The sequence below is a fragment of the Bombina bombina genome, chromosome 3 (genome assembly GCF_027579735.1).
Source record: "Bombina bombina isolate aBomBom1 chromosome 3, aBomBom1.pri, whole genome shotgun sequence".
NCBI lineage: Eukaryota > Metazoa > Chordata > Amphibia > Anura > Bombinatoridae > Bombina > Bombina bombina.
In genome coordinates this window covers 670,559,105-670,631,193 of record NC_069501.1, presented here as the reverse complement: position 1 = coordinate 670,631,193, position 72,089 = coordinate 670,559,105, and the positions used below count along the sequence as shown (strand labels likewise).

General features: G+C 38.9%; 1 protein-coding gene across 1 annotated transcript in view; it reads right to left on the bottom strand.

Annotated features, from left to right (window-relative positions):
* MMP28 (matrix metallopeptidase 28) overlaps positions 1-2,128 on the bottom strand; it is a 248,459-nt gene extending 246,331 nt beyond the window's left edge. Inside the window, exon 1 of the mRNA XM_053707424.1 lies at positions 1,482-2,128. Within this exon, the coding sequence (XP_053563399.1) occupies positions 1,482-1,607 (126 nt within the window). The 5' untranslated portion in view covers positions 1,608-2,128. The remainder of the gene's footprint in view (positions 1-1,481) is intronic.
* Between the last annotated feature and the right edge of the window lie 69,961 nt (positions 2,129-72,089).

Here is a 72,089-nt window from a genome sequence, read left to right as displayed (position 1 = left end):
AAATATGTGCAGCCACCAATCAGCAACTTATGAGTCTACAAAGGATAAAAAAAAGAACTAACATTTGATAATAAAAATAAATTGGAAAGTTATTTAAAGGGACAGTAAACGTAAAAAATAATGTTACATAATTCTGCACTATGTAATTCACTCAATCTCTTGCTTTTTAAGATGTTGCAAGGATAATGTTACATAATTCTGCACATAGAATTGGAAATTATTTTTGTATGCGAAATAGCAGTTTTTTGTAGGTGCCTGTTTTGCTCATTGAAGTCACAGTCCATTTAATTGGGCTGAGCTTGTAGAAATAGCTAGTGTCTTGATCTTATTTCTCTCCGTACACAAAGGCTTCCTTATCTCAGTGAGAGCAATCGAAAATTAACATTTTAGTATTTATCTCTCCTATCCCCATCGGGCTGTTTCTTGTTTACATAAATTTTCTTTAAAGAATACAGCTATTTTCATACCTTCAGTATAGGTGGCAGTTTCAATAAACAAAAACAGCTGTTTCAAATGACAAAATAAAGGTAAATGTGTTATTTGTAAACTATTTAGTACACTTTAGCATTAATTATTGGGGGGAAAACGTTTACAGTAATATAATATAGATTTGTCACATATTCTAGCACTAATTAAACTTAAAAGATTATATATATATATATATACATACATACATTACATACACACACACATACATATACATAGTCACACACACACACTTATTAGCTCAGATGAAATATGAGTTGATAAAGTTTGCTACAGTTCTGGGAACTAGAAATTATCTGTATACCGTAAAACACCTCAAATATAAAGGCAATAGTAACCCAAGGGTTTTGTAAACTCCAGCAGTGAATTTGGGGAAATACTGTCAGTTTATTATACCACAGCAGAATTGGAGGCAAACTGTCCGCAAAATGTGAGGTGGAAAAGAACTTTAATTTTCTAATATTCCTGCACGGCAATGAGATAAGGCTTGTAGACTGTGCCCTCCTACTATATAATAAGGTTTAGGCTTGAAGGATTTTTTTAACAGTGATTCGTGAACCTTCATTTTAATCTCTCAAGCAGCTTCATTCAAATGCACCAAGTTCCAAAAGAATATTTAGGACAGTGTGAAGGTGTTAGTTTAATATTGTTTATCTAGCATGAGTCTTGCAGAATGTATTGGAAACTACAGGAGTTTTGTTTGCTTGTATTTCTCCATCAAAATGAATCAAACGGAAGATATGGTATAAATGAATACTGTGCAGTAACCTGTATACATCAGATAACAAGTGACAATTGAAACCAGGCTGTGCATGTGACTAAAAGCTATAGAGAGAATGCACTTCTACAGTGTCGTGTGGCTTTATACATAAACTAATAGTGTGATGATGATAGTCAAACTCTTGTTTAGTATTACGGAAGGAGCTTATGGCGCTCTGATCTTTATAATGCAATAAACATTATCCCCCTCGGAGTCCCTTTATCTCAGGTCTTACCTGCGCAGTGTCCATTGCCTCCTCCTTGCCAATATCAGTGCAGACACACAGACCACATATGAAAAGCAGAAGCTCAGTTGACCCAGTAAGAACTGTCATCCTCTGTTTGCACCAATGCATTTTCATATATAAATTTCAGTGAATTATTCTCAACTAGTTTTGAGTGTCTTTGTTAGAACAGATTTCCCAACACTTGCTTGAGACTTCGCCATAGGACCATACCATTCCAAGTGCTAATAGTTCTTGACCTCCTGACAATTCTGACATCCCTGATGCAAAGATTTGCTATGAGATCCAAACAGTATCTGCCCGTGTGCCATCACTATTTAGACGTTTTCTCTGTATTCATTCCTTTAGTTTCCTTATTTTAACATTTTTTTCACACTGAAAGGTCCATGATCAAAGCACCATACATGTAGCTCAATATCATGTTATTTCTTTTAGAAGTTTATGTCGTCCAGTGAGATAATAATCCCTGCCTATTCATAGTGTAAAGAGCAATCCCTTAGTGATCAGTGTTAGAGTGTAAACCAGCAATTCTCTCTTCCCTTTGGGCTTGGTTTACCTTTAAAGCTATAATTTGAGACCTCTCTAGCTACAAGGCTGCTTCAGTGTTATCTGCATTATTCTCAGCTCTGGGACTGCAGACACTTTACAAATCAGGCACCACCCCAGGCAGGAGGAGTCTATGATTAATCACCACAAGGAATGAACTACTCACAGGAAAGTCATTGTTGCGCCTAGTGAGGCACTTCTCAATAGTTTTATGTTGTTATCCAGAGGCAAAATCCACTACCAAATATTTCGCGAGGAATTTTTTCTTAGTGTAGGCAGGACTTCCTGGTTTGTGAGTCCAGGTCTCATATGCAGTAACATTTTTTATCTGTTATTATTGGATCTCTTTCTGAAATAGTTTATATAGTATTTATTATTTTTGTATAAAGATTTTTTTTCTATGCACCTTCCCAATATTGTTTTCTCCTAATTGGTTAGTAGCAGCCAATAATATAATTCACCTTTTTAACTAGGCACATCAGATAATATTTTTTTTTTTCAGTACCAGGAAGTTTTAATTAACCTCCTAACTTCAATCAGTGCTGGAACACCACACCTAATTCATTCCTTAAAGGGATACTGAACCCAGATTTTTTTCTTTCATGATTCAGATAGAGCATGCAGATTTAAGCAACTTTCTAATTTACTTCTATTATCAATTTTTCTTTGTTCTCTTGCTATCTTTATTTGAAAAAGGAGCCAGCACATTTGTGGTTCAGAACCATGGACAGCGGTTGTTTATTGGTGCTGTCCAATCAGCAAGGACAGCCCAGGTTGTTCACCAACAATGGCCCGGCATCTAAACTTACATTCTTGCTTTTCAAATAAACATACCAACAGAATGAAGAAAATTTGATAATAGGAGTTAATAAGAAAGTTGCTTAAAATTGCATGCTCTATCTTAATCACAATAGAAAAAAAATGGGTTCAGTGTCCCTTTAATTGACTGTCAATGCTGGGACCTTTCAATTGCCTTAAAGGGACAGTCAAGTCCAAAAAAAAACTTTCATGATTTAAATAGGGAATGTAATTTTAAACAACTTTCCAATTTACTTTTATCACCAATTTTGCTTTGTTCTCTTGGTATTCTTAGTTGAATGCTAAACCTAGGAGGTTCATATGCTAATTTCTTAGACCTTGAAGACTGCCTCTAATCTGAATGCATTTTGACCACTAGAGGGCATTAGTTCATGTGTTTCATATAGATAACATTGAGCTCATGCACGTGAAGTTACCTAGGAGTGAGCACTGATTGGCTAAAATGCAAGTCTGTCAAAATAACTGAAATAAGGGGGCAGTTTGCAGAGGCGTAGATACAAGGTAATCACAGAGGTAAAAAGTGTATTAATATAACAGTTGATTATGCAAAACTGGGGCATGGGTAATAAAGGGGTAATCTTTCTTTGTAAACAACAAAAATGCTGGTGTTGACTGTCCCTTTAAATCACTGGTTGCAAATACCTCCCACCATAATGAAACCATTGCCTGGCTCCTACCTTGTGCAAATTAAACTCACCATACAATAAAAAATTGAAGATACAGCGCTACAAAGCACAGATATATATGAATGTAAAATATATAATAAATATGATGTGATCAAGGATGGTTCGTGTATATATGTATTTATTTACTAAACAAAATGCATATAAAAAATACTAAAGGGACGTCTCCCTTAAAAACACATGAATAAAACTTAGTTGATGCGCATATAAAATCAATAAAAACAAAGCATAAGTATCTGCAAAGGAAAATAACAAAAGCGTGAATGGTCTTTAGAACGGATATCACTGCTATGTTAACAGTATTCGCGCAGCGGATTGTGAATACATTCCTTTAAGAAAGTGCTTGTATTAGCTCTGGTTTAAACCTGAAATTTGTTACCAACGTGTGTTTATTCGATCCTTCTACGGATGTTCAATCCGCGTCTTGGGGAGTTGGTGCAGATCCTGATCATAAGGCTGGTGTGCAACAAAATAAATGTACACTCTATGAGCGGTGGTGTGAATAATCTCGCTCCGTGAGCGGATGGTAAACAGACTTTGTTACTGCCGTAACTCAAACGTATCCACGTGATCTAGGCACACATTACTCTAGGTTAAGGGTCAGATTGATGTGAATCAAAAATGTCAGTAAGAGCGGATACAATGTATAAATCTCTTTATAACTTGTAATGGTTTAATACTTGCAACTTTGTTCCTTTGTGGATCTTCGATTACTCCTTTGTGGTGTCAGAGTCCGTAATGCACCTCCCTCCGTTCTGTATCCGAACTCCTCAGGGTGGGTGCAGGGTAAAAGGTTGTTCCTTTGTTGTGGCAGAAATTACCCCAAGTGGTCTTAGTCAACGTGTTTCGCCCTGTGCAGCTGGGCTTTATCAAGACTTCTAAATACTGGTCATACTGTCTGCCTTTAAAAAGGGTGCACTTTTTTATTTGATAGGTTCACATTGTTGTCCTATCCCATGTCTTTAAACATTTAAGGTGGTAATGTTCAGTGTATCCTTTCAAGTGGATATATAAGTGTATGAATATTTTGAACACTATTATTTTTCAAGTCATTTCTTTAATTTTCACATATACTATTATTCACAATTCATCTAGATACAGAATTTTTTTCTTCTAACAAAGTTTATTAAAAAATGAGAATAAACCAAAGAGATTAAAAATGGAAAAGATGGTCCTACATATATTTATTTAAAAAACATAATTTATGTAAGAACTTACCTGATAAATTAATTTCTTTCATATTGGCAAGAGTCCAAGAGCTAGTGACATATGGGATATACAATCCTACCAGGAGGGGCAAAGTTTCCAAAACTTCAAAATGCCTATAAATACACCCCTCACCACACCCACAATTCAGTTTAACGAATAGCCAAGCAGTGGGGTGATAAAGAAAGGAGTAGAAAGCATCAACAAAGGAAATTTGGAAATAATTGTGCTTTATACAAAAAATCATAGCCACCATAAAAAGGGTGGGCCACATGGACTCTTGCAAATATGAAAGAAATGAATTTATCAGGTAAGTTCTTACATATATTATGTTTTCTTTCATGTAATTGGCAAGAGTCCATGAGCTAGTGACATATGGGATATCAATACCCAAGATGTGGAGTCTTCCACTCAAGAGTCACTAGAGAGGGAGGGAATAAAAATAAAAACAGCCATATTCCGCTGAAAAAATTAATCCACAACCCAAAAAAATAAGTTTATTTCATTTTTAAAAGAAAAAAACTTAAAACAAAAGCAGAAGAATCAAACTGAAACAGCTGTCTGAAGAACTTTTCTACCAAAAACTGCTTCCGAAGAAGCAAATACATCAAAACGGTAGAATTTAGTAAATGTATGCAAAGAGGACCAAGTCGCCGCTTTGCAAATCTGATCAACTGAAGCTTCATTCTTAAAAGCCCACGAAGTGGAGACTGATCTAGTAGAATGAGCTGTAATTCTCTGAGGCGGGGCCTGACCCGACTCCAAATAAGCTTGATGAATCAAAAGTTTCAACCAAGAAGCCAAGGAAATAGCAGAAGCCTTCTGACCTTTCCTAGGACCAGAAAATAAAACAAATAGACTGGAAGTCTTCCTGAAATCTTTAGTAGCTTCCACATAATATTTCAAAGCTCTTACCACATCCATAGAATGTAAGGATCTCTCCAAAGAATTCTTAGTATTAGGACATAAGGAAGGGACAACAATTTCTCTACTAATGTTGTTAGAATTCACAACCTTAGGTAAAAATTGAAAAGAAGTCCGCAAAACTGCCTTATCCTGATGAAACATCAGAAAAGGAGACTCACAAGAAAGAGCAGATAGCTCAGACACTCTTCTAGCAGAAGAGATAGCCAAAAGGAACAACACTTTCCAAGAAAGTAGTTTAATGTCCAAAGAATGCATAGGCTCAAATGGAGGAGCCTGTAAAGCCTTCAGAACCAAACTAAGACTCCAAGTAGGAGAAATTGATTTAATGACAGGCTTAATACGAACTAAAGCCTGTACAAAACAGTAAATATCAGGAAGTATAGCAATCTTTCTGTGAAACAAAACAGAAAGAGCGGAGATTTGACCTTTCAAGGAACTTGCAGACAAACCCTTATCCAAACCATCCTGAAGGAACTGTAAAATTCTATGAATTCTAAAAGAATTCCAGGAGAATTTATGAGAACACCATGAAATGTAAGTCTTCCAAACTCTATAATAAATCTTTCTAGAGACAGATTTACGAGCTTGTAACATAGTATTAATCACTGAGTCAGAGAAACCTCTATGACTTAGAACTAAGCGTTCAATTTCCATACCTTCAAATTTAATGATTTGAGATCCTGATGGAAAAACGGACCTTGAGATAGTAGGTCCGGCCGTAACGGAAGTGGCCAAGGCAGGCAACTGGACATCCGAACCAGATCCATATACCAAAACCTGTGTGGCCATGCTGGAGCCACCAGCAGCACAAAAGACTGTTCCATGATGATTTTGGAGATCACTCTTGGAAGAAGAACTAGAGGCGGGAAGATGTAAGCAGGATGATAACAACAAGGAAGTGTCAATGCATCCACTGCTTCCGCCTGAACATCCCTGGACCTGGACAGGAATCTGGGAAGTTTCTTGTTTAGATGAGAGGCCATGAGATCTATCTCTGAAAGACCCCACATCTGAACAATCTGAGAAAACACATCTGGATGGAGAGACCACTCCCCTGGATGTAAAGTCTGGCGGCTGAGATAATCCACCTCCCAATTGTCTACACCTGGGATATGCACCGCAGAGATTAGACAGGAGCTGGATTCTGCCCAAGCAAGTATCCAAGATACTTCTTTCATAGCTTGGGGACTGTGAGTCCCACCCTGATGATTGACATAAGCCACAGTTGTGATATTGTCTGTCTGAAAACAAATTAACGGTTCTCTCTTTAGCAGAGGCCAAAACTGAAGAGCCCTGAGAATTGCACGGAGTTCTAAAATATTTATTGGTAATCTCGCCTCTTGAGATTTCCAAACCCCTTGTGCTGTCAGAGATCCCCAAACAGCTCCCCAACCTGAAAGACTCGCATCTGTTGAGATCACAGTCCAGGTTGGCCGAACAAAAGAAGCCCCTTGAACCAAGCGATGGTGATCTATCCACCATGTCAGAGAGTGTCGTACATTTGGATTCAAGGATATTAATTGTGATATCTTTGTATAATCCCTGCACCATTGATTCAGCATGCAAAGCTGTAGAGGTCTCATGTGAAAACGAGCAAAGGGGATCGCGTCCGATGCTGCAGTCATGAGACCTAAAACTTCCATGCACATAGCCACTGAAGGGAATGACTGAGACTGAAGGTGCCGGCATGCTGCGACCAATTTTAAACGTCTCTTGTCTGTTAGAGACAGAGTCATGGACACTGAATCTATCTGGAAGCCTAAAAAGGTGACCCTTGTCTGAGGAATCAAGAAACTTTTTGGTAAATTGATCCTCCAACCATGTTTCCGAAGAAACAACACTAGTTGATTCGTGTGAGATTCTGCAGTATGTAAAGACTGAGCTAGTACCAAGATATCGTCCAAATAAGGAAATACCGCAATACCCTGTTCTCTGATTACAGATAATAGGGCACCCAGAACCTTTGAAAAGATCCTTGGAGCTGTTGCTAGGCCAAATGGAAGAGCAACAAATTGGTAATGCTCGTCTAGAAAAGAGAATCTCAGAAACTGATAGTGTTCTGGATGAATCGGAATATGAAGGTATGCATCCTGCAAGTCTATTGTGGACATATAATGTCCTTGCTGAACAAAAGGCAGAATAGTCCTTATAGTCACCATCTTGAAAGTTGGTACTCTTACATAACGATTCAAAATTTTCCGATCCAGAACTGGTCTGAATAAATTTTCTTTCTTTTGTACAATGAATAGGTTTGAATAAAACCCCAAACCTTGTTCCTGAGGAGGAACTGGCATGATTAAGACGAAGATGAAGACTCCAGGTCTGAAACACACTTCAGAAAAGCCTGAGCTTTTACTGGATTTACAGGGATGCGTGAGAGAAAACATCTTCTCACAGGAGGTCTTACTTTGAATCCTATTCGATACCCTTGAGAGACAATGCTCTGAATCTAAGGTTTTTCAAGGATTTTTGGATAAAATCTGTCCAAAATCATTGATCTGCCCCCTACCAGCTGAGCTGCAATGAGGGCCGCACCTTCATGCGGTCTTAGGGGAAGACTTTGGTTTCCTAAATGGCTTGGATTTATTCCAATTTGAGGAAGGCTACCAATTGGAAGCAGATTCCTTGGGAGGAGGATTGAGTTTTTGTTCCTTATTCTGACGAAAGGAACGAAAACGGTTAGAAGCCTTAGATTTACCCTTAGGTTTTTTATCCTGAGGCAGAAAAACTGCTTTTCCTCCAGTGATAGTTGAAATAATAGAATCCAACTGAGAACCAAACAAATTATTACATTGGAAAGAAAGAGATAGTAATCTAGATTTAGATGTCATATCAGCATTCCAAGATTTAAGCCACAAAGCTCTTCTAGCTAATACAGCTAAAGACATGGATCTAACATCAATTGTGATAATATTAAAAATGGCATCACAAATAAAATGATTAGCATGTTGCAGTAAGCGAGTAATGCTAGATATGTCTGGATCCAATTCTCGTTGCGCTAAATTCTCCAACCAAAAAGTTGAGGCAGCTGCAACATCAGCCAAAGAAATAGCAGGTCTGAGAAGATGACCTGAATATAAATAGGCCTTCCTTAGATAAGATTCAAGCTTCCTAAAGGATCCTTAAAGGAAGTACTATTTTCCATAGGAATAGTGGTACGTTTAGCAAGACTAGAAATAGCCCCATCAACTTTGGGGATTTTTTCCCAAAACGCTATAGATTTTGCTGGTAAAGGATACAATTTTTTTAAACCTTGAAGAAGGAATAAAAGAAGTACCTGGCTTATTCCATTCCCTAGAAATCATATAAGAAATAGCCTCAGGAATAGGAAAAACCCCTGGGGAAACCACAGGAGGTTTAAAAACAGCATTTAAACGTTTATTAGACTGAACGTCAATAGGACTGGTTACCTCAATATCCAAAGTAATTAACACTTCTTTTAATAAAGAACGCATATACTCTATTTTAAATAAATAAGTAGATTTGTCAGTGTCAATATCTGAGGAAGGATCTTCTGAATCAGATAGATCCTCATCAGAGGAGGATAAATTATTATGTTGCTGGTCATTTGAAATTTTATCAGCTAAATGAGAAGTTTTAAAAGACCTTTTACATTTATTAGAAGGTGGAAATGCAGACAAAGCCTTCAGAATAGAATCAGAAACAAATTCTTTAAAATTTACAGGTATATCATGTACATTAGAAGTTGAAGGAACTGCAACTGGCAATGTACTATTACTGATTGAAACACTATCTGCATGTAAAAGTTTATCATGACAACTATTACAAATGACATTTGGTGGAATAATTTCTACACTTTTACAACAAATGCACTTAACTTTGGTAGACCCGATGTCAGGCAGCAATGTTCCAGCAGAAACTTCTGAGATAGGATCAGATTGGGACATCTTGCTCAATGTAAGAGAAAAAACAACATATAAAGCAAAATTATCTATTTCCTTATATGACAGTTTCAGGAATGGGAAAAAATGCAAAAGCATAGGCCTCTGATAGAGAAAAAAGCTAGAGGCAAACATTAATTGGGTATTGAAATAATGAAAAAATTTGACGCACAACGTAACCTAAACTTTTTTGCCGCCAAAAATAACCAGAAATGACACTCGCGTCACTAATAACGCCGCCGTCGTGTGAAAGGTCTCGGCATCACGTATGACGCTGGAAATGACGAAGTTGCGTCATAAACTTATTTTTTTGCGCCAAAAATATTTTCGCGCCAAAAATGACGCAATAAAGTTTAGCATTTGACGCACCCGCGGGCCTAATACCCGCAATAGCAAGAAGTAGTCAATTGAAAAAAAAGACTAAACCCCAGGTAAGAAATAAATTTCTTTAAATGTTTAAATTCCCCAATATGAAACTGACAGTCTGCTGAAGGAAATACATGAACCTGACTCATGGCAAATATAAGTACAATACATATATTTAGAACTTTATATAAATGCATAAAGTGCCAAACCATAGCTGGGGTGTCTTAAGTAATAAAAAGACACCCATCCACATATAGCAGATAGCCAAACCAGTACTAAAACAGTTATTAGTAGAGGTAATGGTAAATTGAGAGTATATCGTCGATCTGAAAAGGGAGGTAGGAGATGAATCTCTACGACCGATAACAGAGAACCTATGAAATAGACCCCCGTTAGGGAAATCATCGTATTCAAATAAGTGATACTCCCTTCACGTCCCTCTGACATTCGCTGTACTCTGAGAGGAATCGGGCTTCAACAATGCTGAGAAGCGCATATCAACGTAGAAATCTTAGCACAAACTTACATCACCACCTCCATAGGAGGCAAAGTTTGTAAAACTGAATTGTGGGTGTGGTGAGGGGTGTATTTATAGGCATTTTGAGGTTTGGGAAACTTTGCCCCTCCTGGTAGGATTGTATATCCCATATGTCACTAGCTCATGGACTCTTGCCAATTACATGAAAGAAATACTGTTTAAAATCTTAATGTGGAATTAGACAATTTGTTCAAAACCATACATAAAAGTATATATACTTGGTTGGAACGTTACAAATATACACAAAAGTAAGATCTTATAAAATTAATTTCAGAGAAGTAGAGGGTAGCTTATAGATAATATAACATAATTTATGTAAGAACTTACCTGATAAATTCATTTCTTTCATATTAGCAAGAGTCCATGAGCTAGTGACGTATGGAATATGCATTCCTACCAGGAGGGGCAAAGTTTCCCAAACCTCAAAATGCCTATAAATACACCCCTCACCACACCCATATATCAGTTTAACGAATAGCCAAGAAGTGGGGTTATAAGAAAAAAAGTGCGAAAGCATAAAAAATAAGGAATTGGAATAATTGTGCTTTATACAAAAAAATCATAACCACCACAAAAAGGGCGGGCCTCATGGACTCTTGCTAATATGAAAGAAATGAATTTATCAGGTAAGTTCTTACATAAATTATGTTTTCTTTCATGTAATTAGCAAGAATCCACGAGCTAGTGACGTATGGGATAATGAATACCCAAGATGTGGATCTTCCACGCAAGAGTCACTAGAGAGGGAGGGATAAAATAAAGACAGCCAATTCCGCTGAAAAATAATCCACACCCAAAACAAAGTTTAAATCTTATAATGAAAAAAACTGAAAATATAAGCAGAAGAATCAAACTGAAACAGCTGCCTGAAGTACTTTTCTACCAAAAACTGCTTCAGAAGAAGAAAACACATCAAAATGGTAGAATTTAGTAAAAGTATGCAAAGAAGACCAAGTTGCTGCTTTGCAAATCTGATTAACTGAAGCTTCATTCTTAAATGCCCAGGAAGTAGAGACTGACCTAGTCGAATGAGCTGTAATCCTTTGAGGCGGAGTTCTACCCAACTCAACATAAGTATGATGAATCAAAGACTTTAACCAAGATGCCAAGGAAATGGCAGAAGCCTTCTGACCTTTCCTAGAACCAGAAAAGATAACAAATAGACTAGAAGTCTTTCTGAAATCCTTAGTAGCTTCAACATAATATTTCAAAGCTCTAACTACATCCAAAGAATGCAACGATCTTTCCTTAGAATTCTTAGGAATAGGACACAATGAAGGAACCACAATTTCTCTACTAATGTTGTTAGAATTCACAACCTTAGGTAAAAATTTAAATGAAGTTCGCAACACCGCCTTATCCTGATGAAAAATCAGAAAAGGAGACTCACAAGAAAGAGCAGATAATTCAGAAACTCTTCTAGCAGAAGAGATGGCCAAAAGAAACAAAACTTTCCAAGAAAGTAATTTAATATCCAGCGAATGCATAGGTTCAAACGGAGGAGCTTGAAGAGCCCCCAGAACCAAATTCAAACTCCAAGGAGGAGAAATTGACTTAATAACAGGTTTTATACGAACCAAAGCCTGTACAAAACAATGAATATCAGGAAGACTAGCAATCTTTCTGTGAAAAAGAACAGAAAGAGCAGAGATTTGTCCCTTCAAGGAATTTGCAGACAAACCTTTATCCAAACCATCCTGAAGAAACTGTAAAATTCTAGGAATTCTAAAAGAATGCCAAGAAAAATGATGAGAACACCAAGAAATGTAAGTTTTCCAGACTCGATAATATATCTTCCTAGATACAGATTTACGAGCCTGTAACATAGTATTAATTACGGAGTCAGAGAAACCTCTATGACTGAGAATCAAGCGTTCAATCTCCATACCTTCAAATTTAAGGATTTGAGATCCTGATGGAAAAAAGGACCTTGCTATAGAAGGTCTGGTCTTAACGGAAGAGTCCAGATCCGCATACCAAAACCTGTGAGGCCATGCTGGAGCCACCAGCAGAACAAACGAACGCTCCTTTAGAATCTTGGAAATCACTCTTGGAAGAAGAACTAGAGGCGGAAAGATATAGGCAGGATGATACTTCCAAGGAAGTGACAATGCATCCACTGCTTCTGCCTGAGGATCCCTGGATCTGGACAGATACCTGGGAAGCTTCTTGTTTAGATGAGAAGCCATCAGATTTATTTCTGGAAGTCCCCACATTTGAACACTCTGAAGAAATACCTCTGGGTGAAGAGACCATTCGCCCGGATGTAACGTTTGGCGACTGAGATAATCCGCTTCCCAATTGTCTATACCTGGGATATGAACCGCAGAAATTAGACAGGAGCTGGATTCCGCCCATACCAGTATTCGAGATACTTCTTTCATTGCCAGAGGACTGTGAGTCCCTCCTTGATGATTGACATATGCCACGGTTGTGACATTGTCCATCTGAAAACAAATGAACGACTCTCTCTTTAGAAGAGGCCACGACTGAAGAGCTCTGAAAATTGCACGGAGTTCCAAAATGTTGATTGGTAATCTCGCCTCCTGAGATTCCCAAACCCCTTGTGCTGTCAGAGACCCCCAAACAGCTCCCCAACCTGTCAGATTTGCATCTGTTGAGATCACAGTCCAGGTCGGAAGAACAAAAGAAGCCCCTGAACTAAACGATGGTGGTCTGTCCACCACGTCAGAGAGTGTCGTACAATCAGTTTTAAAGATATTAATTGAGATATCTTTGTATAATCCCTGCACCACTGGTTCAGCATACAGAGCTGAAGAGGTCGCATGTGAAAACGAGCAAAGGGGATCGCGTCCGATGCAGCAGTCATAAGACCTAGAATTTCCATGCATAAGGCTACCGAAGGGAATGATTGAGACTGAAGGTTTCGACAAGCTGAAACCAATTTAAAACGTCTCTTGTCCGTCAGAGACAGAATCATGGACACTGAATCTATCTGGAAACCTAAAAAGGTTACCCTTGTCTGAGGAATCAACGAACTCTTTGGTAAATTGATCCTCCAACCATGTTCTTGAAGAAACAATACAAGTCGATTCGTATGAGACTCTGCTAAATGTGAAGACTGAGCAAGTACCAAGATATCGTCCAAATAAGGAAATACCACAATACTTTATTCTCTGATTACAGATAGAAGTGCACCGAGAACCTTTGTAAAAATCCTTGGAGCTGTTGCTAGGCCAAACGGCAAAGCCACAAACTGGTAATGCTTGTCTAGGAAAGAGAATCTCAGAAACTGATAGTGATCTGGATGAATCGGAATATGCAGATATGCATCCTGTAAATCTATTGTGGACATATAATGCTCTTGCTGAACAAAAGGCAGAATAGTCCTTATAGTTACCATTTTGAATGTTGGTATCCTTACATAACGATTCAATATTTTTAAATCCAGAACTGGCCTGAAGGAATTCTCCTTCTTTGGTGCAATGAAGAGATTTGAGTAAAACCCCAGCCCCTGTTCCAGAACTGGAACTGGCATAATTACTCCAGCCAACTCTAGATCTGAAACACATTTCAGAAATGCTTGAGCCTTCACTGGATTTATTGGGACACGGGAAAGAAAAAATCTTCTTGCAGGAGGCCTTATCTTGAAGCCTATTCTGTACCCTTGTGAAACAATGTTCTGGATCCAAAGATTGTGAATCGAATTGATCCAAATTTCTTTGAAAAAATCATAATCTGCCCCCTACCAGCTGGGCTGGAATGAGGGCCGCACCTTCATGTGGACTTGGGAGCTGGCTTTGGCTTTCTAAAAGGCTTGGATTTATTCCAGACTGGAGATGGTTTCCAAACTGATACCGCTCCTGTAGAGGAAGGAACAGGCTTTTGTTCCTTATTGTAACGAAAGGAATGAAAACAATTAGCAGACCTAAATTTACCTTTAGATTTTTTATCCTGTGGTAAAAAGGTTCCTTTCCCCCCAGTAACAGTTGAAATAATAGAATCCAACTGTGAACCAAACAATTTATTACCCTGGAAAGAAAGGGAAAGCAAAGTTGACTTAGAAGACATATCAGCATTCCAAGTTTTAAGCCATAAAGCTCTTCTAGCTAAAATAGCTAAAGACATATACCTGACATCAACCCTAATGATATCAAAGATGGCATCACAAATAAAGTTATTAGCATGTTGAAGAAGATTAACAATGCTATGAGTATTATGATCTGTTACTTGTTGTGCTAAAGCTTCCAACCAGAAAGTTGAGGCTGCAGCAACATATAGCAAAGATATAGCAGGTCTAAGAAGATTACCTGAACATAAGTAAGCTTTTCTTAGAAAGGATTCAATTTTCCTATCTAAAGGATCCTTAAAGGAAGTACTATCTGCCGTAGGAATAGTAGTACGTTTAGCAAGAGTAGAGATAGCCCCATCAACCTTAGGGATTTTGTCCCAAAACTCTAATCTGTCAGATGGCACAGGATATAAATGCTTAAACCGTTTAGAAGGAGTAAAAGAATTACCCAAATTATTCCATTCCCTGGAAATTACTTCAGAAATAGCATCAGGGACGGGAAAAACCTCTGGAATAACTACAGGAGGTTTAAAAAACGTATTCAAACGTTTAGATTTAGTATCAAGAGGACCAGATTCCTCTATTTCTAATGCAATTAAGACTTCTTTAAGCAAAGAACGAATACATTCCATTTTAAATAAATATGAAGATTTATCAGTATCAACCTCTGAAACAGAATCCTCTGAACCAGAGGAATCATTATCAGAATCAGAATGATGATGTTCATTTAAAAATTCATCTGAAAGGGGGGGGCGGAGCCGACCAAGGAAGAGCATGGTCGCAAAGTTTTAGAGCTCCGATAGTGATCAGCCAGATAGGGGCCCAACCTGGGGGAAAATCTTATGCAATTAAGCTAAAGGGCACCAAAACGAATCCTGACTAGAACAGGAGGCAAGCGACCACAGTGACAGTTGTGTCATTAGGCAGAAATGCCCTTTTATCTGTAGCGGCAGAGAACGGGGCCTAGCTGGGAACAGAAAAGCCTACCTAAAGTTGGAACAACAGAGCTGCAGGCGGACAACGCATGGCGACAAGCTGGACATAAGCGGTGCACGATCACTCTCGCTAAGCAGGGCGACACAAGACGCCATAAAGACCCACAGATCCTGAGTGCACAAAGCTTGGAACACAGGGTGCACCATAACGGTTCCTGCAAAGACGCCATAAGAGGTACGTCACCTACACACTACGCTGAAACAGAACAGAGTGCCTTACATAAACATCCCTGAAGTACAACCTAAGACTTTATCTGAACATAATACAGCTTGACAAGGCTACAGAACAAGCCAAAAGAGAACCCCAAACACGCTATACCACAAAATAATTGCAGCTACGCTATCATGGCGGCCAGGAATAAAAACAAAAACGACAAACAAAAACCGGCAACCCCAGGAGCAGGGAAACTTAACTCATTCTTCAAATTGAATGACACAGGGGGAGATTTAGAACCACCATATACTCACACTGAAGTCGATATGCAAGAGAAAACACAGTCTTCAGATGGAAGCAATTCACCCATAACAAAAGCGGACCTCTGCTCTCTTCCTACTAAACAAGATTTGACCACATTTATGTTACAGGTTAACAAAGCCATTAAAGATGGACTGGCAGACATCAAGAGAGACATAAATGCACTGGGAAATAGAGTACAACAATTAGAGGAACAGACAGAGGAAACTGTCATGACGACAGACACAATGGCCTTAGAATTGCAGCAACAAAATTCCACTATTCTTCAGCTACAGGCACAACTTGAAGATTTAGATAATAGAGGCCGGCGCCAAAATCTCCGTATCAGAGGGGTGCCAGAAAAAATTCTCCCTGCACAACTGCAATCTTATGCTCAGAATTTGTTCCGGTTTCTGCTGGAATCAGGCAATAACGACACAGTCACTATAGACAGAATACATAGAGCCCTCAGGGCGAAGCCTTCAGACACAGCACCACCACGGGACATTGTCCTTTGTTGCCACAAGTTTACAGATAAGGAGAGGATTCTACAAGCAGCAAGGAAAAGGCCATCCATTAAATTCGGCGAGGACAGGCTTCAAATATATGCAGATCTAAGCCCAATGACACTAGCAAAACGCAAAGAGGCACGATACCTCACTCTGCATCTGACTGAGCTAGGGATCCCATACAGATGGGGCTTCCCCTTTTCAATAAAAGTGGTCAAGGACGATAAAACGTATGTATATAAAGAACCTGAAGATATTGACCAATTCTGCAAACACCTGGAAATCCCTCAACCTTCCTTGCCAAAATTACGGGACAACAAAGATGAACAAAGAGCAACTCTCCCACCGCACCCTCAACGTCCAAAATGGGTGACAATACCCAAGAAAAGGAAAAATGGTCAGGTGGCGGGTGATAGTGAAGAGAACGCAGAAACATAGACCACCTGATAAGATCTGGACACTCTCTTTATTTTTGGGTGAAAACCAATGGACACTCTTATGTGGTATAGTATAGCATAGCATAGTCAGAGAAAGATACATGGGACATATTCTACTATACCCAAACAAAGCCCTTATTACCACCCCCTCCCCCGGGGGGCTGGCCGTCTGGTGGATTACTGGCAAATGTACTGCCTTTCAACCCCTTACCCCCTTTCTCCACTTTTCTCCTTCCGCCTTTTCTTGTTCCCACTTTCTCCCCCCTCTCACTTTCCCCCAGAACTTCCCTACAACAGGGAACTCTAACACCTAATAACGTTAGTGAAGGGTTGTGGGCCGGGCGGTTGGGAAGAGTTCGGGAACTAGTAATGATGATTGGTAAAATGTTAACATTATTTTTCTACTTGTTTATAAATGTTAATTTTCTTGTATTTTTTTTTTAAGTTCGTCTGCTGCGACTCTTCAGGGCAATACTCACCCTCTCCTCATAAGGAACATCTGGATACTGATCAGGTACTCTCTCTCATTTCAATACACTACACAGGTCTGGTACAGGACATGGTTTGTAAACATAGGAGAAGATATGATATCATTAAACAAATGCGCAAGTATAACCTAGTATATATAGATGGCTGACCCAGTTATATCAATTATCACGCAAAACACAAAGGGACTCAACTCACCTACCAAACGTTCTATAGCCCTTAGAACCTTCAGGAAACATAAAGATTCCATTATTTTCATACAGGAAACTCACTTTTTAGCTTCAGCAGCTCCAACATTCAAATCCAGAGATCACCCAGTAGGGTATTTTAACTCACACACTGCGGCAAAAAGAAATGGGGTAGGAATCCTTTTTCACCGAAACATACATTTCACTCTACTGAATAAGGCCTTAGACAAAGAAGGGCGTATAATGATTCTCGTAGGAACACTGTTCAACAGACCAGTGACTTTAGTAAATGTATATGCGCCAAACAGTGGCAGACACAAATTTTACCAACACTTATCAAAGTTAGTCACAACACACAGGAAAGGCATGTTAATACTAGGAGGTGATTTGAATGTAGCGCTAGATACAGCATTGGACACCTCTACAGGCAGGGCTACACCTGGATCTAGACCGCCTAACGCAGTATATAATTGCTTTGCACAGCTAAGTACACTTGATGTATGGCGCATACAACATCCAAGACAAAAAAACTACACCTTCTTCTCTCACCCATGGTCTATATATACACGAATAGACTACATAATGGTAGATAGAAACCACATGTCTCTAGTAAGAGATTCCGATATACTACCGACCCCTTGGTCGGACCATTCAGCCGTCCTAGTAACCCTACAGTGGCCGCACCACCCAGTCACCCCTTTTATATGGAGGATGGATGACTCATTATTGAGACACCCAGCCACATTGGAAGCCCTGACTAAATCACTAAAAGAATATTTTCGCCATAATGCGACACAAGACATTACACCTGCCACTTTGTGGGAAGAACACAAAGCGGTATTACGTGGAGAGTGCATTAAACACACAGCATACAGACGAAAAACTTACAATGACAGGACTAACATGCTGACGGAAAAGATGAGACAATTAGAAATAACCCATAAAAATAACCCAAAGGACTCAACATCCTTCAAACAACTAACAGAAACCAGAAAGGAACTAAATGCAGTCCTAACTAAAGAGGCACAGAGGAAAGCCCTGGGAATTAAAAAGATGTATTATTATGAAGGAAATAGGACAGGAGCGCTACTTGCTAAAATGTTAAGAAACCAAAAGGTATCGTCACAAATACACAAACTAGTAACACCAGAGGGAGTGGAGGTCGTAGATAGCAAACACATAGCTAACCATTTTGGCTCTTACTATGAAGCACTCTATAACTTAGACACTAACAACACTGCCGAACACCAAGAACACATGAAAGAATACATTAGACAGGCAAACTTACCACAGCTGCCGAATGTTAACAGGGAGGAACTGGAATCACCCATCACTATAACAGAGATCCTAACAGCAATCCAACATTTACCGTCAGGTAAAAGCCCTGGGCCGGATGGTTTTACTAATTCATACTATAAAGCATTCAAACATATACTAGCCCCACATTTACTAAAATTGTTCCAAGCACTGGATGATAATCATCACCTCCCACGCGAAATGCTATTAGCGCATATATCAGTTATACCTAAGCCCAACAAACCACTCACCGAACCAAGCAGCTACAGACCTATATCCCTCCTAAACTCCGATATCAAGATATTAGGCAAAATACTAGCCAACCAGATAAATAAAGTATTATTACAACTCATTCATTCAGATCAAGTGGGATTTGTCCCGGGGAGGGAAGCGAGGGACAATATTATTAGAGCCCTAACATTAACTACTTATGCCAAATCACACAACATCCCCACGATCTTGATAGCCACAGACGCGGAGAAAGCGTTTGATCGCATTAATTGGGCATTCCTTAAAGAGACGCTAGTAGCCCTAGGATTTGGATCGAAAATGATAACACGTATCCTCCAATTATATACACAACCCAGTGCCAAAGTGAAAGCGAATGGCATGCTGTCCACCCCCTTTAACATCCAAAACGGGACACGACAGGGATGTCCCCTGTCCCCAATCCTATTTATCCTGTCAATGGAAGTATTTGCTGCACACATCCGACAAAACCAAAAGATCCATGGCATTAACATCGGCCCACATAACTTTAAAATCGCATTATACGCAGATGATGTGCTGTTCACACTCACAAATCCCCAACTCTCTGTACCAGAGACCCTGAAGGAAATCAAACATTTCGGAAGTTTCTCGGGCTTCCTGGTTAATACACAAAAATCAGAGTTTATGAATGTATCCCTGACGCCACAAAGATTCCAACTAATAACAGATACTTGCCCCTTAAAAATACAAAAGAAATCCCTAAAATACCTCGGAGTACAACTCTCCTCTGACACATCACAGCTGTTTAATGATAACTATCTTGCACTGGCACGAAACATACAACGGGACTTAGGCACTTGGGCAGCGAAACCAATCACATGGTGGGGACGCATACAGAGTATAAAAATGACAACATTACCCAGAATATTATATATAATACAGGCCCTCCCCATCCCTATCCCTAGATGGTATATACCCCAGTTACAGAGACACATCAACTCATTTATCTGGAACAAAAGCAAACCTAGAATCAACAGAAAAAATATGTATAGGAGGCCAGAAAATGGAGGTCTGGGGGTCCCACACATAGCAGATTATCATGAGGCAGTCACATTACAAAGGATTTTAGACTGGCATAGATCCAGGGACACAAAGGCATGGGTGGCGATAGATTCCCATATCTTGAGGGTCCCAGAGGTAGGGGCGCTCTGCTGGGTACCAAAAGAATTGAGACCCCCTCAATGTACAGAATTAGCAATACATAAACATACTTTTGATACCTGGGATAGCATTATCGCACGAAAGAAGCATATTTCGGGGGTGCGCTCTCCTCTATTCCCTATCCCTATTAACGCAGAGTTAGTGGGGGGTTTAGATAAAGGAAAACAAAGGACCCAAGAATGGGGTTATTCCACACCTTTGACGAGATTCATAAGAAAAGGAAAACTAGACAATAGAGAAAACCTAATGACAGTTGCAGAAGGTAGATATTCTACCTGGTTAAAATATTCACAACTGGCACATTTTATTCATACCTCCCCACATAAACAGGAGTTCCTAAGAGAATTAACCCCTTACGAAACACTCTGTTCCAACACGGAAGAGATCAGACACACACTCTCTATCTCAAAAAGACTAATACAATCTGAACACACTCGGAACTTACCTACATATACATCTAAGTGGCAAGAAGAACTAGACCATAACATAACAGAGGAAGACTGGATTAGGATCTTTAAAAATACTAAGAAAATTTCAACATCACCACAATTATTAGAATTGAATTTTAAAGTCATCATGAGGTGGTACCTAACCCCTTCAAGGTCACATTCAATCTACCCAGGTGTTAGCGACAGATGTTGGAGAGGATGCGAAGAGAAGGGCACTTACCTCCATATGTGGTGGAATTGTGGGAGACTTAAAGACTTCTGGTTAGACATAGAGAGACACTTCAGGCAGATATTAACACCCGAGTTCACACTAACACCCAGCGTGGCACTACTGAATGACACAACAAAGATAACATGCACCCTCAGACGCACTCTTTTACATTTAGGAATGTCAGGAGCAAAAGCATTAATCGCCCTGAATTGGAAGAGCCAGACACCACCCTTGATAAGTACATGGAAAGAAAGGGTAACTGATATACTGGTATTGGAAGAATATGGCTATCAGAGAAGGAACAAGCTAAATCTTCTGGCGGAGGTTAGATTCTTATAGGATGAGGTGATAGAGGGATCTAGGGCGGATATAAGACAAGCACACTAGAATAATAATACATATTTGCTACATTTAACAACACAGCTGAGCTCTAGAAAGTAAGATGGGCATAAACTTTTATACCTTTGTGTTAACGTTTTATTACGATCCTACCAAGACCTAAACAGCAAAGAGAGAGAGTGACGAGAGACCAACAGAGCCCCAAACAAGGGGATAAACAGCCCCACCTATTTAATGCCCTGTGGAGCGCAGCAGACGAAGTCCCTTAATAACAGGGGACTGTATTTCTATTTTATTTCGCTTCCAAGTAAGTTTTCTTGTTTTGCTATTTTTGCCTTTTATGTTCTTCTGTTATATTTATTTCTCTCTCCGTTTAAAGAGAGGGAAAGACTGAGAAAAAGCTCAACATTTGGATAAAACTTCATATTCACATATATATCTATGTCACCTCACATAAGGACGTAACAGACTACAGATAGATCTATACTGAGGTGAACATAACAAAGACCTAGATGCAATTGGAATGAAATATGAATGTTTCTTTTTAAAGAGCAACATGTAACCACTCTGTTCTTTCTTTATTTGTCCTTTTCTCTTATATTCTGTGTTGACAAGATGTAAATGTTGAGCAATGACAATAAAGCATTTGAAACTTTAAAAAAAAAAAAAAATTCATCTGAAAAATGAGAAGTTTTAAAAGACCTTTTACGTTTACTAGAAGGAGGAATAACAGACATAGCTTTCTTAATAGATTTAGAAACAAAATCTCTTATGTTAACAGGAACACTCTGAATATTAGATGTTGATGGAACAGCAACAGGTAATGGAACATTACTAAAGGAAATATTATCTGCATTAACAAGTTTGTCATGACATTCATTACAAACAACAGCCGGAGGAACAGATACCACAAGTTTACAACAAATACACTTAACTTTGGTAGATCCAGCATCAGGCAGCAATTTTCCAAAAGTATCTTCTGATTCAGGGTCAATCTGAGACATCTTGCAATATGTAATAGAAAAAACAACATATAAAGCAAAATTGATCAAATTCCTTAAAAGACAGTTTCAGGAATGGGAAAAAATGCCAATGAACAAGCTTCTAGCAACCAGAAGCAAATAAACAATGAGACTTAAATAATGTGGAGACAAAAATGACGCCCATATTTTTTAGCGCCAAAAAAGACGCCCACATTAAATTGGCGCCTAAATGCTTTAAGCGCCAAAAATGACGCCACATCCGGTAACGCCGACATTTTTGGTGCAAAAACGTCAAAAAAATGACGCAACTTCCGGCGACCAGTATGACGCCGGAAATGACAAAGAAAATTTTTGCGCCAAAAAAGTCAGCGCCAAGAATGACGCAATAAAATGAAGCATTTTCAGCCCCCGCGAGCCTAACAGCCCACAGGAGAAAAAGTCAAATTTTAAGGTAAGAAAAATTGATTATTCAAATGCATTATCCCAAAGAATGAAACTGACTGTCTGAAATAAGGAATGTTGAACATCCTGAATCAAGGCAAATAAATGTTTAAACACATATATTTAGAACTTTATGTAAAAGTGCCCAACCATAGCTTAGAGTGTCACAAAAATAAGACTTACTTACCCCAGGACACTCATCTACATGTAGTAGAAAGCCAAACCAGTACTGAAACGAGAATCAGTAGAGGTAATGGTATATATAAGAGTATATCGTCGATCTGAAAAGGGAGGTAAGAGATGAATCTCTACGACCGATAACAGAGAACCTATGAAATAGACCCCGTAGAAGGAGATCATTGAATTCAAATAGGCAATACTCTCTTCACATCCCTCTGACATTCACTGCACACTGAGAGGAAAACCGGGCTCCAGCCTGCTGCGAAGCGCATATCAACGAAGAATCTAGCACAAACTTACTTCACCACCTCCATGGGAGGCAAAGTTTGTAAAACTGATTTGTGGGTGTGGTGAGGGGTGTATTTATAGGCATTTTGAGGTTTGGGAAACTTTGCCCCTCCTGGTAGGAATGTATATCCCATACGTCACTAGCTCATGGACTCTTGCTAATTACATGAAAGAAAAAGAAATTTAATATCCATAAAGTTAAATTTGTGGGTACTTAATAGGAAGCTATTTAGGTCCTATCACATAATGTAACTCCTAATATTCATTTATTTCAGAAGGGGAACTATTAACTAGGGAGATGGAGTCTATTATAGGGCACATAATTATAGTTATGGGGGGCTTTAATAGGGTACTATAGAAGTCTTCTCATATTTATTATCGTACTATGTGTTGAAACAGAGTGTGGGCAGATATAGTTGACTTTTAAAGGCTAGAGAATGGTTAAAATAAAGGCTAGGGAAAGGTTTCAATATATATGGTCTGTAAATCTAAGTGTGATATAAACACATATAATTTATGGATGTATAAATTTGTATGTATGATCTTCTTAATAATAAAGTATGAACTATTCAGTAGAATGTATTCACCACTGGGATTTAAGGTTAAAGGAAGGCAGTAATTTCAATTTCGGAAGTTAGTCCATGTGGACATAAAGTGTCCATATTATAAACAGTTTCCGCTTCTATCTGCAATAGTTTTTTTTCCATATTACCACCCCTCGAACTGGGTCTGATCTCAATTAAACCCCAGTATTTAAAATCCTTTAATTGTTCTTATGTGTTTCTCAAAAATGTTTATATAAATATGTATCTAAGTTGCCTCTATCGATACAAGAGAGGTGCTCCCTTATTCTCTCTCTCAGGGTTCTGGTAGTTTCGCCAATATATAATTTGTTACATGAACATTCTATGGCGTAAATGATGCCCTTATCCTGGCATCTGATAGTATCTTTTATTTTCAGCATGTAATTATTAGTTGGTGATTTTATAGATTTGATTTTGGTACTATATTTACAGGACCTACATCCAAAACATGGGGGAAAAAACTAAATTTATGCTTACCTGATAAATTACTTTCCTTTACGATATGACGAGTCAACGGATTTCATCCTTACTTGTGGAATATTAACCTCCTGCTAACAGGAAGTGGCAAAGAGCACCACAGCAGAGCTGTATATATAGCCCCTCCCCTTCCCCTCCACCCTCAGTCATTTGGCCGAAGGTATAGGAAGAGAAAAAGGAAAGGCTAAAAGGTGCAGAGGTGACTGAAGTTTACAAAAAATATAAAGAAAAACCTGTCTTAAAAAGAACAGGGTGGGCCGTGGACTCGTCATATCGTAAAAGAAAGTAATTTATCAGGTAAGCATACATTTCGTTTTCTTTTACAAAGATATGACGAGTCCACGGATTTCATCCTTACTTGTGGGAAACCAATACCAAAGCAATAGGACACGGATGAAAGGGAGGGACAAGACAGGAACCTAAATGGAAGGCACCACTGCTTGAAGAACCTTTCTCCCAAAAATAGCCTCAGAAGAAGCAAAAGTATCAAAATTTGTAAAATTTGTAAAAAGTGTGAAGGGACGACCAAGTCGCAGCCTTACAAATCTGTTCAACAGATGCATCGCTTTTAAAAGCCCATGTGGAAGCCACAGCCCTAGTAGAATGAGCCATAATTCTTTCAGGAGGCTGCTGTCCAGCAGTCTCATATGCCAGGCGGATGATACTTCTCAGCCAAAAAGAAAGAGAGGTAGCTGTAGCTTTCTGACCCCTACGCTTTCCAGAATAAACAATGAATAAAGAAGAAGATTGACGGAAATCCTTAGTTGCCTGTAAGTAAAACTTTAAGGCACGGACCACATCCAAATTATGCAACATACGCTCCTTCTTAGAAGAAGGGTTAGGACATAAGGAAGGAACAACAATTTCCTGATTAATATTCTTATTTGAAACAACCTAAAAACAGAACTTTCCAGGATAACAATTTGATATCCATGGAATGCATGGGTTCAAACGGAACCCCTTGAAGAACTAAATTCAAACTCCAGGGAGGAGTAATGGGTCTAAATACAGGCTTAATTCTAGATAAATCCTGACAAAAAGACTGAACATCTGGTACATTTGCCAAACGTTTGTGAAACAGAATTGACAAAGCTGAAATTTGTCCCCTTAAGGAACTTGCTGATAACCCTTTCTCCAATCCTTCTTGGAGAAAAGACAGAATCCTAGGAATCCCAACTTTACTCCATGAGTAACTCTTGGATTCACACCAATAAAGATATTTACACCATATCTTATGATAGATTTTTCTAGTGACAGGCTTTTTAGCCTATATCAAAGTATTGATGACCGAATCAGAGAATCCTCGCTTCGATAAAATCAAGTGTTCAATCTCCACGCAGTCAGCTGCAGAGAAATTAGATTTGGATGTTGGAAAGGACCTTGAATGAGAAGGTCCTGTTTCAATGGAAATTTCCACGGTGGCAGAGAGGACATGTCCACTAGATCCGCATACCAAATCCTGCGTGGCCACGCATGCGCTATCAGGATCACTGAAGCTCTCTCCTGTTAGATTCGAGCAATCACGCATGGAAGGAGAGGAAACGGCGGAAACACATAAGCTAGGCTGAACAACCAAGGCACTGCCACGGCATCTATCAGTTCTGCCTGAGGATCCCTTGACCGGGATCCGTATCTTGGAAGCTTGGCATTCTGTCGAGATGCCATCAAATCCAATTCCGGTCTGCCCCATCTGAGAATCAATGAGGCAAATACCTCCGGGTGAAGTTCCCACTCCCCCGGATAAAAAGTCTGCCGACTTAGAAAATCTGCTTCCCAGTTCTCTACCTCTGGGATGTAGATTGCTGACAGATGACAAGAATGGGCCTCTGCCCAACTGATTATCTTGGATACCTCTATCATCGCTAAGGAACACCTTGTTTCCCCCTGATGATTGATAAATGCCACAGTCGTGATGTTGTCCGACTGGAATCTGATGAATTTGGCCGAAGCCAACTGAGGTCACGCCTGAAGCGTATTGAATATTGCTCTCAGTTCCAGAATATTCAGGGAGTTCCTAACTGCACCCCAGCCCAGAAGGCTGGCATCTGTTGTCACTATCACCCACGAGGGTCTGCGGAAACAAGTCCCTTGGGACAGATGATCCGGCGACAACCATCAAAGAAGAGAGTTTCTGGTCTCTTGATCCAGATTTATCTGAGGAGATAAATCTGCATAATCCCCATTCCACTGTCTGAGCATGCACAGTTGCAGTGATCTGAGATGAAAGCGAGCAAACGGAACGATGTCCATTGCCGCTACCATAAATCCAATTATCTCCATACACTGAGCCACTGATGGCCGAGGAATGGACTGAAGTGCTCAGCAAGTATTTAGAATCTTTGATTTTCATGGCTACCGAGTCTATCAGAGTTCCCAAGAAAGGAACCCTTGTCTGTGGGACAAGTGAACTCTTCTCTATGTTCACCTTCCAGCCGTGGGTTCTCAGAAAAGACAACACTGTGTCTGTGTGAGAGTTTGTCAGATGATATGTTGACACCTGAATCAGAATATCATCCAGATAAGGCGCCACCGCTATTCCTCGCGGTCTGAGAACCGCAAAAAGAGACCCTAGAACCTTTGTGAAGATTCTGGGTGCTGTGGCCAACCCGAAAGGAAGAGCCACGAACTGATAATGTTTGTCCAAGAAGGCAAACCTTAGAAACCGATGATGATTCTTGTGGATTGGAATATGAAGGTAAGCATCCTTTAAATCCACGGTAGTCATATATTGACCCTCCTGGATCATTGGTAAGATTGTTCGTATAGCCTCCATCTTGAACAATGGGACTCTGAGAAACTTGTTTAGACACTTGAGATCTAAAATGGGTCTGAAAGTTCCCTCTTTTTTGGGAACCACAAATTGGTTCGAGTAAAACCCCTGTCCCTGTTCCAATTTTGGAACTGGACAAATTACTCCCATAGTAGAAAGGTCTTTTACACAGCGTAAGAATGCCTCTCTTTTTATCTGGTTTGCAGATAACTTTGAAAGATGAAAACTCCCTCTTGGGAGAAAGTACTTGAATTCCAATTGATAACCGTGGGTCACTATTTCTAGTGCCCAGGGATCCTGAACATCTCTTGCCCAAGCCTGAGCAAAGAAAGAGAGTCTGCCCCCTACTAGATCAAGTCCCGGATCGGGGGCCGCCCCTTCATGCTATCTTAGGAGCAGCAGCGGGCTTTTTGGATTGTTTACCCTTATTCCAGTTCTAATTAGGTCTCCAGACTGACTTAGATTGGGTAAAATTCCCTTCCTGCTTTGAGGAAGAATAATAAGCGGGGGGTCCTCCTTTAAAGTTCCAAAAGGAACAAAAATTATTCTGTTTACCCCTCATTTTAACCGATTTATCCTGAGGTAGGGCATGGCCTTTACCTCCTGTAATATCAGAAATGATTTCCTTCAATTCTGGCCCACAAAGGGTCTTACCTTTAAAGGGAATAGCTAAAAGCTTATGTTTTGATGACACATCAGCAGACCAAGATATTCTGTTTACCCCTCATTTTAACCAATTTATCCTGAGGTAGGGCATGGCCTTTACCTCCTGTAATATCAGAAATGATTTCCTTCAATTCTGGCCCAAAAAGGGTCTTACCTTTAAAGGGAATAGCTAAAAGCTTATGTTTTTATGACACATCAGCAGACCAAGATTTGAACCACAATGCCCTACGTGCTAAAATAGCAAATCCTGAATTTTTTGCCGTTAATTTAGCAATTTGAAAAGCGGCATCAGTAATAATAGAATTAGCTAGCTTGAGAGCCTTAATTCTATCTAAGATGTCATCTAATGGAATCTCAACCTTAAGAGACTCTTCTAGAGCCTCAAACCAAAAAGCTGCTGCAGTAGTTACTGGAACAATGCAAGCCGTAGGTTGTAAAAGAAACCCCCGATTAAAAAATCTCTTTAGAAGACCCTCTAATTTCTTATCCATAGGGTCCTTGAAAGCACAACTATCCTCAATGGGTATAAGTAGTATGCTTAGCTAGGGTAGATGTAGCTCCCTCTACCTTAGAGACCATTTGCGATGAGTCCCGAATGGTGTCTGATATGGGAAACATTTTCTTAAAATTAGGAGGGGGAGAAAACGGTATACCTGGTCTATCCCATTCCTTTCTAACAATTTCCGAAATTCTCTTAGGAACCGGAACATCAGTGTAAGTAGGTACTTCCAAATATTTATCCATTTTACACAATTTCTCTGGAGGAATCACAATAGGGTCACAATCATCCAGAATCGCTAAAACCTCCCTAACTAACAGGCGTTCAAGCTTAAATTTAAATGACATAGCATCCAAATCTGTCTGAGGCAAAACATTCCCTAAATCAGAAATTTCACCTTCAGACAGAAATTTCACCTTCAGACAGAAATTCCCTGATCCCCAACTCAGAGCACTGTGAGGGAACATCGGAAATAGCTAATAAAGCATCAGAGGATTCAGTATTTACATTAATACTTGACCTACTGCGTTTACCCTACAGCACTGGTAATTTAGACAATACCTCTGTAAGGGTAGACATAACTGCAGCCATCTCCTGCAGAGTAAAGGAATTAGACGCACTAGAAGTACTAGGCGTCGCTTGTGTGGGCGTTAAAGGTTGTGACACTTGGGGAGAATTGGATGGCATATCCTGATTCTCTTCAGACTGAGAATCATCCTTAGGCACACTTACTTTATTTAAAATATGCTTTTTACATTGTAAAGCCCTTTCAGTACAAAAGTTACACAATGTTAGAGGGGGTTGCACAATAGCTTCTAAACACATAGAACAATGAGAAACCTCAATGTCAGACATGTTGAACAGACTAGTAATACCACAAAAGTCATTTAAACACTTATTTATAGCATAAAATAAACATTGGAAAAAACGTGTACTGTGCCTTTAAGAAAAGAAAAAGTGAACAATTTTTCCAAAATGCACAAAAAACGTTAAATTATTCCCAAATTTAACTTAAATATCGTTGGTTAATCCAAAAATTACTGCACCCAGAAGCAAGGGCAAAAGTAAGGCTTTAGAAGTACTTATATCAACATCTAGTCAAAAGATAGATAAAAATACCCTCTACACCTCGCCTACCTGCCCCCAGAGTACTTTGAATCAAGTTTCCAACCCTTCAGACCAGCTACACAGTCCAGGAGCCACCGAGTTACTGTTTGCTGCTGCTAAGCCTGAAGGAAATGCGCCAAAATAGGCTCCGCCCCTTAAGGTCAAAAGTTGGAGTAGGCCCAAACAACACCGCATGGGAATGCAGTTTTGCACTAAAGTAGAAATACACACACAATACAACCCTCAAGCATAAAACCAATAAGTTTTAAGTGCCAAAAATAAAAAACATAAAACATTGTTTTTTACATTGTCTCCTATGTCACATAATGCCCAAATATCAACTAATGATAAATATAATATAGGGACTCCAGTAACACCCCTCTTATTAAAATAGGTTTTACTGCTTACCCCATCCCCATACAGGGAAATAATGCCTGCCAGTTCTGATACACCAAGTCTCTTCAGAAAAAAAGGCTGCACATACCTTAATGCTGCTTGTAGCATGAAACCGGTCTCCACACCGAAGATGCCTCATGGTTACCTTCAGAAGTCTTGTGGAAACCAGCGTGGATCTTAGTTACAAATGCTTCATCTTCTTCCATATCCCCCTGATCTATTGTATTTTTAGTTCTGCTATCTCTCTGTTTGTTCGCTATGTTTGGAGAAGGGGTTTTGCTGTGAATATTAAGGAATTTATCCATGTGCAGTGAACCAGTGTATTAATTAAGGGGTGATTTCCTTACAACTCGTGAAAGGGACAGAGAGGGGAGAGAGAGAGAGAGAGAAAAAAAGAGGGGGGAGGGGGAAAAGGAGTAGGTGAAAGTGACTAAGTGTTGGAAGTGATTTTAGGGTAACAGTGAATGGGAAAAAATGAAAAAAGTAGTGATCTTAATTTAAGACCCCTTCCTCCACCCTGGGAACCCACAGGGGGCAGATTATAAAAAGTTTTTCTATTCTAAGTATGCACTTGGTACAGATAGCTTGTTCTCAGATAAAGCATTTGGCTAGCAACCACAATTATACTTATCATTTACAAAACTAAATAGCCCAAGGGATTCAAATTTAGAAAGAGAACCAGAGTTTATTATTGTAGACAACACATTTATCCCCACTTTATCACCAGACAGAGCAGCTATTGTTATTTTTAACAAAACATTTCTGAATTGTTAGACTTGTATAATAATAGAACACTTGGAAACTCAGATCTATAAGTTTTAACTGAACTAAGGTTCTAATACTTTTAACCTACGGATTTTCTGTTTTACAGCATTTATCCTTACAGCCAATTAAATATACCACACCTAACAAGAGGAGGAAACAACAATACACATTAACCTAGTTAGTAATCCATCTGTTTTTAACCAACCATGTGTATCTACTATTTTAATTAAAATGTATATGTGCAGGCTGCCTTGATTAGTCGTTGGAGTTATATTCTAAGAAAAAAGCTATTGATGCTGGCCCTTTATTATGTAACACTTTTTTAGAGCCTTCTCTTCTCCCCTTTCTCTTTTCGTTTTTGGATAGCAACACTAATGTGAGAGCCTCTAGTAGGGGGACTTAATAACGTTTAGCTATTTAGAAGAAATTTAGCGGGATAGTTATTGACCCTCTTGTTCCTTTGTAATGACTCAACTTTTGATAAACTTGTCCTTCCTACAAACCCACTTTTGGAAGGGTTCCAATAATAAGGCCATTAATTTCTCTTTTAAATAGGTGCAGATTTTAACTGCTTATTACAATGATATACAAAGTTACTGAGCCCTCTGCGACCCACCAACCGATATTAATTATAGCGTGCTCTTTATATGAATTTTTAAATTTCTATTTCTCAACCTTCAGGGTATGGGGAGGTGTGTTAACAGAACCTTAGCTAGAATCACCTTTATTTGCAAAAAATGTTACTTATCTGAGGAGGTACCTGTAATCTGATAAAGCTTTTTAACAGGTAAATTTAAAGGCAGAGTAACCCAGATGGTAAGGTAAATACAGGAAAGTTTTTTGTTTTTTATAAACAACAACACACATAATTTACGCCCCTTTGCCAAATAAGACCTTTGTTATTCTATAAAAACAGAATTTATGCTTACCTGATAAATTACTTTCTCCAACGGTGTGTCCAGTCCACGGCGTCATCCTTACTTGTGGGATATTCTCTTCCCCAACAGGAAATGGCAAAGAGTCCCAGCAAAGCTGGTCACATGATCCCTCCTAGGCTCCGCCCACCCCAGTCATTCGACCGACGGACAGGAGGAAATATATATAGGAGAAACCATATGATACCGTGGTGACTGTAGTTAGAGAAAATAATTCATCAGACCTGATTAAAAAACCAGGGCGGGCCGTGGACCGGACACACCGTTGGAGAAAGTAATTTATCAGGTAAGCATAAATTCTGTTTTCTCCAACATTGGTGTGTCCGGTCCACGGCGTCATCCTTACTTGTGGGAACCAATACCAAAGCTTTAGGACACGGATGAAGGGAGGGAGCAAATCAGGTCACCTAAATGGAAGGCACCACGGCTTGCAAAACCTTTCTCCCAAAAATAGCCTCCGAAGAAGCAAAAGTATCAAATTTGTAAAATTTGGCAAAAGTGTGCAGTGAAGACCAAGTTGCTGCCTTACATATCTGGTCAACAGAAGCCTCGTTCTTGAAGGCCCATGTGGAAGCCACAGCCCTAGTGGAGTGAGCTGTGATTCTTTCAGGAGGCTGCCGTCCGGCAGTCTCATAAGCCAATCGGATAATGCTTTTAAGCCAAAAGGAAAGAGAGGTAGAAGTCGCTTTTTGACCTCTCCTTTTACCAGAATAAATAACAAACAAAGAAGATGTTTGTCTGAAATCTTTAGTAGCCTCTAAATAGAATTTTAGAGCACGGACTACGTCCAAATTGTGTAACAAACGTTCCTTCTTTGAAACTGGATTCGGACACAAAGAAGGTACAACTATCTCCTGGTTAATATTTTTGTTGGAAACAACTTTCGGAAGAAAACCAGGCTTAGTACGCAAAACCACCTTATCTGCATGGAACACCAGATAGGGCGGAGAACACTGCAGAGCAGATAACTCTGAAACTCTTCTAGCAGAAGAAATTGCAACCAAAAACAAAACTTTCCAAGATAATAACTTAATATCTACGGAATGTAAGGGTTCAAACGGAACCCCTTGAAGAACTGAAAGAACTAGATTTAGACTCCAGGGAGGAGTCAAAGGTCTGTAAACAGGCTTGATCCTAACCAGAGCCTGAACAAATGCTTGAACATCTGGCACAGCTGCCAGTCTTTTGTGAAGTAAAACAGATAAAGCAGAGATCTGTCCCTTCAGAGAACTTGCAGATAATCCTTTCTCCAAACCTTCTTGTAGAAAGGATAGAATCTTAGGAATTTTTTATCTTGTTCCATGGGAATCCTTTAGATTCACACCAACAGATATATTTTTTCCATATTTTATGGTAAATTTTTCTAGTTACAGGCTTTCTAGCCTGAATCAGAGTATCTATTACAGAATCTGAAAACCCACGCTTTGATAAAATCAAGCGTTCAATCTCCAAGCCGTCAGTTGGAGGGAAACCAGATTCGGATGTTCGAATGGACCCTGAACCAATAATTAGTTAGAATCTGCATAATATGCCTAGTAAAGCAATCGTTTTAGCCCAGAAAAATGTCTACCAGTTTTTAAGCCCTTTTTGAAGCCCTTTATTCTTTTATGTTTAACTAAGAAAATGACTTACCGGTCCCCATGAGGGGAAATGACAGCCTTCCAGCATTACATGGTCTTGTTAGAAATATGGCTAGTCATACCTTAAGCAGAAAAGTCTGCTGTTTCCCCCAACTGAAGTTACTTCATCTCAACAGTCCTGTGTGGAAACAGCAATCGATTTTAGTTACTGTCTGCTAAAATCATCTTCCTCTTACAAACAGAAATCTTCATCCTTTTCTGTTTCAGAGTAAATAGTACATACCAGCACTATTTTAAAATAACAAACACTTGATAGAAGAATAAAACTACATTTAAACACCAAAAAACTCTTAACCATCTCCATGGAGATGTTGCCTGTGCAACGGCAAAGAGAATGACTGGGGTGGGCGGAGCCTAGGAGGGATCATGTGACCAGCTTTGCTGGGACTCTTTGCCATTTCCTGTTGGGGAAGAGAATATCCCACAAGTAAGGATGACGCCGTGGACCGGACACACCAATGTTGGAGAAATTCAGCTCAATTCTATAAAGTTCAGAATGAACTAAGTTAAATATTCTAGGTCAAGGATTCTCTATTTTACCACGTTTAACTTTTAAACCAACAGATCAAACACAAATAGCTCCAGAGAATGCAACATAAAATCCTTTTGTTTGTAACACAATAACGGATTAAACACAGTAACAGTTCCCCATAGTCAGTAGTAAATGTAGAATTGCAACTATATAGACCAGAGCTTTCCAAACTTTTTATGTTGATGACACACTTTTTAGACCTACATCATTTTGTGACACAGTAATTCAGTTGTACTAGCAAACAGGAGGTTAAACTAACTTGTTTTAAGAGATACGGACACATACATGAATTATATAATAATGAAAGGTATTTACAAGTAACAGTGTGTATGTGCAAGAATTAAAAAAAAAAGTTTAATAACACCAATAGCTACTTGAAATTTTAATGGGATGTATGAGGTTAATGGGATGAACACAGTTTCTGAATATTTGGTAGAATATTAGCTAAAGACACTCGCATTTCATCATCAAGCATTTTTAAGCTTCCACTTCCTATCCATATATCAAGAGCAGGAGCAGCAATGCACTACTGGGAGCTAGCTGCAGAAAATAACCCCTCTGACTTCAGCTCAGCAATTAAGCTGCCGCCCTCAGAGCTCGGTGAGTCCGATTGACTACTGACCGCGCTGCAAACACATTGCTCTCCCATTTACTGACTACACATGCAGTCACGAGCCAATTAAGGAGACTACACGTGCAGTCAGGAGCCAATGTGCAGCCAATGGGAATAGTTTCAGTTCCCACTGAGCTGTGCCAATTGGTTAAGATGCTCTGTGTCCCCCTAGGTATCAATCACGTGTCAACCATGTGATATGCGTAGCAGGCAGGTGGAAAGTCAGAAACCAAAAAAAAATTAAAAAACATTTGTGCTGAAGCAGGGACACACCTACACACTGCTGCCGACACACTGATATAGACAGTCGAAATAGGGAAAAGAGTAGAACTCCAGTTTTGAAAAATGGAAGAGTTTTTCCCCAATTAATGAGAACAGTTCAGTCCCTGTAAAGAAAAAAATTCTTATTTTTTTATTGCAATGGAATCCAGCAGTAGTTCTCAACTGCTATAGTACACGGCATGTAAAAGAAAAAACTCCTTAGGGCAAATCATATGGACTTCCTTAACCCTTCATTCTCATTCACTTTGTCCCTTGTTGTAGTAGCTTCTATATATTTTCTTTATATATACCATTTATACCGCTCTTCTGAGGGCATATCAGCCCAGGGAGGAGGCATAGAGGTAAAAAAAGTTAATTTATTATGCTTACCTGATAAATTAATTTCATCTACGATAGGACGAGTCCACGGATTTCATCCTTACTTGTGGGATATTAACCTCCTGCTAACAGGAAGTGGCAAAGAGCACCACAGCAGAGCTGTATATATAGCCCCTCCCTTCCCTCCCCCTCCAGTCATTCGACTGAAGTTAGGAAGAGAAAGGAAAGGCCAAAGGTGCAGAGGTGACTGAAGTTTATAAAAAATAAAATATAACTAAATCTGTCTTAAAAAATGACAGGGAGGGCCGTGGACTCGTCATATCATAGAAGAAATTAATTTATCAGGTAAGCATAAATTTACTTTTGGGATACAATACCAAAGCTACAGGACACGGATGAAAGGGAGGGACAAGACAGGAACCTAAATGGAAGGCACCACTGCTTGAAGAACCTTTCTCCCAAAACCAGCCTCAGAAGAAGCAAAAGTATCAAATTTGGAAAATTTGGAAAAAGTGTGAAGATACGACCAAGTTGCAGCCTTGCAAATCTGTTCAACAGAAGCCTCGTTTTTAAATGCCCATGAGGAAGCCACAGCCCTAGTAGAATGAGCCGTAATTCTTTCAGGAGGCTGCTGCCCAGCAGTCTCATACGCCAGACGGATGATACTCTTCAGCCATAAAGAAAGAGAGGTAGCCGTAGCTTTCTGCCCCCTACGCTTTCCATAAAAAAACAATGAATAATGAAGAAGATTGAAGGAAATCCTTAGTCGCCTGCAAGTAAAACTTCAGGGCACGGACCACATCCAGGTTATGTAACCTACGCTCCTTCTTAGAAGAAGGGTTAGGACATAATAAACAATTTCCTGATTAATATTCTTATTAGAAACAACCTTAGGAAGGAAACCAGGTTTGGTACGTAAAACCACCTTATCAGAATGGAAGATAAGATAAGGCGAATCACATTGTAACGCTGAAAGCTCAGAAACTCTACAAGCAGAAGAAATAGCAACCAAAAACAAAACTCTCCAAGATAATAACTTAATATCTATGGAATGCATAGGTTCAAACGGAACCCCTTGAAGAACACTAAGGACTAAATTCAAACTCCAGGGCAGAGCAATTGGTCTAAACACAGGCTTAATTCTGGTTAGAGCCTGACAAAAAGACTGAACGTCTGGAACGTCCGCCAAACGTTTATGTAGCAAAATTGATAAAGCAGAGATCTGTCCCTTTAAGGAACTCGCTGATAACCCCTTCTCCAATCCTTCTTGGACAAAAGACAGAATCCTGGGAATCCTAACTTTACTCCATGAGTAGCCCTTGGATTCACACCAAAAAAGATATTTACGCCATATCTTATGATAGATCTTTCTAGTGACAGGCTTACATGCCTGAATCAAAGTATCTATGACCGAATCAGAGAAACCCCTGCTTAGATAAAATCAAGCGTTCATTCTCCAAGCAGTCAGCTGCAGAGAAGTTAGATTTGGATGTTGGAAAGGACCTTGAATGAAAAGGTCCTGTCTCACCGGAAGTTTCCACGGAGGCAGAGAGGACATGTCCACTAGATCTGCATACCAAGTCCTGCATGGCCACGCAGGCGCGATTAGAATCACTGAAGCTCTCTCCTGTTTGATCCGAGCAGGCACCCGGGGAAGGAGAGGAAATGGTGGAAACACATAAGCTAGGTTGAACGACCAAGGCACTGCCAAGGCATCTATCAGTTCGGCCTGAGGATCCCTCGACCTGGATCCATATCTTGGGAGCTTGGCATTCTGTCAAGATGCCGTTAGATCCAACTCCGGTCTGCCCCATCTGAGAATCAGTGAGGCAAATACCTCCGGATGGAGTTCCCACTCCCTCGGATGAAAAGTCTGTCGACTTAGAAAATCCGCTTCCCAGTTGTCCACTCCTGGGATGTAGATTGCTGACAGATAACAAGAGTGGGCTTCCGCCCACTGAATTATCTTGGATACTTCTGTCATCGCTAAGGAACTCCTCGTTCCTCCCTGATGATTGATGTAAGCCACAGTCGTAATGTTGTCCGACTGGAATCTGATGAATTTGGCCGAAGCCAGTTGAGGCCACGCCTGAAGCGCGTTGAATATTGCTCTCAGTTCCAGAATATTGATTGGAAGTAGAGACTCCACCTGAGTCTATACACCCTGAGCCTTCAGGGAATTCCAGACTGCACCCCAGCCCAGTAGACTGGCGTCCGTCGTCACTATCACCCACGAGGGTCTGCGGAAACACGTCCCTTAGGACAGATGAACCGGCGACAACCACCAAAGAAGAGAGTCTCTGGTCACCTGGTCCAGATTTATCTGAGGAGATACATTTGCATAATCTCCATTCCACTGTCCGAGCATGCACAGTTGCAGTGATCTGAGATGAAATCGAGCAAACGGAATGATGTCCATTGCCGCCACCATCAATCCAATTGCCTCCATGCACTGAGCCACTGATGGCCAAGGATTGGACTGAAGAGCTCTGCATGTATTTAGAATCTTTGACTTTCTGACCTCCATCAGAAAAATCTTCATGTCTATAGAATCTATTAGAGTTCCCAGGAAGGGAACCCTTGTCAGTGGAATTAGTGAACTCTTTTCTAGATTCACCTTCCATCCGTAAGATCTCAGAAATGCTAACACTGTGTCTGTATGAGACTTTGTTAGATGATAAGTCGACGCCTGAATCAGAATATCGTCCAGATAAGGTGCCACTGCTATTCCCCGCACTCTGAGAACCGCCAGAAGGGACCCTAGAACCTTCGTGAAGATTCTGGGAGCTGTGGCCAACCCGAAGGGAAGAGCCACGAACTGAAAATGCTTGTCCAGGAAGGCAAACCTTAGGTATTGATGACGATCCTTGTGGATAGGAATATGCAGGTATGCATCCTTCAAATCCACAGTAGTCATAAATTGACCCTCCTGAATCATTGGTAAAATTGAGCGAATGGTCTCCATCTTGAAGGATGGAACACTGAGAAACTTGTTTGGACCCTTGAGAACTAAAATGGGTCTGAACGTTCCCTCTTTTTTGGGAACCACGAAAAGATTTGAGTAAAACCCCTGTCCCTGTTCTAGTCTTGGGACAGGACACATTACTCCCATAGTGAAGAGGTCTTTTACACAACATAAGAACACCTCTCTTTTTATCTGGTCTACAGACAATCGTGAAAGAAGAAACCTCCCTCTTGGAAGAAAACTTTTGAATTCCAGTTGATACCCGTGGGTCACAATTTCTAGTGCCCAGGGCTCCTGAACATCTCTTTCCCAAGCCTGGGCAAAGAGAGAAAGTCTGCCCCCTACGAGATCCGGTCCCAGATCGGGGGCCGCCCCTTCATGCTGACTTGGTAGTAGCAACGGGCTTCTTGTTTTGTTTACCCTTGTTCCAAGCTTGGTTGGGTCTCCAGACGGACTTGGCCTGAGCAAAATTCCCTTCCTGCTTTGAGGAGGAAGAGGAAGAAGAGGGTACTCCTTTAAAATCCCGAAAGGAACGAAAATTATTCGGTTTACCCCTCACTTTAACAGCCTCATCCTGAGGTAGGAGATGACCCTTACCTCCAGTGATATCAGAAATTATTTCCTTCAAGTAAGGCCCGAATAGTGTCTTACCCTTGAAAGGAATAGCCAAAAGCTTTGATTTAGACCATAGCGCTCTATGCACCAAAATGGCAAAACCAGCATTCTTAGCAGCCAATTTAGCAATTTGAAAGGCGGCATCTGTGATAAAAGAATTAGCCAGCTTGAGAGCCTTAATTCTATCTAAGATATCTTCTAAAGGAGTCTCAAGTCTTAAGAGACTCTTCTAGGGCCTCAAACCAAAAGGCCGCCACAGTTGTAACTGGTACAATGCATGCCGTAGGTTGCAAGAGGAAACCCTGATGAATAAACATTTTCTTCAGGAGACCCTCCAATTTCTTATCCATAGGGTCTTTGAAAGCGCAGCTGTCCTCAATAGGAATAGTTGTACGCTTAGCCAAGGTAGATATAGCGCCTTCCACCTTAGGGACTGATTGCCAGAAGTCCTGCACAGTGTCAGATATAGGATACATCTTTTTGAAATTAGGAGAGGGAGCGAACGGGATACCCGGTCTGTCCCATTCCCTCTTAACAATTTCCGCAATTCTCTTAGGAACCGGAAAAACGTCAGTGTAAGCAGGTACCTCTAAGTATTTGTCCATCTTACACAACTTCTCTGGTGGTACTACATTAGGGTCACAGTCATCCAGAGTCGCTAAATCCTCCCTAAGTAAAAGACGGAGGTGTTCAAGCTTAAATTTAAAGGACATGATGTCAGAGTTCCCCCTCAGATAGAAGATCTTTAACCCCCAATTCAGAACCCTTAGAGGGTACATCAGAAATAGCCAATGCATCAGATTGATCAGTATTCACATTGTCCTCTGTCCTACTGCGTTTACCCTGTAACACTGGCAACTTAGATAAAACCTCTGTAAGGGTAGTTGACATAACTGCAGCCATATCCTGCAGAGTAAATGAGTTAGACGCGGTTGAAGAACCAGGCGCCGCTTGGGTGGGCGTTAGAGGTTGTGACGCTTGGGGAGAAACTGGCGGTACACCCTGATTCCCTTCAGCCTGAGAATCATCTTTACACACATTTTCTTTACATAAAATTTGTGCTTTGCATTGTAAGGCCCTCTCAGTACCTGAGGGACAAAAAATCAGAGGGGGTTCCACAGTGGCATCTAAAGACATAGAACAAGGAATTTCCTCCTCACTGTCCAAAATGTTAAACAGACTAGCAGTACTGATAATAGTTGTACCTTGCTAAATATTGAGTCTTGATTATACTAAAAAACGAAAAAAATTAATACCAAAGAAATTGTACTGCGCCTTTAAATTTTAAATCTGCAACTATTTTACTGAAACCTGCAATTATATAAACAATTTATTCAAACAATTTGTTGGCCCCTGCACCACGCCACAGCTCTGCTGTGGCGCCTACCTGCCCCCGAAATTAACTCAGATGTCCGGTAGATAGATAGGACTTATCGAGTGCAGCAACTTAAGCCTCCAGCCTCTGACCGGTTATGCGATAGCAATGAAGACTGTGCGATGGAGCGCATGAAAATAGGCCCTGCCCACCGTGGGCATACTGAATTGTGACTAGGGCCCGCATGGGTCCAAACAAACATGCCTGACAGAAAAACAAAAGTAAAAAACATGCGCTCCTAAAGCAGACCAAAACCCCTGCATTCATACCAAAAACCGCTTCAGTCTCCCAGCGTCAAGCCCATACATAAGCCCTTCTATATAACTCCAGGCCATGAGTAAATTAATAATTAATAAAATAATAAAGGGATTTCAGATACACAAAAATTTTTTTGTTAGTGCATACTCCTTACCCTTCCCTCTACAGGGGACAATGTCAGCCTGTTCTGGTATACCAAGTCTCCCCAGAAAATAAAAGACTTTATTATGGATCTTAGATAATGTTTGCTAAGATAATAAACATCAGGGCAGAAAATTCATGATTTCCCCTTGAGGAAAATAGCACTCTCTGGCACTATTTTAAAATAAAAAACTTCTTGATTGAAGAATCTAATCTAACACCTCACTTTACCTCTTCCTATTACTAACACAGGCAAAGAGAATGACTGGAGATGGAGGGAAGGGAGGGGCTATATATAATGCTCTGCTGTGGTGCTCTTTGCCACTTCCTGTTAGCAGGAGGTTAATATCCCACAAGTAAGGATGAAATCCGTGGACTCGTCATATCTTGTAGAAGAAAAGAAGAGGAACAGAACCTTTATGCCGTTTTGATAGATGGTAGTTAAGACCGGCTTCACCAGCTCCACTCTTACCGCTTACACGGATGAACTCCTTAGCTTGAACATAAGCTCTGATAAACCTCTGTGGGGTCACCGTACTCCTCCACGTGCAGCACCGGTGGGAGGAGGAGCCGAGGTAGAATTACCCTGATGGCTGTAGCCTCTATCTCCTGGGCTTCTATCAGCAGCGATATTCTTCCACAGCAACAGGCCTGGGCATATAGCATCTATCCCCTAACCCGTGGGAGAGGGGAGACTCAAGATCACTCGCCTCCCTTATGACCACTCGCCTCCCTTATGAACACAAGCTGCAGCAGTCCTTCGATCCCAAAACAAAATGAACTTCAGTGCGATGTATTAGCACCATGGGTTCCAGTGACAATCACATGGTCTACCTAGTCAGCAAGCCTTTGAAAAAGCAGTGCTAGCAGCGAAATTCATATCAGGCGTATTCTATGTGTGTTTGGCCAGTGAATAGTACATATGGGGCAATACTCTGCTAATTATATTAGAGGCTGTGTCCTTTCGATACTGTGCATATATTTTCGTAGCGGCCACTCAGAACAGCTCTTACCGGTGTTCCTGAATTGCATAGAACAGTGTACATGTTGTTGGGGTCAATCCCCTTTTTTAGTCAGTTTCTTACTGCAATCCGGGAACGGTTTCTTACGGTTTGGGCTGGGCTGTGTGGCTGCTATAATATTAAAGAATCCCTTATTATTATTTTTTGATTAGTCCACAATGGCCATACACACATTTTGTATATAACAGTTTTATTCTAAGTTTTATCATCCATTTTGTGTGGGTACACTTTCAGTGTACCTTTTATTATAATTAATTAGTAAAAATTAAGTTTTAATATTCCTATCCCTGGCATCTCCCCAATTAACCTGTGGGTTTCCATACCCTGCTAGATTTGAACTTTCATTGAGTGCTGAGGTACTGTCACCTTTTTTCCCTTTTTCACGCTTTTGCTCTGACAGTCAGCACCCCCCTCCTACTGAATCTGCTTAGTAATATTTAACTGTGCATATGCACTTTTTTGATATATATAAATAGATTATATGTAAGGGGTGATGTTAGATAATTGTATTCCACACCTAACTATTATTTACCTAGTCAGCAACCCTGGGGGTTCTAGGGCTTAGGCGTGACTCTCTCCGCCAACAGCTGATTTGAGAGCTTGCAGAGCGAGCGCTACACAACCTGCGCTTAGACTCCACCCCCGGAACCCATCTATCTTTTTAAACAACTGGCTTTGGTTTCTTAAACGGTTTGGATTTACTCCAACTTGAAGAAGGTTAGGTTTCCAATTGGAAACAGATTCTTTGGGGGAAGGATTAGGTTTCTGTTCCTTACTTTGTCGAAAGGAATGAAAACGGTTAGAAGCTTTAGATTTACCCTTAGGTCTCTTATCCTGATGCAAAAAAAACTCCCTTCCCCCCAGTGACAGTTGAAATAATCGAATCCAACTGAGAACCAAATAACTTATTACCTTGGAAAGAAAGAGATAGTAATCTAGACTTAAATACCATGTCAGCATTAGCCATATTTGAGCCACAAAGCTCTTCTAGCTAAAATAGCTAAAGACATAGATTTAACATCAATTTTGATGATATCAAAAATGGCATCACAGATAAAATGATTAGCATATTGAAGCAAGCGAACAATGCTAGACAAATCAAGATCCATTTCCTGTTGCGCTCAACTTTCCAACCAAAAAATTGATGCAGCTGCAACATCAGCCATAGAAATGGCAGGCCTGAGAAGATGGCCAGATTATAAATAAGCTTTCCTTAGATAGGATTCAAGTTTCCTATCTAAAGGATCTTTAAAAGAAGTACTATCTTCCATAGGAATAGTGGTACGTTTAGCAAGAGTAGAAATAGCCCCATCAACTTTGGGGATCTTTTCCCAAAACTCCAATCTAACTTCTGGCAAAGGATATGATTTTTTAAACCTTGAAGAAGGAATAAAAGAAGTACCAGGCCTATTCCATTCCTTAGAAATCATATCAGAAATAGCATCAGGAACTGCAAAAACATCTGGAGTAACCACAGGAGGTTTATAAACAGAATTTCAACGTTTACTAGTTTTAATGTCAAGAGGACTAGTTTCCTCAATATCCAATGTAATCAACACCTCTTTTAACAAGGAACGAATATACTCCATTTTAAATAAATAAGTAGATTGTCAGTGTCAATATCCGAGGAAGGTTCTACTGAATCAGATAGAGCCTCATCAGAGGAGGATAATTCAGTATGTTGTCGGTCATTTGAAATTTCATCAACTTTATGAGAAGTTTTAAAAGACCTTTTACATTTATTTGAAGGCGGTATAGCAGTCATACCCTTCTGTATCGCTTCAGCAATATCATTTTTCATATCAACAGGGATATCATGTACTTTAGATGTTGAAGGAACAACAGATACTGTACTAGCACTAATAGAAACATTTTCTGCATGCAAAAGCTTATCATGACAACTGTTACATACTACAGCTGGAGATATAATCTCCACTAGCTTACAACAGATACACTTAGCTTTGGTAGAACTGTGTTCAGGCAGCATGGTTCCTACAGCAGCTTCTGAGACAGGATCAGATTGAGACATCTTGTAAAATGTAAAAGAGAAAAAATAACATTAAACAGAAATATCTTATTTCAAACATAGCAGTTTCAGGAATGGGAAAAAATGCAAATGCTAAAATTGGCAAAAAAACATAATTTATGTAAGAACTTACCTGATAAATTCATTTCTTTCATATTAGCAAGAGTCCATGAGCTAGTGACGTATGGGATATACATTCCTACCAGGAGGGGGAAAGTTTCCCAAACCTTAAAATGCCTATAAATACACCCCTCACCACACCCACAAATCAGTTTAACGAATAGCCAAGAAGTGGGGTGATAAGAAAAAAGTGCGAAAGCATAAAAAATAAGGAATTGGAATAATTGTGCTTTATACAAAAAAATCATAACCACCACAAAAAAGGGTGGGCCTCATGGACTCTTGCTAATATGAAAGAAATGAATTTATCAGGTAAGTTCTTACATAAATTATGTTTTCTTTCATGTAATTAGCAAGAGTCCATGAGCTAGTGACGTATGGGATAATGACTACCCAAGATGTGGATCTTTCCACGCAAGAGTCACTAGAGAGGGAGGGATAAAATAAAGACAGCCAATTCCTGCTGAAAATAATCCACACCCAAAATAAAGTTTAATGAAAACATAAGCAGAAGATTCAAACTGAAACCACTGCCTGAAGTACTTTTCTACCAAAAACTGCTTCAGAAGAAGAAAACACATCAAAAAATGGTAGAATTTAGTAAAAGTATGCAAAGAGGACCAAGTTGCTGCTTTGCAAATCTGATCAACCGAAGCTTCATTCCTAAACGCCCAGGAAGTAGAAACTGACCTAGTAGAATGAGCTGTAATCCTTCGAGGCGGAGTTTTACCCGACTCGACATAGGCATGATGAAATAAAGATTTCAACCAAGATGCCAAAGAAATGGCAGAAGCTTTCTGGCCTTTTCTAGAACCGGAAAAGATGACAAATAGACTAGAAGTCTTTCGGAAAGACTTAGTAGTTTCAACATAATAATACAAAGCTCTAACAGCATCCAAAGAATGCAATGATTTCTCCTTAGAATTCATAGGATTAGGACATAATGAAGGAACCACAATTTCTCTACTAATGTTGTTAGAATTCACAAACTTACTTCACCACCTCCATAGGAGGCAAAGTTTGTAAAACTGATTTGTGGGTGTGGTGAGGGGTGTATTTATAGGCATTTTAAGGTTTGGGAAACTTTGCCCCTCCTGGTAGGAATGTATATCCCATACGTCACTAGCTCATGGACTCTTGCTAATTCATGAAAGAAAAGCAAATAGCATAGCCCTCTAAGCATAAAGAAGGCAAAGGCCCCTATTTATCAAGGTCTGGCGGACCTGATCCGACAGTGCGGATCAGGTCCGCCAGACCTCGCCGAATACGGCGAGCAATACGCTCGCCATATTCAGCATTGCACCAGCCAAGTACAACGCCCATATTTTTTGGCGCCAAGTATGACGCCACATCCTGTGACGCTGAAAAAAATGACGCCCACATTTTTGGCGCAAAAAAACGTCTGAACACATATACGTCAAAAAATGACGCAATAAATTGTAGCATTTTCAGCCCCCGCGAGCCTAACAGCCCACAGGGAAAAAAGTCAATTGAAAATTTTTACAGGTAAGAAAAAAATATTCATTCATATGCATTATCCCAAATAATGAAACTGACTGTCTGAAAGAAGGAATACTGATTATCCTGAATCATGGCAAATATTAGTTTAAAGACATATATTTAGAACTTTACATATAAAGTGCCCAACCATAGCTTAGAGTGTCATAATAAAATAAGACTTACTTACCCTAAGACACTCATCTACATATAGTAGATAGCCAAACCAGTACTGAAACGAGAATCAGTAGAGGTAATGGTATATAAGAGTATATCATCGATCTGAAAAGGGAGGTAGGAGAAGAAATCTCTACGACCGATAACAGAGAACCTATGAAATAGATACCCTAGAGGAAGAGCATTGTATTCAAATAGGCAATACTCTCTTCACATCCCTCTGACATTTACTGCACTCTGAGAGGAAAACCGGGCTCCAACCTGCTGCAAAGCGCATATCAACGTAGAATCTAGCACAGCCTTACTTCACCACCTCCATGGGAGGCAAAGTTTGTAAAACTGAATTGTGGGTGTGGTGAGGGGTGTATTTATAGGCATTTTGAGGTTTGGGAAACTTTGCCCCTACTGGTAGGAATGTATATCCCATACGTCACTAGCTCATGGACTCTTGCTAATTACATGAAAGAAAATGCAAATGCTAAAATTGGCAAAAAAAGCAAATAGCATAGCCCTCTAAGCATAAAGAAGGCAAAGGCCCCTATTTATCAAGGTCTGGCGGACCTGATCCGACAGTGCGGATCAGGTCCGCCAGACCTCGCTGAATACGGCGAGCAATATGCTCGCCATATTCAGCATTGCACCAGCAGCTCACAAGAGCTGCTGGTGCAACGCCGCCCCCTGCAGACTCGCGGCCAATGGGCCGCCAGCAGGGGGTATCAATCAACCCGATCGTACTCGATTTCCGGCGATATCTGTCCGCCTGCTCAGAGCAGGTGGACAGGTTATGGAGCAGCGGTCTTTGTGACCGCTGCTTCATAACTGCTGTTTCTGGCGAGCCTGCCATTTGGAGCTTGATAGATAGGCCCCAAAGAGCATATAGGAAGTGAGGTAAAATAAAACTAATCTTTTTGCCGCCAAGTATGACGCACGACGCAAAAGGAAGTTGAGGTATTTTTGGGCTCCAACAAACATCCGGAAATGACGCAACTTGCGTCATAAAAAACACAATTTTGCGACAAACAACCTAGCGTCAACCAAGATGCAGGAAATGACGAACTTGCGTCATGGCAGACGCACATTCGCACACCAATTTTTTTTGCAATTTGCGCCCTCGTAAGCCTAATTTGCCCGCAAGTTTCCAAGAAAAAAATAAGTCAAATTGAAAAAAAGACTATACCCCAGGTAAGACAAACTTCCTAAAACATGATTCCCATAACGAAACTACTGGACTGCGAAGGGAAATATACAAAAACCTGACTCATGGCAAATATAAGTAATATACATATATTTAAAACTATATTAATACATAAAGCGCAAGAACCATAGCTGAGAGTGTCTTAAATAATGATACATACTTACCAAAAGACACCCATCCATATATAGCAGATAGCCAAACCAGTACGAAAAATCAACAGCAGAGGTAATGGTATATAAGAGTATATCATCGATCTGAAAAGGGAGGTAGGAGATGAATGCCTACGACCGATAAGAGAACCCTTGAAAAGATTTCCTGCGAGGAAAACCATAAAGTCAAATAGGTGATACTCTCTTCACATCCCTCTGATAAACACTGTACTCTGAGGAATTGGGCTTCAGAATACTTAGAAGCGCTTATCACAGAAAAAATCATAAAAATCAAGCACAAACTTACTTCACCACCTCCATAGGAGGCAAAGTTTGTAAAACTGAATTGTGGGTGTGGTGAGGGGTGTATTTATAGGCATTTTGAGGTTTGGGAAACTTTGCCCCTCCTGGTAGAATTGTTTATCCCCCATACGTCACTAGCTCATGGACTCTTGCCACTTACATGAAAGGGAAATAGCTGCGACAAATCATGGAGAATTACAGCTACTATAATAGCACATACTCCTGATTTCTCCATCTCAGATAATGCCTATAAAGGTATTGAACCCAGGGCTGATGGATAATGCTGCAGGGGATTACTGCTAGGCTAGCAGGTAGACCCAAAGAAGGAAATATTAAAATATTTAAATATAGCGGTAGGAGAGAAGTGATTTAAATAAAAACCATGCAAGCAAACCTCAGCAACTAGATGGTACCATAAGTGGGGTGCGAACCCACCGGACATATGTCAATTGGATCGTAAAGGGACATGAAGCCCAAAAATTTTCTTTCGTGATTCAGATAGAGAATACAATTTTAAACAACTTTCTAATTTACTTCTATTATCTAATCTGTTTTATTCTCTTGGCATCATTTGTTGAAGGAGCAGCAATACACTACTGGTTTCTAACTGAACACATGGGTGAGCCAATGACAATCAGTTTATATATGCAGCCACCAATCAACGGCTAAGACCTAGGTTCTCTGCTGCACATTAACTTGCCTAGACAAACATTTCAGCAAAGGATAACAAGAGAAAGAAGCAAATTAAATAATAGAAGTAAATTGGAAACTTGTTTGAAATTGTATTCTCTATATGAAAATTTTTGGGTTTCATGTCCCTTTAAGTCCAATGCTTTAACCACTCGGCCATCCTGGCTAACTACTTGCTGTCAAGTAAAGAATATCAGCAGAGTAATGTAAACTATTGACTAAAATAAAAAATATCCCCATAGGGGGAAAAAATAATATTGCCCAGCAATAAGAAATCAGTATATCCCCTTAGGGGAAAAAAAAGAATCTCAAATATACATTTTCAATAGTAGAAAAGGATAAGCAGACATACTGCTTATAACAATATAAACTTATTTTGCAAAAAAGAAAGGGATAAAACAGCAAATGCTAACATCCCTAAAGGCACACTTCAAAATGTACAGAAGATAAGCAGGAATAGTGCTCATAATGATATCAAATATATACCTCTACTGCAGACAGAGAGGGATAAAATATTAAAATGCTAAACTCCTTTTAATAAGTACAGTAGAAGGTAAGATAAACAGAAATACTGTGTATAACCATATCAAGATATACTTCTACTATAAAAATATAGGAATAAAACATGTAAATGCTAAAAATCTATAAAAACACAGATTAATAAGTACAGTAGAAAAAAAACTAAGACAATGCTTATTAAATTTCAGTAAAATGCTTTTTCTAATGTAGAAGGAGAGGGACAAAACATTTAAATGTTAATATTCCCTAGAAACATATATTTGATATGCATAGCAGCAAAAGATAATATAAGCAGACATAATGCTTATGACAATATCAAGAATATACCTCTACTGTAGAAAGATAGGGATAAACCCAATAAATGTTAATAATCCCTAAAACCATACATTTAGTATGCACACCAGACAAAAAAAAACATAATTTATGTAAGAACTTACCTGATAAATTCATTTCTTTCATATTAGCAAGAGTCCATGAGCTAGTGACGTATGGGATATACATTCCTACCAGGAGGGGCAAAGTTTCCCAAACCTCAAAATGCCTATAAACACACCCCTCACCACACCCACAATTCAGTTTAACGAATAGCCAAGAAGTGGGGTGATAAAAAAGTGCGAAAGCATATAAAATAAGGAATTGGAATAATTGTGCTTTATACAAAATCATAACCACCACAAAAAAAGGGCGGGCCTCATGGACTCTTGCTAATATGAAAGAAATGAATTTATCAGGTAAGTTCTTACATAAATTATGTTTTCTTTCATGTAATTAGCAAGAGTCCATGAGCTAGTGACGTATGGGATAATGATTACCCAAGATGTGGATCTTTCCACACAAGAGTCACTAGAGAGGGAGGGATAAAAAATAAAGACAGCCAATTCCTGCTGAAAATAATCCACACCCAAAATAAAGTTTAATGAAAAACATAAGCAGAAGATTCAAACTGAAACCGCTGCCTGAAGTACTTTTCTACCAAAAACTGCTTCAGAAGAAGAAAATATATCAAAATGGTAGAATTTAGTAAAAGTATGCAAAGAGGACCAAGTTGCTGCTTTGCAAATCTGATCAACCGAAGCTTCATTCCTAAACGCCCAGGAAGTAGAAACTGACCTAGTAGAATGAGCTGTAATCCTCTGAGGCGGAGTTTTACCCGACTCAACATAGGCAAGATGAATTAAAGATTTCAACCAAGATGCCAAAGAAATGGCAGAAGCTTTCTGGCCTTTTCTAGCACCGGAAAAAATAACAAATAGACTAGAAGTCTTTCGGAAAGACTTAGTAGCTTCAACATAATATTTCAAAACTCTAACAACATCCAAAGAATGCAACGATTTCTCCTTAGAATTCTTAGGATTAGGACATAATGAAGGAACCACAATTTCTCTACTAATGTTGTTGGAATTCACAACTTTAGGTAAAAATTCAAAAGAAGTTCGCAACACCGCCTTATCCCTCACAAGAAAGAACAGATAATTCAGAAACTCTTCTGGCAGAAGAGATGGCCAAAAGGAACAAAACTTTCCAAGAAAGTAATTTAATGTCCAATGAATGCATAGGTTCAAACGGAGGAGCTTGAAGAGCTCCCAGAACCAAATTCAAACTCCAAGGAGGAGAAATTGACTTAATGACAGGTTTTATACGAACCAAAGCTTGTACAAAACAATGAATATCAGGAAGAATAGCAATCTTTCTGTGAAAAAGAACAGAAAGAGCAGAGATTTGACCTTTCAAGGAACTTGCGGACAAACCCTTATCTAAACCATCCTGAAGAAACTGTAAAATTCTCGGTATTCTAAAAGAATGCCAAGAAAAATGATGAGAAAGACACCAAGAAATATAAGTCTTCCAGACTCTATAATATATCTCTCTAGATACAGATTTACGAGCCTGTAACATAGTATTAATCACAGAGTCAGAGAAACCCCTTTGACCAAGAATCAAGCGTTCAATCTCCATACCTTTAAATTTAAGGATTTCAGATCCTGATGGAAAAAATGACCTTGTGACAGAAGGTCTGGTCTTAACGGAAGAGTCCACGGTTGGCAAGAGGCCATCCGGACAAGATCCGCATACCAAAACCTGTGAGGCCATGCCGGAGCTACCAGCAGAACAAACGAGCATTCCTTCAGAATCTTGGAGATTACTCTTGGAAGAAGAACTAGAGGCGGAAAGATATAAGCAGGATGATACTTCCAAGGAAGTGATAATGCATCCACTGCCTCCGCCTGAGGATCCCGGGATCTGGACAGATACCTGGGAAGTTTCTTGTTTAGATGAGACGCCATCAGATCTATTTCTGGAAGTTCCCACATTTGAACAATCTGAAGAAATACCTCTGGGTGAAGAGACCATTCGCCCGGATGCAACGTTTGGCGACTGAGATAATCCGCTTCCCAATTGTCTATACCTGGGATATGAACCGCAGCGATTAGACAGGAGCTGGATTCCGCCCAAACCAAAATTCGAGATACTTCTTTCATAGCCAGAGGACTGTGAGTCCCTCCTTGATGATTGATGTATGCCACAGTTGTGACATTGTCTGTCTGAAAACAAATGAACGATTCTCTCTTCAGAAGAGGCCAAAACTGAAGAGCTCTGAAAATTGCACGGAGTTCCAAAATATTGATCGGTAATCTCACCTCCTGAGATTCCCAAACTCCTTGTGCCGTCAGAGATCCCCACACAGCTCCCCAACCTGTGAGACTTGCATCTGTTGAAATTACAGTCCAGGTCGGAAGCACAAAAGAAGCCCCCTGAATTAAACGATGGTGATCTGTCCACCACGTTAGAGAGTGTCGAACAATCGGTTTTAAAGATATTAATTGAGATATCTTTGTGTAATCCTTGCACCATTCATTCAGCATACAGAGCTGAAGAGGTCTCATGTGAAAACAAGCAAAGGGGATCGCGTCCGATGCAGCAGTCATAAGACCTAGAATTTCCATGCATAAGGCTACCGAAGGGAATGATTGTGACTGAAGGTTTCGACAAGCTGAAATCAATTTTAGACATCTCTTGTCTGTTAAAGACAGAGTCATGGACACTGAATCTATCTGGAAACCCAGAAAAGTTACCCTTGTCTGAGGAATCAATTAACTTTTTGGTAAATTGATCCTCCAACCATGATCTTGAAGAAACAACACAAGTCGATTCGTATGAGATTCTGCTAAATGTAAAGACTGAGCAAGTACCAAGATATCGTCCAAATAAGGAAATACCACAATACCCTGTTCTCTGATTACAGACAGAAGGGCACCGAGAACCTTTGTAAAAATTCTTGGAGCTGTAGCTAGGCCAAACGGCAGAGCCACAAACTGGTAATGCTTGTCCAGAAAAGAGAATCTCAGGAACTGATAATGATCTGGATGAATCGGAATATGCAGATATGCATCCTGTAAATCTATTGTGGACATATAATGCCCTTGCTGAACAAAAGGCAAGATAGTCCTTATAGTTACCATCTTGAACGTTGGTATCCTTACATAACGATTCAATATTTTTAGATCCAGAACTGGTCTGAAGGAATTCTCCTTCTTTGGTACAATGAAGAGATTTGAATAAAACCCCATCCCCTGTTCCGGAACTGGAACTGGCATAATTACTCCAGCCAACTCTAGATCTGAAACACAATTCAGAAATGCTTGAGCTTTCACTGGATTTACTGGGACACGGGAAAGAAAAAATCTCTTTGCAGGAGGTCTCATCTTGAAACCAATTCTGTACCCTTCTGAAACAATGTTTTGAATCCAAAGATTGTGAACAGAATTGATCCAAATTTCTTTGAAAAAACGTAACCTGCCCCCTACCAGCTGAGCTGGAATGAGGGCCGCACCTTCATGTGGACTTAGAAGCAGGCTTTGCCTTTCTAGCAGGTTTGGATTTATTCCAGACCGGAGATGGTTTCCAAACTGAAACTGCTCCTGAGGATGAAGGATTAGGCTTTTGTTCTTTGTTGAAGCGAAAGGAACGAAAACGATTATTAGCCCTGTTTTTACCCTTAGATTTTTTATCCTGTGGTAAAAAAGTTCCTTTCCCACCAGTAACAGTTGAGATAATAGAATCCAACTGAGAACCAAATAATTTGTTACCCTGGAAAGAAATGGAAAGTAGAGTTGATTTAGAAGCCATATCAGCATTCCAAGTCTTAAGCCATAAAGCTCTTCTAGCTAAAATAGCTAGAGACATAAACCTGACATCAACTCTGATAATATCAAAAATTGCATCACAGATAAAATTATTAGCATGCTGAAGAAGAATAATAATATCATGAGAATCATGATCTGTTACTTGTTGCGCTAAAGTTTCCAACCAAAAAGTTGAAGCTGCAGCAACATCAGCCAATGATATAGCAGGTCTAAGAAGATTACCTGAACACAGATAAGCTTTTCTTAGAAAGGATTCAATTTTCCTATCTAAAGGATCCTTAAACGAAGTACCATCTGACGTAGGAATAGTAGTACGTTTAGCAAAGGTAGAAATAGCCCCATCAACTTTAGGGATTTTGTCCCAAAATTCTAATCTGTCAGACGGCACAGGATATAATTGCTTAAAACGTTTAGAAGGAGTAAATGAATTACCCAATTTATCCCATTCTTTGGAAATTACTGCAGAAATAGCATTAGGAACAGGAAAAACTTCTGGAATAACCACAGGAGATTTAAATACCTTATCTAAACGTTTAGAATTAGTATCAAGAGGACCAGAATCCTCTATTTCTAAAGCAATTAGTACTTCTAGTACTTCTTAGTACTAATCCTCTGAACCAGAAGAGTCATCAGAATCAGAATGATGATGTTCATTTAAAAATTCATCTGTAGGGAGAGAAGTTTTAAAAGATTTTTTACGTTTACTAGAAGGAGAAATAACAGACATAGCCTTCTTTATGGATTCAGAAACAAAATCTCTTATGTTATCAGGAACATTCTGCACCTTAGATGTTGAAGGAACTGCAACAGGCAATGGTACTTTACTAAAGGAAATATTATCTGCATTAACAAGTTTGTCATGACAATTAATACAAACAACAGCCGGAGGAATAGCTACCAAAAGTTTACAGCAGATACACTTAGCTTTGGTAGATCCAGCACTAGACAGCGATTTTCCTGTAGTATCTTCTGACTCAGATGCAACGTGAGACATCTTGCAATATGTAAGAGAAAAAACAACATATAAAGCAAAATTGATCAAATTCCTTAAATGACAGTTTCAGGAATGGGAAAAAATGCCAAAGAACAAGCTTCTAGCAACCAGAAGCAATGAAAAAATGAGACTGAAATAATGTGGAGACAAAAGCTACGCCCATATTTTTTTAGCGCCAAATCAGACGCCCACATTATTTGGCGCCTAAATGCTTTTGACGCCAAAAAAGACGCCACATCCGGAACGCCGACATTTTTGGCGCAAAATAACGTCAAAAAAATGACGCAACTTCCGGTGACACGTATGACGCCGGAAACGGAAAATAATTTTTTGCGCCAAAAAAGTCTGCGCCAAGAATGACGCAATAAAATGAAGCATTTTCAGCCCCCGCGAGCCTAACAGCCCACAGGGAAAAAAGAGTCAAATTTTTGAAGGTAAGAAAAAATTGATTAATTCAAGTGCATTATCCCAAATATGAAACTGACTGTCTGAAAAATAAGGAATGTTGAACATTCTGAGTCAAGGCAAATAAATGTTTGAATACATATATTTAGAACTTTATAAACAAAGTGCCCAACCATAGCTTAGAGTGTCACAGAAAATAAGATTTACTTACCCCAGGACACTCATCTACATGTTTATAGAAAGCCAAACCAGTACTGAAACGAGAAACAGCAGAGGTAATGGTATATATAAGAGTATATCGTCGATCTGAAAAGGGAGGTAAGAGATGAATCTCTACGACCGATAACAGAGAACCTATGAAATAGACCCCGTAGAAGGAGATCACTGCATTCAAATAGGCAATACTCTCCTCACATCCCTCTGACATTCACTGCACGCTGAGAGGAAAACCGGGCTCCAACTTGCTGCGGAGCGCATATCAACGTAGAATCTAGCACAAACTTACTTCACCACCTCCATCGGAGGCAAAGTTTGTAAAACAGAATGAATTGTGGGTGTGGTGAGGGGTGTATTTATAGGCATTTTGAGGTTTGGGAAACTTTGCCCCTCCTGGTAGGAATGTATATCCCATACGTCACTAGCTCATGGACTCTTGCTAATTACATGAAAGAAATAAGATAAGCAGACATAGTGCTTATAACAATATCAAGAATATAACTACTGTAGAAAGATAGGGATAAACCGAGTAAATGTTAATCATCCCTAAAAACATATTTTGTCTGCTGTGCATACTAAATGTATAAGATAAGAAGACATAATGCTTATAGCAATATCCAGTATATACTTCTACTGTAGAAAGAAAGGGATAAATCATGTAAAAAAGTTAATAATCCCCAAAAACATACATTTAATATGTACAGCAGACAAAAATAAGATAAGTAGAAACAATGCTCATAACAATATCCAATATATACCTTTACTGTAGAAAGATAGGGATAAACTATGAAAATAATCATCCCTAAAACATACAGTTAATATGAGATAAGATAAACAGACATAATGCTTATAACAATATCCAGTATATGCTTATACTATAAAAAGATAGGGGTAAACATGAAAATAATTATGATCCCTAAAAACATACATTTAATATGTACATTTAATATGTAAAAAACAAACAAAGTAGCATCCAGCACACAAGTCCCAAAGGGGAGAATCGCAAAGAGCTACTGCCAAGCTCTCAATATATATCACATAAGAACAATGGAGACTCTTCTTGGTTGCAAAACCTCGTCTTAGTTTATTTTATTTCCAAACAGGATCAAAAAAGAAACACGTTTCGGGGCCAATGCCCCTTGATCATGATAAAATTGCACACACAACAAACCTGATTAAATAGGTTTTTACCTGGGAAATTAACCCTTACATTCTAAATAGCAATATATAGGTAAAGATGTAATACCAGCGCTAAAACCTGGATCAGATAAATTTCAAAAAATATATATTATGTTAGTATATTTGTCTATCATATGTTATGCAGCATGAAATAATGAATTCAGTGTACCCTTAACACTGTTAAAAATACAACAAACAAGAGAAAGCAATCAGAATGATTTAGCGCACAGAGATAATAGTTCTTTTCACGGTGTATTGTTAAATTATAGAGTTCCAAAAGCCAAGGAATGTTGTTTTTGGTAAACACAAATGGACAATAGTAAATGATTGCCTTCTTACCAGAGGTAACCCCAATCATATGAGGTAATGTGAGCGGACAGGATGGACCCCAGATGTAGAGGTCCTCATTTCTGTAATGGTTCCACTCCTATGATGTCCTTGCTTGTTGGGACGCTTTTAGCCAATGAATACACTTTTCTGGTAGAAACTTCCTGTTTTCTCTGCAGGCTTGTATCTTTGTATCTCCCAGGAGTATGGTTGAGTAATAGAATTTTTCAGCAGAGTATTGTAGAAAAAAGAAAGATAAGACACATAGTGTAACTCTGTGATACAATGGGTTTATTTCATAGAACACTTAAAAAGTTTATACTTGCACGTTAAGCCCTCATTCCTTAATGAGGTAAGCATTCAGGTAAAAAAACATAAGGGAGAGTCAATGTTGTATAGATATATCCGTTGGTATCCTCTCCCTTTTCCTTATGTGGTGTTTGACTTAGCACTAACAGTTAGTCTCTTGTTAGGTTGTTGGCATAGAAGTGCCCAATATCTTATATGAGCTATTTGTCCTTAGCAAGGTTCTTTCCTTGTAATGTTTCTAATACCAAGACAGGCTTGTTTGTTTAATGCCAATGCGTGCCCAAAACTGCAAGTTCATACAATTTACAAACACATATACATATAAATGAATGAATAAAACATTTTTCTGGTCTAAAAACTTGTCAGTATGTATCCATACACACAAACAGTCAATCCTTTACAATCCCAGAAGGTCTGTTACTAATGTATCATGCCGTTTGCACCTATATAGCAGTGTATTACAGCAAGTATTCGCTCTGGGATTGCTAGCTGTAACAAAATTCAATCGAACCATTTAAAAATGGATGACAATAATGGCAGCCGGTGCCGTGGTAAGAACAAACTGTACACCTACTAGAAGAACCTTACGCGTTTTGAAGTATATACCTACTTCTTCATCAGAGGTGTGTTGGTGTACAGTGTGACCAACTTGCTATTTAAAAGAAAAAAGTGGGTGTGTTTTTTCCTCCACGGAATGACGTAACTATGTCATATGACGTCGGCAGCCAATCATAGGATACGAGTCTACAATTGCCAAGGGAACCGAAAAACTATTTATCTTCCGGACTGGAAAGCCAATCAGTTCCTTTGTTATGTAGGTTCCCATGGTAATCTCAATGTGTGCCCGCATTGTGAATATAGAGTCCATATGTTACGTGAACCAAAATTGTTTACATTTAGCTCATTTAGAGAAAGACATGCTTCGATAAGGTTTGCTAGACTCTTATTAAGACTAATCTAATATATAGCCATACCAGACTTATACTTGTGACAGGATTAGCTACTGTGATTTTAAAAAAGAACAAGCTTCACAATTAATCACAAAACCTTCATGCATAATGAATCTAGGGATGTGCCTCAAAATTGATAACATTATTCGTTTCTAGTATGCTCAAAAAATAATAAGCTCAAAAATAAAGTGTAATTGATTTCCAATCCAAAAACAGAATTCTCTATACTTTTAACCTCATGAATACATCGGAGTAAGTGTGTTCTCATAATTTTACATGTCAAAATAATGAAAAAAAACTTTTTTCTTTACACAAGGAGAATTAAATAGAGGCAAGTCTCATATGATTTTGAACTTGTGAACCAATATCTTAATCTTCTTAATATTAAATGTATGTTTTAAGTCTATATTTTTTACAGAAAAAAAGCTAGGTCCATATCTTCATTTAAACCCCATGGATTCATAGTGCCCATATAATGTATCCACAAGCTTTCTCTTTGTCTAAGTTTTTGGAATCTATCTCCTCCCCTCCTGGGTACAGTGACATGTTCTAGAATAGATCATCTCAAGTATTTAGGATCTTTTTGATGGAATTTTTGAAAATGCCAGGAAACACTATGGCCCTTGAATCCTGTTTCTATGTTCTTAATGTATTCAAGGAGGCGTGTCTTATAGGGTAGTTTCGTACGCCCTATGCATTGCAGTTTGCAAGAACATTCTAGCAAATAGACCACATAAGTGGACTTGCAATTGGTCAGAGCATTTATAGTACAGCTTTTGTCAGGAAAGCTACTTGATACTATTGTTTTCGTTGCTTTTCTTGGATCATATGCATGTTCGCAACCATTACAGTTTAACCTGTTGCACTTAAAGAATCCTATGCTGGTATTTTGTAACCAATTTTTTTCCTTAATTTTATGTTTAAGTTGGCTTGGTGCCAGCATTTGTTTAAAATTTCTATTCTTCCTGAAGATTACTTTTGGGGCATTCCCAATGTTGTTTTTTAGGAATTTATCCTGTTGTAAAATAGGCCAATACTTTTTAAGTATTTTTTTGATTTCTGGTGCTGCCTCATTGTATGTAGTTATATTTATGTTTTTATTCGAATTGTTAAAGTTCTTCTTATTCCTATACTTTTTATTGTTTTGTTCCAACAAATTATTCCTTTCTAAATTTCTTACTCTTTGTAGGGAATTCTCTACTAGTGTTTTCGGATATTTCTTTTGAATAAATTTTTCTTTTAAGATGTTTGCTTCCTTATTATAGTCACTTAGTTTCGAACAATTTCTACTAAGACGTTGAAATTGTCCGAATGGGATGTTGTTAATCCACGGCTGATAGTGACCTCTGTCCGCTTGGAGATATCCATTGCAATCAGTTTCTTTAGTATACAATTTAGTTAGTATTTTATCCTTTTCATGGAATAAAATTAGGTCCAAAAATTCTATATTGGTGTCTGAAACTTTCGAGGTGAATTGTAAATTCATTGTGTTGGTGTTTAAATAATTGATGAAATCATTACACCTTGTTTCATCCCCATTCCATATGACTACAATGTCATCTATATACCTCCCCCACCAGATGACATTGTCTGTGAATGGGGTATTGGTATAAATGAAAGTTTGTTCCCATACTCCCATATACAAATTAGCGTAGCTGGGGGCCATGGTTGTCCCCATAGCCGTCCCGCTAATTTGAAGAAAGAATTCTTTTTCAAACTCAAAGTAATTTTTTTCCAGAACAAATCTAGTACTCTCAACAATGAATTCTTGGTGTGCTCCAGTTAAATCAGTCTCTTTTAAAAAATGTGACACCGCCTGTAGTCAAATTATGTGGGATGCTAGTATCTAGTGTCATCCATCTATAGGTGTCTTTCCATTTCAAGTTATTTAGTTTAGTTATATCATCAGTGGAATCCCTGATGTATGATTTCAACTGTGGAACTAAAGGTTTTAAAAAATAGTCCACATATTCCGACAATCTAGCCATTAATGAGTCGATTCCAGAGACTATAGGACGCCCTGGAGGGTTCTTTTGATCTTTGTGGATCTTAGGGAGGTGATAAAAGATTGCTTTTCTTGGGTGGGCGTGTGTTAAATATTGTAATTCATTTTTGTTTAGTAAATTATTATGATTAGCCGCATCTATCATTGATCCATATTCCTTTTGGAACATCCTGGTAGGATCACCTTGAAGCTTTTTATAGGTTTTAGGGTCATTCAGCAATTTATAAGCTTCTGAGATGTCTACCTTGTCTTGAATGACTAAACCTCCTCCTTTATCTGCTTCTCTTTGCACTATGTTATCCATATCTGTAATGTAGTTCAAAGACTCTTTTTCATATTTAGTCATGTTACCATGTTTTATTTTGCAATTTGTACATAAATTGTGTAATTCTTTGGATACCAATTCATTAAAAGTTGGTATGAAACTACCTTTCGATTGGGTAGGATAAAAGATAGAGGATGGTTTGAGAGTGGAATTAGCCTTTAATATACTTTTCCCTTTTTGGAACTCTTCATTTTCAAGATTTAATTCCTCTAATATGTTAATAGTTTCCCAATCTAATTCTGATACATTTCCTATATTTTCAGCATTTTGTTTATTTTTTTATCTTTTCGTAGTGTCGACATAATGTCAACTTATGAATGAATTTATTAAAATCAATGTATAGAGTAAAGGGATTTGGACCACGAGTAGGAGCAAAAGTTGTGTATCTGAAAAGGAGGTTGTTGATAGATTGAAAATTTTTAAAAATGGTTCTCTTGTTTCCCCCTTTTCGGGGTTCTTGGTATTTCGCTTTCTCCTATTTCCCACCATTCCTCCTCCTCTTCTACCTCTTCTGGTCCCTTTCTTTTTCTGTTGCTGTTTATTGACCACTGGGGCCTTAAGTTGATTTCCTGATTTCTTATGCCTGTATGTGTTTGTAATGGTGTCTCGATAATATTTTTTTTAAATCACAGTAGCTAATCCTGTCACAAGTATAAGTCCGGTATGGCTATATATTAGTTTAGTCTTAATAAGAGTCTAGCAAACCTTATCGAAGCATGTCCTTCTCTAAATGAGCTAAACGTAAACAATTTTGGTTCACGTAACATAGGGACTCTATATTCACGATGTGAAGGACTGTGGGAAAATAGTGCGCTGGTGCAATAAAGTATCAAACCCCTTACAGTGTTTTTAGATCCTTCAGTCTAAAAGTAATGTGTCGTGAAAAAAGGAGAGGTTTTGTAAGGGCGCTAATAGCTGAAGATACTTGTGTGAAATTAGCTGAAGATACTTGTGTGAAATTATTATCTGTAATGGATATCAGTGATAAATCTTTAAAGTATTGATAAAGTCAGATCAGAAAAGTTTCTAAAAGACAAGTGGTTTATTGATTACAATATGATTAAAAAGATTTTTTAGAGACGTCTCTAGTACAATTCGATCAGAAAAAGTTAAAAAACAGACATGAAAATAAAAGTAGTACTGATTAGTACTTCATGAGAAATATTAGTTTACTGCTTATTTTATTGGTCACTCGAAAAATATCTACTGTGGTGTGACTAAGCAATTTGCCAAGATTTCTCGTGAGTATTTCAGAGTTCATAGGATTACACATAAACTTCCATTTAAAATTCACATACCAACTTGATAAAACTTGTGTAAAAAATGGAGCTTAAAGTAGAGCTGTGCATAAGAAAAAAATATTATATAGAGTTGTATCTTTGTACCAAATTAGATCAGGCCTTTGTATTAGTTTCACAGCAAACTTTCAGAAATAATTATCATGTCCATATGTATGAACCAAAGGAATGTCCAGTAATCTTATATTGCAAGTATCTTAAGATTGCAGTTTGCAACTCTCATACAGATGGTACCTTATCGTATGCGTGAACAAAAGCAGGGTATCCTGTGCGTCCTGCGGCTCGGTTCTTCTGACAGTGTCCTTGTGTTGTTGGCGTCTGACGTCACACCCGATGTGTGGGGGCTTGTCTTGCATCTGCCAATCACTGCTTAGACAATTGTAAATATACAGAATACCTTCTTGCATCCGATACTAGGTATGCAAATTTCTTCTTATTTCTGATACTTAGTACTTATTAGGTACCGGTCAGCGGAGATGTATCTGATGAAGATAAATTCACCTGCACTTAGTGCTGTTAGCACGCAGGTTCCGATGATGTTTCTCTTTAGTGTCCTTTATTAACAATCAACCCGGGTTGGTTCATTCGGCTCAAAGAATAGTGGAGTCAGGTATGCAGTCTTTAACTTCTACGCGTTTCACTCCCTCCAGGAGCTTTATCAAGAATGATTTGGACTGTTTGACTCCTCTCTTTAATAGGTGTATCCTGTTTCTCATTGGTTCATAGTAATCTCATAGTTAAGGTGATATCATTTGTTTGCACTTGCTCCTTATACATTGCTCCATTATATTGTTTATCATAAATTTGACCAAACATATTTAGTTATCAAGTTACCATAAAACAATTTTATTTGTTTAAATCTAAGCCATAAAAAGATTGTGTGTAAAAATTAGGCCAAATATATTGGGAATAAGTGGAAATATGGAGAATACATGTTATGGGGAAATAAAATTATTGTGTTTGGGATGCAAGAAAAATATATTCTTTAGTCAAGAAGAAATGGTGAGATATCCAGTTCTGAATTTAACCCTTTAGGGAATAGCGTGTCAAATTTAAAGATATACTCTGCCTCTTTTAGAAGAAACTGCTTCTAAAAGAGGCAGAGTATATCCCAAACACAATAATTTTATTTCCCCATAACATGTATTCTCCATATTTCCACTTATTCCCAATATATTTGGCCTAATTTTTACACACAATCTTTTTATGGCTTAGATTTAAACAAATAAAATTGTTTTATGGTAACTTGATAACTAAATATGTTTGGTCAAATTTATGATAAACAATATAATGGAGCAATGTATAAGGAGCAAGTGCAAACAAATGATACCACCTTAACTATGAGATTACTATGAACCAATGAGAAACAGGATACACCTATTAAAGAGAGGAGTCAAACAGTCCAAATCATTCTTGATAAAGCTCCTGGAGGGAGTGAAACGCGTAGAAGTTAAAGACTGCATACCTGACTCCACTATTCTTTGAGCCGAATGAACCAACCCGGGTTGATTGTTAATAAAGGACACTAAAGAGAAACATCATCGGAACCTGCGTGCTAACAGCACTAAGTGCAGGTGAATTTATCTTCATCAGATACATCTCCGCTGACCGGTACCTAATAAGTACTAAGTATCAGAAATAAGAAGAAATTTGCATACCTAGTATCGGATGCAAGAAGGTATTCTGTATATTTACAATTGTCTAAGCAGTGATTGGCAGATGCAAGACAAGCCCCCACACATCGGGTGTGACGTCAGACGCCAACAACACAAGGACACTGTCAGAAGAACCGAGCCGCAGGACGCACAGGATACCCTGCTTTTGTTCACGCATACGATAAGGTACCATCTGTATGAGAGTTGCAAACTGCAATCTTAAGATACTTGCAATATAAGATTACTGGACATTCCTTTGGTTCATACATATGGACATGATAATTATTTCTGAAAGTTTGCTGTGAAACTAATACAAAGGCCTGATCTAATTTGGTACAAAGATACAACTCTATATAATATTTTTTTCTTATGCACAGCTCTACTTTAAGCTCCATTTTTTACACAAGTTTTATCAAGTTGGTATGTGAATTTTAAATGGAAGTTTATGTGTAATCCTATGAACTCTGAAATACTCACGAGAAATCTTGGCAAATTGCTTAGTCACACCACAGTAGATATTTTTCGAGTGACCAATAAAATAAGCAGTAAACTAATATTTCTCATGAAGTACTAATCAGTACTACTTTTATTTTCATGTCTGTTTTTTAACTTTTTCTGATCGAATTGTACTAGAGACGTCTCTAAAAAATCTTTTTAATCATATTGTAATCAATAAACCACTTGTCTTTTAGAAACTTTTCTGATCTGACATTATCAATACTTTAAAGATTTATCACTGATATCCATTACAGATAATTTCACACAAGTATCTTCAGCTATTAGCGCCCTTACAAAACCTCTCCTTTTTTCACGACTCTATATTCACAATGCGAGCACACATTGAGATTACCATGGGAACCTACATAACAAAGGAACCGATTGGCTTTCCGGTCCGGAAGATAAATAGTTTTGCGGTTCCCTTGGCAATTGTAGACTTGTATCCTATGATTGGCTGCCGACGTCATATGACGTAGTTACGTCATTCCGTGGAGGAAAAAACACACCCACTTTTTTCTTTTAAATAGCAAGCCGGTCACACTGTACACCAACACACCTCTGATGAAGAAGTAGGTACAGGTAGCCCTCAGTTTACGCCGGGGTTAGGTTCCAGAAGGAATGGTTGTAAATCAAAACCGTTATAAATTGAAACCCAGTTTATAATGTAAGTCAATGGGAAGTGAGGGAGTTAGGTTCGAGGCCCCTCTCAAAATTGACATAAGTAACACCTAATACATTATTTTAAAGCTTTGAAATTAAGACTTTACATGCTAAACAGCATTATAAACCTATTAATATAGATTGTATCATTATCAAACTAAGTTTAATAAACAAAAACATTTGCTAAACCGCACCTAATTAAATTATCACACAAACACAGACTGTATCATCATCAATCTAAGTTTAATGAACAAAAACAAAATAATCACACAACAGACTGTATCATCATCAAACTAAGTTTAATGAACAAAAACGTTTTTTTACTTGCCTTTTTCTGCAAACAGTTCTCTGCATTGAGTCTGCAGCTAAGGGAAGTGACTGCTAGATCTTGTTCCTTTGAAAGCTGATCCATTGATCATGTCTGGCTTGATTTTCTTTGCATGTGTTTGCTGCAACACAAGCGGACAGCTCCACCTACTGGCTATTTTAATGTATGCATGTGCTAATGCTTTCAATAGCAATCAATGCTTTTCAATAGCAAAAAAAAGGGCGTTATTCTGAAACGGCGCAAATTGAACCGTCGTAAACCGAGGGCCACCTGTTATATACTTAGAAACGCGTAAGGTTCTTGTAGTGGGTGTACAGTTTGTTCTTACCACGGCACCAGCAGCCGTTATTGTCATCCATTTTTAATTGGTTCGATTGAATTTTGTTACAGCTAGCAATCCCAGAGTGAATACTTGCTGTAATACACTGCTATATAGGTGCAAACGGCATGATACATTAGTAACAGACCTTCTGGGATTGTAAAGGATTGACTGTTTGTGTGTATGGATACATACTGACAAGTTTTTAGACCAGAACATTTTTTCTATTCATTCATTTATATGTATATGTGTTTGTAAATTGTATGAACTTGCAGTTTTGGGCACGCATTGGCATTAAACAAACAAGCCTGTCTTGGTATTAGAAACATTACAAGGAAAGAACCTTGATAAGGACAAATAGCTCATATAAGATATTGGGCATTTCTATGCCAACAACCTAACAAGAGACTAACTGTTAGTGCTAAGACAAATACCACATAAGGAAAAGGGAGAGGATACCAACGGATATATCTATACAACATTGACTCTCCCTTATGTTTTTTGCCTGAATGCTTACCTCATTAACGATTGAGGGCTTAAAGTGTAAGTGTAAACTTTTTAAGTGTTCTATTAAATAAACCCATTGTATCACAGAGTTACACTATGTGTCTTATCTTTCTTTTTCCTACAATACTGTGCTGAAAAATTCTATTACTCAACCATACTCCTGGGAGATACAAAGATACAAGCCTGCAGAGAAAACAGGACGTTTCTACCAGAAAAGTGTATCCATTGGCTAAAAGCGACCCAACAAGCAAGGACATCATAGGAGTGGAACCATTACAGAATAGAGGACCTCTACATCTGGGGTCCATCCCGTGCCTCATATTACCTCATATGATTGGGGTTACCTCTGGTAAGAAGGCAATCATTTACTATTCTCCATTTGTGTTTACCAAAATCAACATTCCTTGGCTTTTGGAACTCTAGAATTTAACAATACACCGTGAAAAGAACTATTATCTCTGTGCGCTGAATCATTCTGATTGTTTTCTCTTGTTTGTTGTATTCTAAATAGCAACTTGGCAAAAAAGTTTTTTAATATTATAGCGCCATCTTGTGACCAAACAGGTAGTTGTGCTTATAAAAAGCACAGCTATGAAGCACTTTTTTTGCCAAGTTGCTATTTAGAATGTAATGGTTAATTTCCAAGGTAAAAACCTATTTAATCAGGTGTGTTGTGTGTGCAATTTTATCACATGATTAAGGTGCATTGGCCTCGAAACGTCTTGTTTCTTTTTTTATCCTGTTTGGAAATAAAATTAACTAAGAAGAGGTTTTGCAACCAAGGAGAGTCTTCATTGTTCTTATTTGATATATATTGAAAGCTTGGCAGTAGCTCTTGGTGATTCTCCCCTTTGGGACTTGTGTGCTGGACGCTACTTTGTTTTTTGATTGAATACTACACTGCCTGTGTCCGTGCAGCTTGTTGATCCCATCATGTCCACTAATGAGGAAATTACAGGATCTCAGACCTTTACATACACAGATTTTGAAGCCTCAAGAATAACCACTTTGGTGCGGGGTTCCAGCAGTTTCCAACATACAGCTCCAGTTGATCTGGCAGATACGCAACATGATAAGCTTTCTAAACGACTCCTTGCCTATGATCTCCATGCCACTACGCTAGCGGAATACTATCGAGTGTAACGGATTCCTCGTGGTCTCCATATAAATACTCGACCTACCTTACTTAAGGACAATCAAGAATATTGTCGTAAATTCGAGCACATTTTGAACAAGTGCTCGTTCGACATAATGGTACTCCCCATTGAATACCTCCAAAAAGACTCACTGAAGGAATCCATTTCGAAATTGGAGGAGGAAATTCGCCAGTCTGCATCCACAGAAGTATTTGACAAGCTCATCTCTGACACCCGTGCTATGCTGTCAGATTTGCGCAAGACAATAGAAGAGCGCAAAAGGGTAAAGTTCTATAGAGATGAACAGGAAATTAGCCAGTCTGCATCCACAGAAGTATTTGACAAGCTCATCTCTGACACCCGTGCTATGCTGTCAGATTTGCGCAAGACAATAGAAGAGCGCAAAAGGGTAAAGTTCCATAGAGATGAACAGGAAATTTGCCAGTCTGCATCCACAGAAGTATTTGACAAGCTCATCTCTGACACCCGTGCTATGCTGTCAGATTTGCGCAAGACAATAGAAGAGCGCAAAAGGGTAAAGTTCCATAGAGATGAATAGGACTACTCATCCAATAGGGTATACTGTTGGATCTTTGACCCTCAAGGAAGGGAGTGCAATGTCACTTCCGGTTTCAGGAGGAGGAAGCAACGACATGGCAGATCGTCAAACAATAGTTCAGACTCGTCAGATTTTTCCCACGGAGAGGGGGAATGAAGCCCATGCAGCAGGGCGGTCACAAGCACTGTTGTTCCCAACAAGCTGCCTCAAAAAACACAGTCACCGGACAAGATACAACCACGCAAGGCAACCACTCTCACAACAAGACATAGTGGTCAATATCTCGGACTATTTACTGAGTGAGAGGGAATCCGCTATCTTACAGAAAGGTTTGTCTTTTTGTCCTTTCACTGACTGTGATTTCTTTAATTTAAGAAAGGATGTTTACCGTTTTTTCCGTAACATTAAGTTAAACTTTGGCATGCTAATTCATCATTGGGGGACATTTCACAAATCGATTTAAATAAGCAGCCTTTACATCCTAAGGTTAATAAAATTGATAATACTATTATTTTGCCTTTCTGCACTGATAATATCAAATGTGCTTTACCTGTGAACAAATCCATTGATATTAAAGATCTAGGTTTACGCAATAAGAGTTTGTTTTATCCACAAAATACACATTACAATGTGGAAACTTTTGAACAACTGGTACTGTCAGATCTTGATAAATTACAAGTACGTACTAAGCATTAGAAATTTAAGGGCAAAACTAAAGTTGTTAATTTTACATCTGCTGATAAAGTAGCTTTGAAAAATCTTAAAACTAACAATGCACTTATCTTGAAGCCAGCTGATGCGATTATAAGAATGAAGTTTATCAGCAATTGGGTATGAATAGTGTATACAGTACCATATTGAGTAATCCATTGCTCAGAATAAGCAAGGAGATACAATTTATAGTAAAAAGTGCGTTAAACAATGCTGTTAGTAACTTTAAAACTGCCACTTTTTTGCAGGTCAAGGATCCAATGACACCAGTTCTATATATTTTACCTAAAATTCACAAGTCCATGACTGCTCCACCAGGCCGCCCTATTGTGGCTGGAGCTAACTCTGTCTTTTCCAATGTGGCTATATATTTGGATAAAATATTAAGACAGTCATGTACTTTTAATAAGGATACAAATGACTTATTGGTGAAATTACAAAATTTACAATTACAGACCGATAAATTTATTTTATTCAGTCTTGATGTTACAAGTCTATACACTTCTATCGCTCACTCAAGTGGCCTAGTTGCTGTAAGTAACGCTTTACACTCTGCTTGTTCTTATTCTAATTCTCAGATTTATTTTATTTTGCAATTGCTTGAGGTTATTCTGTATAATAATTACTTTCTATTCGAGGAAAGGTTTTATCTTCAGGTGCTGGGGACTGCAATGGTCTCCAACGTCGCCCCAAATTATGCAAATATATATATATATATATATATATATATATATATGAACTCATTTGAGGAAAAATTTGTTTTTGAACATCCTTTGCTTCGCCAGTGGGGTGCCACTTGATGTCGCTACATTGACGATATTTTTGGGATTTGGTTGGGCGTCGTTGGAGCTCTTAAGTCTTTTGTCGCTGATTTGAATAACTCTACAATTAATATTAAATTTAAATTGACAAGCAGTGAGGTGAGGATTGATTTCCTTGATGTTTCTGTCATTAAGGATGGTTGTGGTTTCAAGACTTCTTAGTTATGATAGTGCTCACCATTCCTCTCTGATTTAATCACTTCCCCGCAGTCAGATGCTTAGGGTAAAATGAATTGTAGCTGATAAAACTAAAACTCATACTCGACTATTGGAGATGGATGATAAATTTTTGCAGAGAGGATACCCAGATGACTTGATCTCCAATATCATTAAGGAGGTTTCACCTATTCAGAGAGAAACATTGTTAAAATCTAAAATTACCCAAATGTGGCAAAAAAAGATTTACATTTGTCTCTGATTTTTCTAGACAGAGTTCTGCTGTATCATCCTACACAGGTGCAATCCAAACAGAGGAATTTTGCCAGTTCCCCATGCCAGCCTATAAACGCAGTAAAAACTTATGAGATGTATTGATAAAGGAGGACATTGGGTCCGTCAAAGATAATCAACAGAGTTTTATAACCAAGAAAAAACAATTTATGTAAGAATTATACCTGATAAATTCATTTCTTTCATATTGGCAAGAGTCCATGAGCTAGTGACATATGGGATATACAATCCTACCAGGAGGGGCAAAGTTTCCCAAACCTCAAAATGCCTATAAATACACCCCTGACCACACCCACAAGTCAGTTTAACGAATAGCCCAGCAGTGGGGTGATAAAGAAAGGAGTAGAAAGCATCAACAAAGGAAATTTGGAAATAATTGTGCTTTATACAAAAAATCATAACCACCATAAAAAGGGTGGGCCTCATGGACTCTTGCTAATATGAAAGAAATGAATTTATCAGGTAAGTTCTTACATAAATTATGTTTTCTTTCATGTAATTGGCAAGAGTCCATGAGCTAGTGACGTATGGGATAACAAATACCCAAGATGTGGAACTCCACGCAAGAGTCACTAGAGAGGGAGGGATAAAATAAAGACAGCCAATTCGGTTGAAAAAACAATCCACAACCCAAATCAAATTAATCTTTATAATGAAAAAAACTGAAATTATAAGCAGAAGAATCAGAATGAAACAGCTGCCTGAAGTACTTTTCTACCAAAAACTGCTTCTGAAGAAGAAAAAACATCTAAATGGTAGAATTTAGTAAAAGTATGCAAAGAAGACCAAGTTGCTGCTTTGCAAATCTGATCAACAGAAGCTTCATTCTTAAAATCCCAGGAAGTAGAAACTGACCTAGTAGAATGAGCCGTAATCCTTTGAGACGGGGATTTACCCGACTCCACATAAGCATGATGAATCAAAAGCTTTAACCAAGACGCCAAAGAAATGGCAGAAGCCTTCTGACCTTTCCTAAAACCAGAAAAGATAAATAGACTAGAAGTCTTTCTGAAATCTTAGTAGCTTCAACATAATATTTCAAAACTCTGACCACATCCAAAGAATGTAAGGATCTTTCCAAAGAATTCTTAGGATTTAGGACACAAGGAAGGAACAATAATTCCTCTATTAATGTTGTTAGAATTCACAACTTGAGGTAAAAATTTAAATAAAGACAGCAAAACCACCTTATCCTGATGAAAAATCAGAAAAGGAGACTCACAAGAAAGAGCAGACAATTCAAAAACTCTTCTAGCAGAAGATATGGCCCAAAGGAAGAATACTTTCCATGAAAGTAATTCAATGTCCAAAGAATGCATATGCTCAAACGGAAGAGCCTGTTAAGCCCTCAGAACCAAATTAAGACTCCAAGGAGGAGAGATTGACTTAATGACAGGCTTGATATGAACCAAAGCCTGTACAAAACAATGAATATCAGGATGAATAGCAATCTTTCTGTGAAAAAGAACAGAAAGAGCAGAGAGTTGTCCTTTCAAGGAACTTGCAGACAAACCCTTATCCAAACCATCCTGAAGAAACTGTAAAATTCTAGGAATTCTAAAAGAATGCCAAGAGAATTTATGAGAAGAACACCAAGAAATGTAAGTCTTCCAAACTCGGTAGTAAATCTTTCTAGACACAGATTTACAAGCCTGTAACATAGTATTAATCACTGAGTCAGAGAAACCTCTATGACTAAGTAACATAATTTATGTAAGAACTTACCTGATAAATTCATTTCTTTCATATTAGCAAGAGTCCATGAGCTAGTGACGTATGGGATATACATTCCTACCAGGAGGGGCAAAGTTTCCCAAACCTCAAAATGCCTATAAATACACCCCTCACCACACCCACAATTCAGTTTAACGAATAGCCAAGAAGTGGGGTGATAAAAAAGTGCGAAAGCATATAAAATAAGGAATTGGAATAATTGTGCTTTATACAAAATCATAACCACCACAAAAAAAGGGCGGGCCTCATGGACTCTTGCTAATATGAAAGAAATTAATTTATCAGGTAAGTTCTTACATAAATTATGTTTTCTTTCATGTAATTAGCAAGAGTCCATGAGCTAGTGACGTATGGGATAATGATTACCCAAGATGTGGATCTTTCCACACAAGAGTCACTAGAGAGGGAGGGATAAAATAAAGACAGGCAATTCCTGCTGAAAATAATCCACACCCAAAATAAAGTTTAACGAAAAACATAAGCAGAAGATTCAAACTGAAACCGCTGCCTGAAGTACTTTTCTACCAAAAACTGCTTCAGAAGAAGAAAATACATCAAAATGGTAGAATTTAGTAAAAGTATGCAAAGAGGACCAAGTTGCTGCTTTGCAAATCTGATCAACCGAAGCTTCATTCCTAAACGCCCAGGAAGTAGAAACTGACCTAGTAGAATGAGCTGTAATTCTCTGAGGCGGAGTTTTACCCGACTCAACATAGGCAAGATGAATTAAAGATTTCAACCAAGATGCCAAAGAAATGGCAGAAGCTTTCTGGCCTTTTCTAGAACCGGAAAAGATAACAAATAGACTAGAAGTCTTTCTGAAAGATTTAGTAGCTTCAACATAATATTTCAAAGCTCTAACAACATCCAAAGAATGCAACGATTTCTCCTTAGAATTCTTAGGATTAGGACATAATGAAGGAACCACAATTTCTCTACTAATGTTGTTGGAATTCACAACTTTAGGTAAAAATTCAAAAGAAGTTCGCAACACCGCCTTATCCTGATGAAAAATCAGAAAAGGAGACTCACAAGAAAGAGCAGATAATTCAGAAACTCTTCTGGCAGAAGAGATGGCCAAAAGGAACAAAACTTTCCAAGAAAGTAATTTAATGTCCAATGAATGCATAGGTTCAAACGGAGGAGCTTGAAGAGCCCCCAGAACCAAATTCAAACTCCAAGGAGGAGAAATTGACTTAATGACAGGTTTTATACGAACCAAAGCTTGTACAAAACAATGAATATCAGGAAGAATAGCAATCTTTCTGTGAAAAAGAACAGAAAGAGCAGAGATTTGTCCTTTCAAGGAACTTGCGGACAAACCTTTATCTAAACCATCCTGAAGAAACTGTAAAATTCTCGGAATTCTAAAAGAATGCCAGGAAAAATGATGAGAAATACACCAAGAAATATAAGTCTTCCAGACTCTATAATATATCTCTCTAGATACAGATTTACGAGCCTGTAACATAGTATTAATCACAGCGTCAGAGAAACCTCTTTGACGAAGAATCAAGCGTTTAATCTCCATACCTTTAAATTTAAGGATTTCAGATCCTGATGGAAAAAAGGACCTTGTGACAGAAGGTCTGGTCTTAACGGAAGAGTCCACGGTTGGCAAGAGGCCATCCGGACAAGATCCGCATACCAAAACCTGTGAGGCCATGCCGGAGCTACCAGCAGAACAAACGAGCATTCCTTCAGAATCTTGGAGATTACTCTTGGAAGAAGAACTAGAGGCGGAAAGATATAGGCAGGATGATACTTCCAAGGAAGTGATAATGCATCCACTGCCTCCGCCTGAGGATCCCGGGATCTGGACAGATACCTGGGAAGTTTCTTGTTTAGATGGGACGCCATCAAATCTATTTCTGGAAGTTCCCACATTTGAACGATCTGAAGAAATACCTCTGGGTGAAGAGACCATTCGCCCGGATGCAACGTTTGGCGACTGAGATAATCCGCTTCCCAATTGTCTACACCTGGGATATGAACCGCAGAGATTAGACAGGAGCTGGATTCCGCCCAAACCAAAATTCGAGATACTTCTTTCATAGCCAGAGGACTGTGAGTTCCTCCTTGATGATTGATGTATGCCACAGTTGTGACATTGTCTGTCTGAAAACAAATGAACGATTCTCTCTTCAGAAGAGGCCAAAACTGAAGAGCTCTGAAAATTGCACGGAGTTCCAAATATTGATCGGTAATCTCACCTCCTGAGATTCCCAAACTCCTTGTGCTGTCAGAGATCCCCACACAGCTCCCCAACCTGTGAGACTTGCATCTGTTGAAATTACAGTCCAGGTCGGAAGCACAAAAGAAGCCCCCTGAATTAAACGATGGTGATCTGTCCACCACGTTAGAGAGTGTCGAACAATCGGTTTTAAAGATATTAATTGAGATATCTTTGTGTAATCCTTGCACCATTGATTCAGCATACAAAGCTGAAGAGGTCGCATGTGAAAACGAGCAAAGGGGATCGCGTCCGATGCAGCAGTCATAAGACCTAGAATTTCCATGCATAAGGCTACCGAAGGGAATGATTGTGACTGAAGGTTTCGACAAGCTGCCATCAGTTTTAGACGCCTCTTGTCTGTTAAAGACAAAGTCATGGACACTGAATCTATTTGGAAACCCAGAAAGGTTACCCTTGTCTGAGGAATCAATGAACTTTTTGGTAAATTGATCCTCCAACCATGATCTTGAAGAAACAACACAAGTCGAT